This window comes from Physella acuta, unplaced genomic scaffold (genome assembly GCF_028476545.2).
Source record: "Physella acuta isolate Inbredline_101_S28 unplaced genomic scaffold, ASM2847654v3 ptg001084l, whole genome shotgun sequence".
Lineage (NCBI taxonomy): Eukaryota > Metazoa > Mollusca > Gastropoda > Physidae > Physella > Physella acuta.
In genome coordinates this window covers 109,547-181,635 of record NW_026732601.1, presented here as the reverse complement: position 1 = coordinate 181,635, position 72,089 = coordinate 109,547, and the positions used below count along the sequence as shown (strand labels likewise).

Genomic DNA, 72,089 nt, shown 5'->3' with positions numbered 1-72,089 from the left:
GCCGTTGTCTTGGTACAGCCAGGCTAGTGATGCCGTTGTACAGCCAGGCTAGTGATGCCGTTGTACAGCCAGGCTAGTAATGCCGTTGTCTTGGTACAGCCAGGCTAGTGATGATGTTGTACAGCCAGGCTAGTGATGCCGTTGTCTTGGTACAGCCAGGCTAGTGATGCCGTTGTACAGCCAGGCTAGTGATGCCGTTGTACAGCCAGGCTAGTGATGCCGTTGTACAGCCAGGCTAGTGACGCCGTTGTACAGCCAGGCTAGTGACGCCGTTGTACAGCCAGGCTAGTGATGCCGTTGTCTTGGTACAGCCAGGCTAGTGATGCCGTTGTACAGCCAGGTTAGTGATGCCGTTGTCGTTGTACAGCCAGGTTAGTGATGCCGTTGTACAGCCAGGCTAGTGATGCCGTTGTACAGCCAGGCTAGTGACGCCGTTGTACAGCCAGGCTAGTGACGCCGTTGTACAGCCAGGCTAGTGATGCCGTTGTCTTGGTACAGCCAGGCTAGTGATGCCGTTGTACAGCCAGGTTAGTGATGCCGTTGTCGTTGTACAGCCAGGTTAGTGATGCCGTTGTACAGCCAGGCAAGTGACGCCGTTGTCTTGGTACAGCCAGGCTAGTGACGCCGTTGTACAGCCAGGCTAGTGATGCTGTTGTACAGCCAGGCTAGTGACGCCGTTGTCTTGGTACAGCCAGGCTAGTGATGCCGTTGCCGTTGTACAGCCAGGCTAGTGATGCCGTTGTACAGCCAGGCTAGTGATGCCGTTGTACAGCCAGGCTAGTGACGCCGTTGTACAGCCAGGCTAGTGATGCCGTTGTACAGCCAGGCTAGTGATGCCGTTGCCTTGGTACAGCCAGGCTAGTGATGCCGTTGCCGTTGTACAGCCAGGCTAGTGATGCCGTTGCCGTTGTACAGCCAGGCTAGTGATGCCGTTGTACAGCCAGGCTAGTGATGCCGTTGCCTTGGTACAGCCAGGCTAGTGATGCCTTTGTACAGCCAGGCTAGTGATGCCGTTGTACAGCCAGGCTAGTGATGTCGTTGTCTTGGTACAGCCAGGCTAGTGATGCCGTTGTACAGCCAGGCTAGTGATGCCGTTATACAGCCAGGCTAGTGATTCCGTTGTACAGCCAGGCTAGTGACGCCGTTGTACAGCCAGGCTAGTGATGCCGTTGTACAGCCAGGCTAGTGATGCCGTTGCCTTGGTACGGCCAGGCTAGTGATGCCTTTGTACAGCCAGGCTAGTGATGCCGTTGTACAGCCAGGCTAGTGATGCCGTTGTCTTGGTACAGCCAGGCTAGTGATGCCGTTGTCTTGGTACAGCCAGGCTAGTGATGCCGTTGTACAGCCAGGCTAGTGATGCCGTTGTCTTGGTACAGCCAGGCTAGTGATGCCGTTGTCTTGGTACAGCCAGGCTAGTGATGCCGTTGTCTTGGTACAGCCAGGCTAGTGATGCCGTTGTACAGCCAGGCTAGTGATGCCGTTGTACAGCCAGGCTAGTAATGCCGTTGTCTTGGTACAGCCAGGCTAGTGATGATGTTGTACAGCCAGGCTAGTGATGCCGTTGTCTTGGTACAGCCAGGCTAGTGATGCCGTTGTCTTGGTACAGCCAGGCTAGTGATGCCGTTGTACAGCCAGGCTAGTGATGCCGTTGTACAGCCAGGCTAGTGATGCCGTTGTCTTGGTACAGCCAGGCTAGTGATGCCGTTGTACAGCCAGGCTAGTGATGCCGTTGTACAGCCAGGCTAGTGATGCCGTTGTACAGCCAGGCTAGTGACGCCGTTGTACAGCCAGGCTAGTGACGCCGTTGTACAGCCAGGCTAGTGATGCCGTTGTCTTGGTACAGCCAGGCTAGTGATGCCGTTGTACAGCCAGGTTAGTGATGCCGTTGTCGTTGTACAGCCAGGTTAGTGATGCCGTTGTACAGCCAGGCTAGTGACGCCGTTGTCTTGGTACAGCCAGGCTAGTGACGCCGTTGTACAGCCAGGCTAGTGATGCTGTTGTACAGCCAGGCTAGTGACGCCGTTGTCTTGGTACAGCCAGGCTAGTGATGCCGTTGCCGTTGTACAGCCAGGCTAGTGATGCCGTTGTACAGCCAGGCTAGTGATGCCGTTGTACAGCCAGGCTAGTGACGCCGTTGTACAGCCAGGCTAGTAATGCCGTTGTACAGCCAGGCTAGTGATGCCGTTGCCTTGGTACAGCCAGGCTAGTGATGCCGTTGCCGTTGTACAGCCAGGCTAGTGATGCCGTTGCCGTTGTACAGCCAGGCTAGTGATGCCGTTGTACAGCCAGGCTAGTGATGCCGTTGCCTTGGTACAGCCAGGCTAGTGATGCCTTTGTACAGCCAGGCTAGTGATGCCGTTGTACAGCCAGGCTAGTGATGTCGTTGTCTTGGTACAGCCAGGCTAGTGATGCCGTTGTACAGCCAGGCTAGTGATGCCGTTATACAGCCAGGCTAGTGATTCCGTTGTACAGCCAGGCTAGTGACGCCGTTGTACAGCCAGGCTAGTGATGCCGTTGTACAGCCAGGCTAGTGATGCCGTTGCCTTGGTACGGCCAGGCTAGTGATGCCTTTGTACAGCCAGGCTAGTGATGCCGTTGTACAGCCAGGCTAGTGATGTCGTTGTCTTGGTACAGCCAGGCTAGTGATGCCGTTGTACAGCCAGGCTAGTGATGCCGTTATACAGCCAGGCTAGTGATTCCGTTGTACAGCCAGGCTAGTGATGCCGTTGTACAGCCAGGCTAGTGATGCCGTTGTACAGCCAGGCTAGTGATGCCGTTGTCTTGGTACAGCCAGACTAGTGATGCCGTTGTACAGCCAGGCTAGTGATGCCGTTGTCTTGGTACAACCAGGCTAGTGATGCCGTTGCCGTTGTACAGCCAGGCTAGTGACGCCGTTGTACAGCCAGGCTAGTGATGCCGTTGTACAGCCAGGCTAGTGATGCCGTTGTACAGCCAGGCTAGTGATGCCGTTGTACAGCCAGGCTAATGATGCCGATGTACAGCCAGGTTAGTGATGCCGTTGTCTTGGTACAGCCAGGCTAGTGATGCCGTTGTCTTGGTACAGCCAGGCTAGTGATGCCGTTGTACAGCCAGGCTAGTGATGCCGTTGTACAGCCAGGCTAGTGATGCCGTTGTACAGCCAGGCTAGTGATGCCGTTGTACAGCCAGGCTAGTGATGTCGTTGTCTTGGTACAGCCAGGCTAGTGATGCCGTTGTACAGCCAGGCTAGTGATGCCGTTGTACAGCCTGGCTAGTGATGTCGTTGTCTTGGTACAGCCAGGCTAGTGATGCCGTTGTACAGCCAGGCTAGTGATGTCGTTGTCTTGGTAAAGCCAGGCTAGTGATGCCGTTGTACAGCCAGGCTAGTGATGCCGTTGTACAGCCAGGCTAGTGATGCCGTTGTACAGCCAGGCTAGTGATGTCGTTGTCTTGGTACAGCCAGGCTAGTGATGCCGTTGTACAGCCAGGCTAGTGATGTCGTTGTCTTGGTACAGCCAGGCTAGTGATGCCGTTGTACAGCCAGGCTAGTGACGCCGTTGTACAGCCAGGCTAGTGATGCCGTTGTACAGCCAGGCTAGTGATGCCGTTGTACAGCCAGGCTAGTGATGTCGTTGTCTTGGTACAGCCAGGCTAGTGATGCCGTTGTACAGCCAGGCTTGTGATGCCGTTGTACAGCCAGGCTAGTGATGCCGTTGTACAGCCAGGCTAGTGATGCCGTTGTACAGCCAGGCTAGTGATGATGTTGTACAGCCAGGCTAGTGATGCCGTTGTACAGCCAGGCTAGTGATGTCGTTGTCTTGGTACAGCCAGGCTAGTGATGCCGTTGTACAGCCAGGCTAGTGATGCCGTTGTACAGCCTGGCTAGTGATGTCGTTGTCTTGGTACAGCCAGGCTAGTGATGCCGTTGTACAGCCAGGCTAGTGATGTCGTTGTCTTGGTACAGCCAGGCTAGTGATGCCGTTGTACAGCCAGGCTAGTGATGCCGTTGTACAGCCAGGCTAGTGATGCCGTTGTACAGCCAGGCTAGTGATGTCGTTGTCTTGGTACAGCCAGGCTAGTGATGCCGTTGTACAGCCAGGCTAGTGATGCCGTTGTACAGCCTGGCTAGTGATGTCGTTGTCTTGGTACAGCCAGGCTAGTGATGCCGTTGTACAGCCAGGCTAGTGATGTCGTTGTCTTGGTACAGCCAGGCTAGTGATGCCGTTGTACAGCCAGGCTAGTGATGCCGTTGTACAGCCAGGCTAGTGATGCCGTTGTACAGCCAGGCTAGTGATGTCGTTGTCTTGGTACAGCCAGGCTAGTGATGCCGTTGTACAGCCAGGCTAGTGATGTCGTTGTCTTGGTACAGCCAGGCTAGTGATGCCGTTGTACAGCCAGGCTAGTGATGCCGTTGTACAGCCAGGCTAGTGATGCCGTTGTACAGCCAGGCTAGTGATGCCGTTGTACAGCCAGGCTAGTGTTGCCGTTGTACAGCCAGGCTAGTGATGCCGTTGTCTTGGTACAGCCAGGCTAGTGATGCCGTTGTCTTGGTACAGCCAGGCTAGTGATGCCGTTGTCTTGGTACAGCCAGGCTAGTGATGCCGTTGTCTTGGTACAGCCAGGCTAGTGATGGTGTTGTACAGCCAAACTAGTGATGTCGTTGTACAGCCAGGCTAGTGATGCCGTTGTACAGCCAGGCTAGTGATGCCGTTTTCTTGGTACAGCCAGGCTAGTGATGCCGTTGTACAGCCAGGTTAGTTATGCCGTTGTCTTGGTACAGCAAGGCTAGTGATGCCGTTGTACAGCCAGGCTAGTAATGCCGTTGTACAGCAAGGCTAGTGATGCCGTTGTACAGCCAGGCTAGTGATGCCGTTGTACAGCCAGGCTAGTGATGCCGTTGTACATCCAGGCTATTGATGCCGTTGTCTTGGTACAGCCAGGCTAGTGATGCCGTTGTACAGCCAGACTAGTGATGCCGTTGTCTTGGTACAGCCAGGCTAGTGATGCCGTTGTCTTGGTACAGCCAAATTAGTGATGCCGCTGTACAGCCAGGCTAGTGATGCCGTTGTACAGCCAGGCTAGTGATGCCGTTGTACAGCCAGGCTAGTGATGCCGTTGTACAGCCAGGCTAGTGATGCCGTTGTCTTGGTACAGCCAGGCTAGTTATGCCGTTGCCGTTGTACAGCCAGGCTAGTGATGCCGTTGTCTTGGTACAGCCAGGCTAGTGATGCCGTTGTCTTGGTACAGCCAGGCTAGTGATGCCGTTGTACAGCCAGGCTAGTGATGCCGTTGTCTTGGTACAGCCAGGCTAGTGATGCCGTTGTCTTGGTACAGCCAGGCTAGTGATGCCGTTGTCTTGGTACAGCCAGGCTAGTGATGCCGTTGTACAACCAGGCTAGTGATGCCGTTGTACAGCCAGGCTAGTGATGCCGTTGTCTTGGTACAGCCAGGCTAGTGATGCCGTTGTCTTGGTACAGCCAGGCTAGTGATGCCGTTGTCTTGGTACAGCCAGGCTAGTGATGCCGTTGTACAACCAGGCTAGTGATGCCGTTGTACAGCCAGGCTAGTGATGCCGTTGTCTTGGTACAGCCAGGCAAGTGATGCCGTTGTACAGCCAGGCTAGTGATGCCGTTGTCTTGGTACAGCCAGGCTAGTGATGCCGTCTTCTTGGTACAGCCAGGCTAGTGATGCCGTTGTCTTGGTACAGCCAGGCTAGTGATGCCGTTGTACAGCCAGGCTTGTGATGCCGTTGTACAGCCAGGCTTGTGATGCCGTTGACGGAGGATTACCACACACAATGCCAGCGGGTCACCGAAGAAATTTAATTTGAAGTGAAGGATCGAGGGTGGATCTCCTAATGTCCAGATAAGCGGATCACCGGGCGGCCATTTTCTCAGATGGATAATGGATTAGGGGGGATATTCTCCAATGCGATACCGCACCGCACCCTTTCTCTGGGGGAATGGTGGGAATTAGTTGCTGGCGAGGTAAGGGAGAACACCCGTGCAGTTGTAATGTAATATTAGAAGGGTGGGTGTGTGGGTGGGTGGGTGGGTGGTAAAGACACACATGGAAATGTCGATAGCAGGTGTGCATGGTGGTGTTGGTGAGGTGCCTTCACTGGAAGGTGCGGGTTCTAGTCCAGCCTGCACCACGATTAGATATCGTTGAATCAGTGCAATTGTTAAAATATTGTTGATGTGGCCCATCACACACCAATATCACTGTTTGTGTTACACCCGATGTTTATGTTTGTGTTTATGTATATATATATATATATATATATATATATATATATATATATATACATATATAAACACGCAGATATAAAACACCTCTTACTACTGATCTTTAACAATGCATAAACGTAAAAAGAAAACTGAGAGGTAAAAAAGATGAAAACTTAATTGCTTACATATGTAACGGAATGATAAATATACTAAAATCCTTACACTTTTATACGCGTGCTTACATAACTCATGCAGGATGTAAGTTATAATTTAGCTATATTGCGTTATGTGTGGTGGATGACAGTATTCGACAGCTGCTCTAAACAGAGTTGTGTAGGCTATGTTGAAAACAACTAAGCTGATTTAGCTTTTATTATTACATGTTGGTTTTACCTGCTGTTTTATTTACAACATGGTTCGAAAACCTTGTGCTCCATAACAAGGTACACCGTTATCGGTTATGGTTATCCTAATATACTGTACTTTATTTACCCTAACGTGAGTCAGGTACCCGTTAGAGCTGGGTTGACATCACAGGATCCGAAAGTCCAACACTCGAACGCTCCACAACCCGACCACGTTATCCGCTAAAGTATTATGTCATCGTCGGTGTTAATTTGAAATAGGGGCGGGGGGGGGGGGGGGGGGGGGAGGGGGTGCAGGAGTGGCTCCAAAACGTCTTATTTCTTTGTGTTATATAAATTGCGCACTTTTTCTAATAGAATACAAAAACTGAAATGCTTACACATGTAATGGAATACAAAAATTGAAATGCTTACATTTGTAATTGAATACAAAACTGAAATTCTTACATCTTACATCTGTAAGGGAGCACACAACTAAAATGCTTATATCTGTAACGAAATACGCAAACTAAACCGCTTACATCTGTAATGTGATCATGCTCGTGTCCATTTAATTCCACTTGCCCCCGGCGTCCAGTGGCTGATCACCAAGTAAAACAATGACCAACATGTCCCTCGTGTTTAATTCTACAAGTTGACTCGGGGGGTTCCCTCCCTCCCTCCCGCACCCCTCCGCGCACCGCCCCAACCCACACTTCGACATAGAGACAGGTTAGGGAATAACGGAAACTATTACGTGATTCTACATAGTAGGGTTATCGACAAAAGTGAAACAAGTTTACCCCCGGGGAGAGGAGAGGGGGGTAGAAGGTAGATGTCACTTACAGTTTTCACATTCAGACATGTCACATATAGTCTACACTACACCAGCAGCATACTATAGACATGAGTGATACTGATATATATATATATATATATATATACATATATATATATATACGTATATTAAATATGCCTGAATATATATATATATATATATATATATATATATATATATATATATATATATATATATATATATATATATATATATATATATATATATATATATATATATATATATATATTCATGCATATTTAATATACGTATATATATATATATGTATATATATATATATATATATATATATATATATATATATATATATATATATATATATATATATATATATATATATATATATATATATATATATATATATATATATATATATATATATATATATATATATATATATATATATATATTTATATATATATATAACCTCAATCGATCACAATCGAGCCCTGATCACATCTACCAAGCCCATTACCCCAACAGCATCAGCCACACACGGAACAACAACACATTCCCTAACACACAGCGTCCCGAAGACCCCTCTCAAGTTGCTTTTAATCTGCACCGTTGAATATCCGGAATATTTGAAGGGAATATTGAAATTGAAGACGAAAAAAAAAACCACCCCACGCCATCGATCTGAGATATTGTAAGAGATTCCGGAACGGGGTAAGGATCTACATAAATATTCAGGGCTTTATGGGAGGGGAGGGGTAAGGGGGATAAGCGAACGGGACGATGGGAACCAATGATACATATAAATAAACTCTACGGAAGGGAGTGTGTGTGGGGGTGTGTGTGAGAGAGTAATGAGGAACCTATTCATTACACGGAAGCAGCGAAGGGGAAGAGGGTCCATAGATTTAGAAAACTGTAGGATTTGATTGAAATCATTTCTTCCTGTCGCTTTTTCTACCCGCGCTAAATTGGCTTGGCTTTAAAACTTGGACGGCCAGAGGAGAGCCAAATGGACGGCCAGAGGAGAGCCAAATGGACGGTCAGCCTAAGGTTTGGGGGATTCGCTAGACGGTTAGAAGAGAACCAAATGAGGCAAGGCTAGGGTTTAGACAAGGATTGGGCCGCAATATGTGAGTCTTGGAGAGAGTCCTAAAAGTGAGAATCTAAAACACGTCCTTAAAGAGAGATTCTAGGACAGGGTCCTTAAAATGAGAATAGGACAGTGTTACGTTCCGGGTTGGTTTCTAATAAACAACAACGCTTCGCGACTTCGTACGCTACTTTTATTCCGTCTCAAATACATTCAAGCATAGCCCTCGTCCTAATCGCTAGCAACTAACCGCTGACCCCCTACAATCGTTCACTGGCCCTTTTATACCCGCATTTGACCTTGGGATTACAATACATAAACCTATAAAGGTAACTACACAGTAGGGTGAACTCCACTCACACACGCACTCTCCCCTAGTTCTAGACTATTCTAACCTATTCTAATCTGACCTACAACTGACCCGTAACAGACAGCTCGCTTAAAGTGAGAATCTAAGACAGGGCTTTTAAAGTGATAATCTAGGTCACGGCTCTTAAAGTGTGAATACAGGACACAGTCCTTTAAAGTGTGAATATAGGACAAAGTCCTAAAAGTGAGAATCTAAGACATGACCTTTAAAGTGTTATTCCAGGAAATAAATCCCTCAAGTTAGAAGCTAGGACAGGTCCTTAAAGTGTGAAATCCTGTAATGTCCTGAACGTTAAACGTGTTCACGCGAAGTGTGTTGTAAGCGTGTAACATGAGGCTGAACTACAAACTAAACGGACACGAACAAACGAACTCGACTGGAACATTCGAAATGGAACCAATTGTGATTCTAATTGAATTACCTCCGAGAGAATGCAATTATCTCTCGTAGTTTTTACCCTTTCTTGGTGCTAGGGGTGCATATTTACAAGCATTTTCCTGGTGCTATGGGTGCATTGTTACAAGCGTGTTCTTTCTGCTATGGGTGCATGTTTGCCTACATGTCGCTGGTTATATGGGTGCATGTTTGCCTGTATGCCCCTGGTTATATGGGTGCATGTTTGCCTACATGTCCCTGGTTATATGGGTGCATGTTTGCCAACATGTCGCTGGTTATATGGGTGCATGTTTGCCAACATGTCGCTGGTTATATGGGTGCATGTTTGCCTGTATGCCCCTGGTTATATGGGTGCATGTTTGCCTACATGTCCCTGGTTATATGGGTGCATGTTTGCCTACATGTCCCTGGTTATATGCGTGCATGTTTGCCAACATGTCGCTGGTTATACGGGTGCATGTTTGCCAACATGTCGCTGGTTATATGGGTGCATGTTTGCCTGTATGCCCCTGGTTATATGGGTGCATATTTGCCTGTATGCCCCTGGTTATATGGGTGCATGTTTGCCTACATGTCCCTGGTTATATGGGTGCATGTTTGCCTGTATGCCCCTGGTTATATGGGTGCATGTTTGCCAACATGTCGCTGGTTATATGGGTGCATGTTTGCCTGTATGCCCCTGGTTATATGGGTGCATGTTTTCCTACATGTCCCTGGTTATATGGGTGCATGTTTGCCTGTATGCCCCTGGTTATATGGGTGCATGTTTGCCTACATGTCCCTGGTTATATGGGTGCATATTTGCCTGTATGCCCCTGGTTATATGGGTGCATGTTTGCCTACATGTCCCTGGTTATATGGGTGCATGTTTGCCTGTATGCCCCTGGTTATATGGGTGCATGTTTGCCTACATGTCCCTGATTATATGGGTGCATGTTTGCCAACATGTCGCTGGTTAGATGGGTGCATGTTTGCCTGTATGTCCCTGGTTATATGGGTGCATGTTTGCCTGTATGTCCCTGGTTATATGGGTGCATGTTTGCCTACATGTCCCTGGTTAGATGGGTGCATGTTTGCCTGTATGTCCCTAGTGCTATCAGTGCATGTTTGCCTACATGTCGCTGGTTATATGGGTGCATGTTTGCCTGTATGTCGCTGGTTATATGGGTGCATGTTTGCCTTCATGTCCCTGGTTAGATGGGTGCATGTTTGTCTTCATGTCCCTAGTGCTATCAGTGCATGTTTGCCTACATGTCGCTGGTTATATGGGTGCATGTTTGCCTGTATGTCGCTGGTTATATGGGTGCATGTTTGCCTTCATGTCCCTGGTTAGATGGGTGCATGTTTGCCTGTATGTCCCTGGTTATATGGGTGCATGTTTGCCTGAATGTCCCTAGTTATATGGGTGCATGTTTGCCTGAATGTCCCTAGTTATATGGGTGCATGTTTGCCTACATGTCCCTGGTGCTATGGGTGAATGTTTGCCTGAATGTCCCTAGTTATATGGGTGCATGTTTGCCTGAATGTCCCTAGTTATATGGGTGCATGTTTGCCTGAATGTCCCTAGTTATATGGGTGCATGTTTGCCTACATGTCCCTGGTGCTATGGGTGCATGTTTGCCTGAATGTCCCTAGTTATATGGGTGCATGTTTGCCTACATGTCCCTGGTGCTATGGGTGCATGTTTGCCTGAATGTCCCTAGTTATATGGGTGCATGTTTGCCTACATGTCCCTAGTTATATGGGTGCATGTTTGCCTACATGTCCCTGGTGCTATGAGTGCATGTTTGCCTACATGTCCCTAGTTATATGGGTGCATGTTTGCCTACATGTCCCTAGTTATATGGGTGCATGTTTGCCTACATGTCCCTAGTTATATGGGTGCATGTTTGCCTACATGTCCCTGGTGCTATGGGTGCATGTTTGCCTACATGTCCCTAGTTATATGGGTGCATGTTTGCCTACATGTCCCTGGTGCTATGGGTGCATGTTTGCCAACATGTCGCTGGTTATATGGGTGCATGTTTGCCTGTATGCCCCTGGTTATATGGGTGCATGTTTGCCTAAATGTCCCTGGTTATATGGGTGCATGTTTGCCTGTATGCCCCTGGTTATATGGGTGCATGTTTGCCTACATGTCCCTGGTTAGATGGGTGCATGTTTGCCTGTATGTCCCTGGTTATATGGGTGCATGTTTGCCTGTATGCCCCTGGTTATATGGGTGCATGTTTGCCTACATGTCCCTGATTATATGGGTGCATGTTTGCCTACATGTCCCTGGTTATATGGGTGCATGTTTGCCTGTATGTCCCTGGTTATATGGGTGCATGTTTGCCTGTATGTCCCTGGTTATATGGGTGCATGTTTGCCTACATGTCCCTGGTTATATGGGTGCATGTTTGCCTGTATGTCCCTAGTTATATGGGTGCATGTTTGCCTACATGTCCCTGGTTGTATGGGTGCATGTTTGCCTACATGTCCCTAGTGCTATCAGTGCATGTTTGCCTACATGTCGCTGGTTATATGGGTGCATGTTTGCCTGTATGTCGCTGGTTATATGGGTGCATGTTTGCCTTCATGTCCCTGGTTAGATGGGTGCATGTTTGTCTTCATGTCCCTAGTGCTATCAGTGCATGTTTGCCTACATGTCGCTGGTTATATGGGTGCATGTTTGCCTGTATGTCGCTGGTTATATGGGTGCATGTTTGCCTACATGTCCCTAGTTATATGGGTGCATGTTTGCCTGTATGTCCCTGGTTATATGGGTGCATGTTTGCCTGTATGTCCCTGATTATATGGGTGCATGTTTGCCTGAATGTCCCTAGTTATATGGGTGCATGTTTGCCTGAATGTCCCTAGTTATATGGGTGCATGTTTGCCTACATGTCCCTGGTGCTATGGGTGCATGTTTGCCTGTATGTCCCTGGTTATATGGGTGCATGTTTGCCTGTATGTCCCTAGTTATATGGGTGCATGTTTGCCTACATGTCCCTAGTTATATGGGTGCATGTTTGCCTACATGTCCCTGGTGCTATGGGTGCATGTTTGCCTACATGTCCCTAGTTATATGGGTGCATGTTTGCCTACATGTCCCTGGTGCTATGGGTGCATGTTTGCCAACATGTCGCTGGTTATATGGGTGCATGTTTGCCTGTATGCCCCTGGTTATATGGGTGCATGTTTGCCTAAATGTCCCTGGTTATATGGGTGCATGTTTGCCTGTATGCCCCTGGTTATATGGGTGCATGTTTGCCTACATGTCCCTGGTTAGATGGGTGCATGTTTGCCTGTATGTCCCTGGTTATATGGGTGCATGTTTGCCTGTATGCCCCTGGTTATATGGGTGCATGTTTGCCTACATGTCCCTGATTATATGGGTGCATGTTTGCCTACATGTCCCTGGTTATATGGGTGCATGTTTGCCTGTATGTCCCTGGTTATATGGGTGCATGTTTGCCTGTATGTCCCTGGTTATATGGGTGCATGTTTGCCTACATGTCCCTGGTTATATGGGTGCATGTTTGCCTGTATGTCCCTAGTTATATGGGTGCATGTTTGCCTACATGTCCCTGGTTGTATGGGTGCATGTTTGCCTACATGTCCCTAGTGCTATCAGTGCATGTTTGCCTACATGTCGCTGGTTATATGGGTGCATGTTTGCCTGTATGTCGCTGGTTATATGGGTGCATGTTTGCCTTCATGTCCCTGGTTAGATGGGTGCATGTTTGTCTTCATGTCCCTAGTGCTATCAGTGCATGTTTGCCTACATGTCGCTGGTTATATGGGTGCATGTTTGCCTGTATGTCGCTGGTTATATGGGTGCATGTTTGCCTACATGTCCCTAGTTATATGGGTGCATGTTTGCCTGTATGTCCCTGGTTATATGGGTGCATGTTTGCCTGTATGTCCCTGATTATATGGGTGCATGTTTGCCTGAATGTCCCTAGTTATATGGGTGCATGTTTGCCTGAATGTCCCTAGTTATATGGGTGCATGTTTGCCTACATGTCCCTGGTGCTATGGGTGCATGTTTGCCTGTATGTCCCTGGTTATATGGGTGCATGTTTGCCTGTATGTCCCTGGTTATATGGGTGCATGTTTGCCTTCATGTCCCTGGTGCTATGGGTGCATGTTTGCCTGTATGTCCCTGGTTATATGGGTGCATGTTTGCCTGTATGTCCCTGGTTATATGGGTGCATGTTTGCCTGTATGTCCCTGGTTATATGGGTGCATGTTTGCCTTCATGTCCCTGGTGCTATGGGTGCATGTTTGCCTGTATGTCCCTGGTTATATGGGTGCATGTTTGCCTGTATGTCCCTGGTTATATGGGTGCATGTTTGCCTGTATGTCCCTGGTTATATGGGTGCATGTTTGCCTGTATGTCCCTGGTTATATGGGTGCATGTTTGCCTGTATGCCCCTGGTTATATGGGTGCATGTTTGCCTGTATGTCCCTGGTTATATGGGTGCATGTTTGCCTGTATGTCCCTGGTTATATGGGTGCATGTTTGCCTGTATGTCCCTGGTTATATGGGTGCATGTTTGCCTGTATGTCCCTGGTTATATGGGTGCATGTTTGCCTGTATGTCCCTGGTTATATGGGTGCATGTTTGCCTACATGTCGCTGGTTATATGGGTGCATGTTTGCCTACATGTCGCTGGTTATATGGGTGCATGTTTGCCTGTATGTCCCTGGTTATATGGGTGCATGTTTGCCTACATGTCGCTGGTTATATGGGTGCATGTTTGCCTGTATGCCCCTGGTTATATGGGTGCATGTTTGCCTGTATGCCCCTGGTTATATGGGTGCATGTTTGCCTTCATGTCCCTGGTTATATGGGTGCATGTTTGCCTGTATGCCCCTGGTTATATGGGTGCATGTTTGCCTGTATGCCCCTGGTTATATGGGTGCATGTTTGCCTTCATGTCCCTGGTTATATGGGTGCATGTTTGCCTTCATGTCCCTGGTTATATGGGTGCATATTTGCCTGTATGCCCCTGGTTATATGGGTGCATGTTTGCCTACATGTCCCTGGTTATATGGGTGCATGTTTGCCTACATGTCCCTAGTTATATGGGTGCATGTTTGCCTGTATGTCCCTGGTTATATGGGTGCATGTTTGCCTGTATGCCCCTGGTTATATGGGTGCATGTTTGCCTGTATGCCCCTGGTTATATGGGTGCATGTTTGCCTTCATGTCCCTGGTGCTATGAGTGCAAGTTCACCAGACTACCCCCCCTCCCGAAACAAATTGACGCCGCACAAAAATAAAAATAAAATTATTCTCACGTTGGTCACGCAACAATTTCGGTCGAGCCGAAACCCCATCCCCCCACCCCACCCGCTCTACCCCCACCCTAACCTCTTTATACCATGCTGTGACACAAAAAACCCCAACTCAAACCAAATTACATCACGTGAGGAACTATAACTCTTTCTTCACCCCCTCGCCCATACCCCCCCCCCCCCACCACCACCACCTTCCTTTTCTTGTACACCCTATGTAAATTTTATAAATGTTGAATACAACCTTTTTATTTTATTTTGGTGTCAACAGAAATTGGATCTGTTACGTTGGTTCAAATATTCGTCCGCTTAAATAACAGTCAACACGTAGTTCTACACAAAGATCTGTAGGAGTCGACAGAGGAGTTATGTCAGGCCATGGTGTATGGGGTTACAACGTCTAGTAAATACATAAAAACTGACATCATGATGTGTAGGTGGACGCAGTAGAAGACGACATAGAAATTACGGCATTTTAGATTTGGTAAAATCACAATGTATGATTGATCACGGTGAATGCGAGTGATACAATCGAAGTTTGTAAATTTTATAAGACGAGTTTTGTTTTCATTAGGGGTGGGTACATGGTGCCAGTGATACATTTTTAATTAAATATATTTTCCAAGCAGTTGCCTTTGTCGTGAAAATGTTCGCATTGAAGGATTACGACCAACCTGTCTTATCCCCTCTGGTTACATGGACGATGGCATACATAGCCTGGTACATGCCTAGCCGGGACGTATATCCGGTTTTATTTGTGGGCGTGGTTCAATGACTTGCCCAGGCTAGGTTTCCAGATGGCATCCATCTTGTTTCGGCTGCAGCGTCCGATGTTGGCGCCAAACTTTGTCGGGAAAAAGCGCCGGTTACAGATTTTAATTAGTTAAATTTTTAACCTACGATTCTTTTTAGAGACGACGGTTGAGTTAATATTTAGGCCGTTGTTTAGGCCGATGTATAGGCCAATGTTTAGGCCGATATTTAGGCCGTTGTTTAGGCCGATGTATAGGCCGATGTTTTGTATTATGGCCGTCCACATGATTGTTGTTGACTTTAGATAGTTGGTAAAGTACAGTCATTTTCTCCAGAGACTGGAGTACATGACTTTAAAGTCATGAATTTCATACTAAATGTAAGTAAGTCAGCCCTTATTCTAAATGGCTTAAGCAAATGACTTATTGGGATTGGTTATGCCATTGTGTAAAGGCGAGATTGTTGTTTTCTTGGAATTATAAAAGATATTTTGATGATTTAATTACTAGATTAGACATCTTACATAACATTAGTACCGACATATACCTTAATTAATAATTTTTACCACAGATCTTTCAAGGATATTGAGACCATAAGGCAATAAAACAAGGAGACTACTAAAACGTATTTTGTCAGTGTGAATCAGAATTGGTTGACACATAAATTATGATAATAGATGAAATTGTGAAACACCAACAGGCAGTGTCGAAGTAACTTTTTCTTCTTCGTCTAACCAAGCAATTTATCCCGGCTTTAAGCCAGTGCCTGATTCTTAATCTATCCTTAGTCCTCATTCTAAACGCTAGATTTGAACAGCCGTACCCCTGACAATAGCTTCAACTTTAACCTTTAACCCTATTCTTTAACTCTAACCTTTAACTCTAATCCTAAACATAGTCTTGACCTCAACCCTGCCATAACCTTGGTCGCAACCCTAACCTTAGACCCAATGTTAATACGTAATTTGGTTCTTACCCTAGCATTGGACCTAACCTTGACCCTTAACATTGACCCTAACCTTGGGCCTAACCTTGACCCTAGAATAGTAACAAACCTTGACCCAAGGTTAGAAACTTACCAAAACTAACTCTAAAAGCGACACCTGTTGAGCAAAAAAAAAAAAAATCAACCCCATCCACCTGTCGGGTGTCTGAGCGAGCCTTTCAATCCTTACCTGGATGTATCCATCGCCTTTATCCATCATGTATCCAATGACAGGTATCCTCAATGCCTCAGACAACAGGTTGACCGTCTGGATAGTCTGGACCCGTCCGAACACGACCATCAGCCGCACGTGGCTGCGGTCGCCTTGGAAGTGAGTACAGATGCTCGTGATCATCATCTTCAGGTCGCTCCTGGCGCTGACCACGTGACCTGTCCAGTTGAAGGTCGTGCTGCTCTGGACAAGGTCAGCCAGGGCGCGGTCGAAGACGGGGACAAAGTCGTCCATGTCCTTGTCCTCAAACACGGCCGTGATGTTGACCACGGGCAGGGTCAAGGACGCGTGCCCCGGCGAGGGCGGCGGGCGGGCGGCCGTGGGGGCGCCACCGGGAGCGTGGGGCTGATGAGACGGGTGACACGTGACGCAGGAGACGAGGCTGGCCAGGACGAGGTGCCGCGCTAGCCCCAGCATGGTCGGGGTGCCAGGTGGTCCAGGTGTGCCAGGTGCTCCAGGTGTGCCAGGTGCTCCAGGTGTGCCAGGTGCTCGCATGGCCCGCTCCTGCTGGACATGAAAGATGACGTCATCCGCCGCACACATACGCAACAACAATATGCCGGCGCGGCCGCTCTATGCATTGGGCGTGTTGGACGGTGCGGGGGGTCGTGGAAGAAAAATAAAAAAAAAACACGAAAAAAATTGGAAATTTCCGAAATCGCTGATGGAATCCTTTACATAAATAAATGTCTTTGACAGATGACAGATCTTGTAGGGAAGCGCGCACGACTCAAATCACACCCACTCCCAGAACGGCGCTTTCCCCTATAGTTTCAATCGGGAATTTCCCGTGGGGTTGGTCTTAACTCCGTGCGCACACCAGACTCATCTAATCCAACGCAAAACGTAGAACGAACAACGTTAGATCACTTGTATCACGGCGTGTTCGCGATATTTGTTCCAATTGATGAACATTTAGGCTACCGTGAAAACATTTTCTTTTTTTTAGGTATTAAAAATGTAAAGAAAATGACAAGGTTGAAATAAAACTGTTGTTTTTTTTTGCATTAATGCGTTTCTGATTTTAAAAAAATAATTTCGCTAACACATTATTCATTATAATTAATTATGCCATACGATTACGGTCCCATCTTGCTAAAATCGATCTTATTTTTTATGACTTAGCAAACATTTCATTGACGCTTGACGCTAAGCGTTTGTACGCCGGCTCGAGATAGAAAAAAAAAGTCAACAAAACAAAAAAAAGTTTTCTAACACTCTTGTCGAACAATACTCGAAGATATGCATCGGTATCGATTCCGTGTGTATCTAGACGTCGACGAATCCCAGCCCAGAATGACATCGCTCCCTGCCCGTGGGTCGGCTCTCGGGGGTCGGGCCAACTCGAAACAGGAAGTAGCCTACACGACGCTTGCACGGTGGCCTTGGCATTTTGTTGTTCTGGCCGCCTCACCCCCACGGGACGCTGGCACGGGGGTTCTGATTTCCTTGGCAGTGACGTTCAGCACCCCGGGTGGGGGTGTATGTAGTCTGTGATTCTGGGGGGTGGGGGAATTGATGTGTCGCAACAAGCAACTCCCTGGAGAGAGTCAAGGAATGAAGACGGTGGCGTCAGTGTGTTCTATATATCTATATAACACAAATTGTTGACGATAGGGAGGTGAACGTTACGTTTATGTATTGCTGGGGGAGGTGGGGGGGGGGGTGATGTATGACCACAAGCAGCTCCCCTGGGGTGGGGGCAATGAAACATATATATTGCCTGTATCCGTCTTTTATGTCTAAGAACAAGGAATGTTTTTTTTTTCTTTCCCAAACCTTGTTTCTTAAAAGATGAGCCGTTGGCTACTCAATGATTGGTCATCTTAAAAAAATTAGCTATACTTTAACTGGCTCATTAAAGAATAGCTTGAATTACTGGGTCCAGGTAAGTTGGCAGTTGGCTCCTAGGCTCCCGGTAAGTTGGCTCCAAGAAAACCGCCTACTTAAAAATGGCTCGGTCAAAACTTGCCCCTTAAAGATTGGCCCTTTAAATTCTGGTACCGTGAAGATCGTCCTATGTAATCAGCAGCGCCATACAGACGTATGTACTCCGGAATTTACTATCTGTATCTCTGTGGTATAAATCTTAGCTCATCATCTCAAAACGACAAGCTCCCGTGACTCAGCTCTTAGCTCCGTGACCTCCGAACTCCCTGACCCCGTAAATCGCGAAGAGAACATCAGCTGTTGGCCGCTATCGACCATCAATCATCCGACCTTGACCCTGGTCTTCAACAGCTGTCAATGTTTACATGGCGGCCTCTGAAAGAAACGAAGACGGAAGTTAATAAATGAAGGTCACATCAAGGTCACATGTCAACACGGAAGTTAATAAATGAAGGACACATCAGGGTCACATATAAACGCGGACGTAGTAAATGAAGGTCACATCAAGGTCACAGATCGAAACGGAAGTCAATAAATGAAGGACACATCAAGGTCACATATAAACGCGGAAGTTAGTAAATGAAGGTCACATCAAGGTTACAGATCAAAACGGAGGTTAATAAATGAAAGTCACATCAAGGTCAGAGATCAACACGGAAGGTAATAAATGAAGGTCACATCAAGGTCATACATCAAAACGAAAGTTAATAAATGAAGGTCACATTGTTGCGCGCACTTTGATTTAATAAATAACAAACGTAGGTTACATAGCTACACACAGGGTTTAATAGATAATAAATGAAGGTCAAATGAAGGTCACATAGTTACACGCTTGACTTAATAAAATTAGGTCACATGAAGCTAACATGGTTACATGCATAATTTATAAAAAGAAAGTCACATCAAGGTCACAGAACAACACGCAAGAATTAATACATGAAGGTCACATAGTTACGCGCGTAATTTAATAAACGAAGGTCACGGGAAGGTCACACTGTTACACGCATTCTACATATGATTTTAACTTGCTGATATATTTAGATATAGGACTACTCAGTATATCTTTCTGATAACAATTTAATCAAAATACTTTTTACATCAACAACTGACGAAGAACTAAATTGATAAACACAAACATATTAGTGTTGGCCGATTGAACTGTCGTCTCGTGTTCTCTCGTATTCTATCGTATTCTCTCATGTGTATTATTTCACTGAACAGTAGTGTATGAGTTTTCAACCGCAGGTATTCCAATGTACAACACCCCTGATTGGCTTAAAGTAACACATCTAGTTTTATACAACTGTTCTGATTGGTCGCTCCTAGATAGAAGCTCAGTTCATGAACTTACACATCTCAAGTTTAATTAAAGTTGCCCTTTTGAACCTGGGAGTCCACGGGACAGATGAGATAGAGAGCACCTGTTTCTGTGACCTCGGCATACGAAAGGATAGTGTAGTTAGCACTAAGCTCAGCCACCTTTACTTTACTAATGCTAACTTAGAACATTGTAAATTCGGATTTTGAATAATGTAAATATTCAACGACTTTTATCGTATAGGGCAGGGGTCGGCAACCTTTTGAGACGGAAGAGCCAAAAGTTATAATTTACAAAATTTCCCAGTTTTTAAAGAGCCACTAACATTATTTTTTCAATATTTTGGTATTTGATAAGGATTAGGTAAATAAATTTGATTTTTGATTTGAGATAAATAGCGTTAAATATGAACTTATTGTTTCATATAAAAACAAACAAATGTTTCGCACAAAAACTGTTTTAGCTAGATCTGCTATGATAAAATTAGTAATCACATAATATAATTACACATAATATAATTAGGACTATCCCAATCCACTTTAGAAGCCAATAACTTTTTTTTCTTTCTTTACGGACACCACTGGTTCAGTAGGTGTCTTTCAAAGCCACGCAGGCCTCAACACGGCAAACTCTGACTAACAGGCTTGGATATCGGTTTGATTACCGTATCGGTCACTTCTGTCTTTTGTTTTGACATTGATTAACTTTCACCCTACTCGAACACAGAGTCCATTACCTGGCCTAACCGTAGGAAACTAATAACTAAAATACTACGTCACTCAGGTCAAATTAATGCATACTGACAGGTAGAGGAATGCATTCTCTATAAAAATAATATTCCCCATTTAACGTTATTCGAAAAAGTCGGCACTTCGACAGTGTAAACAAAACTTAAACTCTATAATTAATACAGTTAGCCTTACGCACACAAGGACCCATATATTGACCAATATACTGACCTCAATCTCTCTATACATGACCCATATATTGACCAATATACTGACCTCAATCTCTCTATACATGACCCATATATTGACCAATATACTGACCTCAATCTCTCTATACATGACCCATATATTGACCAATATATTGACCTCAATTTCTCTATACATGACCCATATATTGACCAATATACTGACCTCAATTTCTCTATACATGACCCATATATTGAACAATATACTGTCCTCAATTTCTCTATACATGACCCATATATTGAACAATATACTGACCTCAATGTATCTTCATACGGACTCATATGATGACCACACTCCACATACAACCTACCAGCCACACTCCACATACAACCTACCAGCCACACTCTACATACAACCTACCAGCCACACTCTACATACAACCTACCAGCCACACTCCACATACAGACAACCTACCAGCCACACTACAACCTACCAGCCACACTCCACATACAGACAACCTACCAGCCACACTACAACCTACCAGCCACACTCCACATACAGACAACCTACCAGCCACACTCTACATACAACCTACCAGCCACACTCCACATACAACCTACCAGCCACACTCCACATACAACCTACCAGCCACACTCCACATACAACCTACCAGCCACACTCCACATACAACCTACCAGCCACACTACAACCTACCAGCCACACTCCACATACAACCTACCAGCCACACTACAACCTACCAGCCACACTCCACATACAACCTACCAGCCACACTACAACCTACCAGCCACACTCCACATACAACCTACCAGCCACACTACAACCTACCAGCCACACTCCACATACAGACAACCTACCAGCCACACTCCACATACAGACAACCTACCAGCCACACTCCACATACAACCTACCAGCCACACTCCACATACAACCTACCAGCCACACTCCACATACAACCTACCAGCCACACTCCACATACAACCTACCAGCCACACTACAACCTACCAGCCACACTCCACATACAACCTACCAGCCACACTACAACCTACCAGCCACACTCCACATACAACCTACCAGCCACACTACAACCTACCAGCCACACTCCACATACAACCTACCAGCCACACTACAACCTACCAGCCACACTCCACATACAACCTACCAGCCACACTCCACATACAACCTACCACCCATCAAGACACTGTCTTCCCCCTTTACAAATAATTCCCCCTAACACCCCGCACTTTTAAACCCAAGAAAGAAAATGCATCCATTTTCTTTCAATGTTAGTTTCCGTGGTACATCCTTCCTCTGTCTCCCCCACCCCCCACCCCACCCACCCCCCACCCCACACACCTCCCCACACAGTGTGAGTACGTAGAACATCGAAGAAGAAACGATTCATTATCCCGGCATTCGATTGATTTCCTGAACAGATCAAATGTGATTTGGCTGATTTACGAGCCGCTCGTGTGAGGCGTTGGACAAGGGGGATGATTTATCTGGGAGATGTGGTGGGGACATGCCTAAACTCCAACCCGTCCTACACCCGACCCGTGATACAACAGACCCGGGTAGCATGTGACCCGTGTACCATCTGACCCGTGTATCAACCGACCCATGTATCAACAGGCCGTTTTAGTAACAATCATTTTATATCTGACCCATGTAGCACTTAAAATTGAATCACTTGATACGTGGTACAACTGACCCGCGTACCATCTGAACCATGTAACATCTGGCCCATGTAACATCTGACCCTTATAACATATGGCCCATGTAACATCTGAACCATGTAACATCTGACCCATATAACATATGGCCCATGTAACATCTGAACAATGTAACATCTGACCCATGTAACATATGGCCCATGTAACATCTGAACCATGTAACATCTGACCCATATAACATATGGCCCATGTAACATCTGAACAATGTAACATCTGACCCATGTAACATATGGCCCATGTAACATCTGAACCATGTAACATCTGACCCGTGTAGTACCTGCCCCGTGTAGCATCGAACCCGTGTAACATCTGACCCATGTAACATCCGACCCATGTAACATCTGACCCATGTAACATCTGACCCATCTAACATCTGACCCATATAACATCTGACCCATATAAAATCTGACCCATATAACATCTGACCCATGTAACATCTGACCCATGTAACATCTGACCCATGTAACATCCGAACCATGTACTATCTGACCCATGTAACATCCGACCCATATAACATCTGACCCATGTAACATCCGAACCATGTACTATCTGACCCATGTAACATTCGACCCATATAACATCTGACCCATATAACATCTGACCCATGTAACATCTGACCCATGTAACATCCGAACCATGTACTATCTGACCCATGTAACATCCGACCCATGTAACATCCGACCCATGTAACATCCGACCCATGTAACATCTGACCCATATAACATCTGACCCATATAACATCTGACCCATGTAACATCTGACCCATGTAACATCCGAACCATGTACTATCTGACCCATGTAACATCCGACCCATATAACATCTGACCCATGTAACATCTGACCCATATAACATCTGACCCATGTAACATCTGACCCATGTAACATCTGATCCATATAACATCTGACCCATATAACATCTGACCCATGTAACATCTGACCCATATAACATCTGACCCATATAACATCTGACCCATGTAACATCTGACCCATATAACATCTGACCCATGTAACATCTGACCCATATAACATCTGACCCATATAACATCTGACCAATGTAACATCTGACCCATGTAACATCCGAACCATGTACTATCCGACCCATGTAACATCCGACCCATGTAACATCTGACCCATGTAACATCTGACCCATGTAACATATGGCCCATATAACATCTGACCCATGTAACATCTGACCCATATAACATCTGACCCATATAACATCTGACCCATGTAACATCTGACCCATATAACATCTGACACATGTAACATCTGACCCATATAACATCTGACCCATATAACATCTGACCAATGTAACATCTGACCCATGTAACATCCGAACCATGTACTATCTGACCCATGTAACATCCGACCCATATAACATCTGACCCATGTAACATCTGACCCATATAACATCTGACCCATGTAACATCTGACCCATGTAACATCTGATCCATATAACATCTGACCCATATAACATCTGACCCATGTAACATCTGACCCATATAACATCTGACCCATATAACATCTGACCCATGTAACATCTGACCCATATAACATCTGACCCATATAACATCTGACCCATATAACATCTGACCCAAATAACATCTGACCAATGTAACATCTGACCCATGTAACATCCGAACCATGTACTATCCGACCCATGTAACATCCGACCCATGTAACATCTGACCCATGTAACATCTGACCCATGTAACATATGGCCCATATAACATCTGACCCATGTAACATCTGACCCATATAACATCTGACCCATATAACATCTGACCCATGTAACATCTGACCCATATAACATCTGACACATGTAACATCTGACCCATATAACATCTGACCCATATAACATCTGACCAATGTAACATCTGACCCATGTAACATCCGAACCATGTACTATCTGACCCATGTAACATCCGACCCATATAACATCTGACCCATGTAACATCTGACCCATATAACATCTGACCCATGTAACATCTGACCCATGTAACATCTGACCCATATAACATCTGACCCATATAAAATCTGACCCATATAACATCTGACCCATATAACATCTGACCCATGTAACATCTGACCCATATTGCATCTGACCCATGTAACATCTGACCCATGTAACATCCGAACCATGTACTATCCGACCCATGTAACATCCGACCCATGTAACATCTGACCCATGTAACATCTGACCCATGTAACATATGGCCCATGTAACATCTGACCCATGTTACATCTGACCCATGTAACATCTGACCCATGTAACATCTGACCCATATAACATCTGACCCATGTAACATCTGACCCATGTAACATCTGACCCATATAACATCTGACCCATGTAACATCTGACCCATATAACATCTGACCCATGTAACATTTGACCCATATAACATCTGACCCATGTAACATCTGACCCATGTAACATCCGAACCATGTACTATCCGACCCATGTAACATCCGACCCATATAACATCTGATCCATGTAACAACTGACCCATGTAACAACTGACCCATGTAACATCCGACCCATGTATCAAAAGGCCGATTTAGTAACAATCATTTGAAATCTGACCCATGTTGCCCTTAAAATTGAATAACTTGACTCGTGGTACAATTGACCCATGTAACACCTAACCCACGCAGCATGTGACCCATATAGCAATTGACCCGTGTTTCACCTGACCTGTGATACAACTGACCCGTGTAGTGTCTGAACCACGTAGCACCTGATCCGTGGACAATTAGACCAGTGTATAACCCGACCCATGTATCACCTGACCCGTGTAGCATTTGACCCGTGTATCACCTGACTTGTGGTACAACTGACCAATGTATCACCTGACTCATATAGTACCTGATCCGCGTAGCACCGTGGTACAAATGATCCATGTAGCACGTGCCCCGTGTAGTATCTGACCCATGTAGCATCGAACCTAAGAACCCCATGTGTCTCAACAGGTTGACATGCCCCCCCCCCCCCAAAAAAAAAACAACAACAAAACAAAACATCAATACATAATAACCCCAGTCCCGTGTTCTCTGAACCCACTGAACCCTGCAACATATGACCCGAGTAACTTAAAACAGAGTAGCCCAAAACCCTAAAAACACGTTTTGTTTTTGGGGGAAAAATAAAGAAAATAAAGAAAAAATGAAAACGTATACATATTTTGCTAATTTTTTGTTATTAAAAATAAAGGGCAGACAACTGGGCTATCTACTGGCAGATAACTATAAATGAGTGGATAGAGTTACCCTACAAATTGGCAGAAAGACGGGACTTTTTAATGGGCAGATAATCCAGAGATGAGTAGATAACCTTGACCAATAGGCTATACTTATATATTATTATGAAATGTATAGCCATTTCCTCAGTTTTTTCTAAAGTAAAGTATGCTTCGTGTCTAAAGGGTTAATAGTAAAATGGCTCCTTCAATGACAAACAAAACCCGGTAGGTTTTTTAACACTTTGCTGGGAATAATACAAACATCTTTATACGGACAAATATGAATATATACATTCATTCATATATTTGTGAATAGGATATATACGCGTGTATGTATGTATATCTGTATGTATATCTGTATGCATATCTGTAGGCGTATATATATATATATATATATATATATATATATATATATATATATATATATATATATATATATATACAATACATACATTCGTACATATCATATACGTATAGAAACATATATATATATATATATATATATATATATATATATATATATATATATATATATATATATATATATATATATATTTACCCGTCGTCAATGTCCAATTTGTCCAAAGATGGTCAACCTTACCAACCCCCCCCCCCCCTCACCATTGGGGATCACAAAGCGGTGTCCTAAACCTAAGTCTAATGTTAAGATTCGTGATTGGGATAGGGTGAGTGATGTGGTTAGGATAATGCTTAACGTGAGGGCTAGGGAGAAGGCTGAAGCTAGGAAATATTCTCGAAGACACATATTTTATCCTGGCTCCACAGTTTGGCTATCTACAGAACGCCTGAGCCGAGTGGGATATAAATTTTATTCGTCCACACATTCTAGGCATTCTATAGAATGCTGGCGGTGTTTCTCACTTTCTACATAACATGTGCAATAGTTGTTTTTGATAGTTTCAATGGTATGCGGGGGGGGGGGGGGGGTCGACATTAGGTAATTCAGCTGGGGGTGGGGTGGTAATAGCAGGAAGTAGTAAACCATATTTTCACACGCACACACGCACACACACACACACATATAAATATAAATGGATATATATATATATATATATATATATATATATATATATATATATATATATATATATATATATATGAATGCTATACAGACTATGTAGAGAATATAATAGTCGATGTGTTACCTCTACATATCTAGGAATACACAGGTTCCCACATAAACTCCATAGGTTCTCACACTAACTCCACAGGCTGAACATTTAACTCCGATCTTAACGCGAGCAGAACTGACCGCAGAAGTTGCCTTTGGGCAGCCGATATCCAAAGATCTGTCCCCAGAAATAGTCGAATAAAAACTCTATGGAAACCCGATTTGAAAAAAATAAGAAAAAGAAACTGAAAAAAAGTAAAAAGCCGCCGATCGCATCAGTGCAGCTGGAAACTGCGCGGCCTCGCGTCGTCTGCTGACCGTGGAGCTCTTCAGACAGGAAGGAAGAGGGAGGCAACTCTAATGTTCGGACGCTGGGAGACGCCTCCAGGACGTCGAAAAGAGCAGGGGAGGGGGGAGGTGGGGGCAGACGGAAAATAATTCCAGCTTTTTAAAAAAAATCTACGGCCCTTTTAAAAGCCGTGTTATGTCACATGGTACCTCCTTGGTCTCTTTCCTCAAGGAATACATATATATATATATACATACATATATATATATATATATATATATATATATATATATATACATATATATATATATACATATATATATATATATATATATATATATATATATATATATATATATGTATATATATATATATATATGTATATATATATATATATGTATATATATATATATATGTATATATATATATATATGTATATATATATATATATGTATATATATAACTAGCGCTTGTATTATGCCTTCAGCTTTTATCCAGCACATTCCCCTTGGTGATAAATTCGCATTTAGTGAGAGAATAGTTTAAGAATCAATGATTATCACTGCAAAAATTATTTAAAACAAACTCTAATGTATTTACTAACTCAACAGGTTTGATAAAAAATGGAAACGCATTTTGCCAAAGCCATGAATAAACGATGACTTATCTGCGCTCAACAATAGCATGAGTGCCCTTAATTCTGACTCTATCTACTACATAGTTATTCTATCGCCTTTAAGTACTCTTATGTGCTCATTAGCACAACACTCGTTGCACTAAGCCAAGTCCAAGACACTAATAAAGCATCATTCTCTTGATTTTTATAGCAAAATCTTGGTTACTCAACTCACTCATTAAGCACTACTCTTCTGACTTTAGCACCACTCCCAGCTCATTAGCACCCCTATCATAAAGCAACACATTCGTGGCTATATCACCGAAGTCTAGTTCGTTAGTAGCTAACCCATAAAGCTACACATACTTTTAGCACCAAATCTATTTTATTAGCACCCCACCCATGAAGCACCCCACTCCATTAGCACCCCATCCATGAAGCCCCCCCCCCAAGAAGCACCCCCACCCCTCATGACTCCAGCATCCCCCATACGTAGCCCACCGTACCAGCTAGGGTGTGCCTGGGAGCGCATGTAACCGAATTTTTCTCAGGTGGAGAAAAAACAAATCGATGGAAGCCGGTGCCACGCAGTTAAAGGACGGTGCCTGGATATAGGACAGGCGGGCCCGGGGTGGGGGGGGGGCGGACATACGACAGGCAGGGGGATATAGGACAGGCGGGCCCGGGGTGGGGGGGGGGCGGACATACGACAGGCTTGGAGGATATAGGACAGGCGGGCCGCGGGGGGGGGGGGGGGGGCGGACATAGGACAGGGGGTGGGGAGAAGGGAAGCAAAGACAGTGCCTAGATATAGGACAGGCAGGGCCCGGAAGGGGGGGGGGGAGGATGTGAAAGGGACATAGGACGGGCAGAAGTCTATGCACCTCATTTTGGAATTTTACTCTTCTACGTTAAGATGGTGGGTGGTTTAGGCTTTTCTACCTCAGATTAGTGAGTTTATTTTTTTCCCAACTCAGTTTAGAGAGTTTGTTTTGCTACCTCAGATAATGAGTTTTGTTGTTGTTATTACAACAAGACAGTGGGATTTGTGTTGCATAGGGCTCATAGTTTGCATCAGATTAGTTCCATTTCAGGGACGGAGTGGTCTAACGGTAGAGAGCTGGACTGCTAAACCGTAAGCCTAGAGTTCGAATCCGGGTTCAAGTAAGTAGACCATCCCTGAGTCCACCCTACTTAGGTTAAGGAAAGTAAAGGCGTCTGTGCATAGTGCTGACCACACTATCTCTTCATATGCCGAGGTCACAGAAACAAGTGAACTCTACTTCACTTGCCCCATAGAACGTCAGGTTTGAAAGGGAAACTTTACTTACTTAGTTCCATTTCATCCTAGTACATCAAATTAGTAGGATCTCTACCCTCCCAACAGTACTTACCAATTCCACAAAAATCTTCACAAACGCCACCCACATATTTTATGTGACCCCTGGACCCCAACTTTACGCGACCCCGTGACCACAGTTAAAATGGCTTCCATCATTAAGATTTATCTGGCCACTGGACGCCCGGCAGACGACCAACTCAACAACTGGCCCGGTAGGATCTACATCTGTTGATTAAATCTGTCCACCACACAGCACTCCTTTGGTTTCTTTTTTTTTTTTTGTCGTTTAATATTTTGGTACTTTTCCTTTTTCTGGGTACCTGGTAACCCCAGCTTAATATTAAACTAACTAGTGTAATCTTGTATAGGTTATGGAGTATAATGGGTAGAGACATGGCGTTAGGGTTATGGTTACACTTTTAAATTTAATCCTAACATTTTTTTTTTGTCGCTCTGTGTTAAATAGCTGTTAAAAATGTTTCTACCATTGTTGTGTGGAAGGGTTTATTATGCTGTTTGTATATATCTACCTTACACCATAATGTGTATTGTGGCCATGGGATCGAACATTCTGATAAGACTGAGAGAAGTTCTAGTTGAATCAATAATAATAAACACAGGCCCAATTCACTGATATATTACGGCTGCTTTATTTATACCTATCAACTTCTACACATCTACTGTGCTACACACTAGCTCAACTACACCCTAATTAATTACCAAGTCCAACTCAACCATCTCCTAACAATATCTATCTACAACTGATTTCTATCACGTGACTGTCCGCTACACGCTCCAATGACCAACTGCTAATGGTCAGCTGACCGTCTCACGTGACTGGTCAGTTAACTCCACACTTCTCATTGGTTCCTACCTATTTTAGCTATTGTGCCTGACCCGTCTGTTTGACCTCTGTCTGTTGTATATTTTCTGTTTTACCAAAATTTAAACTAGCCTAACTTGCGTCATCACAATTACCTTTGTTGGTCAGCTGTGTTGGTTATACTTTGAAGTATTATCAAGATATTAAATCTTGAGTGTTTTCTTCAATGGTACATCGTGAATATACAACTCTATAGACGCCGAGAATATTATACGTATTAATTCCTACTAGTGTCATAGTTCTCACTGCCATGAAAACCTATGACAATTTCAGCTAAGACCCCAAACAATCGCCACTAACACTCATCACAGATTACCACTATCGTAATATACATATCACTAGTAGCATGGTACACATTTCACCCATATGTTAGAACAACACATAACACCATTACAACATAAAGGACATATAACACAACATGACGAAGGTCGGCGTTATTATACAGATCACCACTACTTGACAAAGGTCACCACTACTTGACGAAGGTCACCACTACGAAACAGATCACCACTACTTGACGAAGGTCACCACTACGAAACAGATCACCACTACTTGACGAAGGTCACCACTACCATAACGATCACCACAACCATAAAAACACCACTATCTCCAATCCTACTCAAAGCCCTAAGATCACCACCAAGACCATACAAACTAACAACTACCTTAGACCTAACGAACCCACCAGAGACCCCCCACCCCTCCCACACAATTTCTCAATGATTGTCCCCCCTTGTGTGACGGCAGCATGCGAGTTATATCCCCTGGGGGAGCCAGCAAGGAAAATATTTCCGTGCAATATGATCGCAGTCGTACCGCCCTAGCAGTATTTTTACAACACCCTAATCACGAATCAATAAAAACATTGTACGCTTTATAACCCGGCCCGACTTTTTAACTACTTGCCCTAGAAAAAGATAATGTATTCAAATTGGAAACTCACTTTTTTTTGTGTATATTTTAATAAACTCTAAAATAATGTGAAAGATTACCCAAGGGAGCTAAGCGATGCGAGCCGCTGTAAACTCGTGCGGAGAAGATAGTTTTTGTATCGTGTTTTTTTTTTATGTTATAAATATGGTGTTATGTACGTTGATGAGGAGGGGGGGGGGGGGAGAAGGGAGGGGAGGGAGGTGAGGGGTTTCTAGCTTCAAATAAAGAATGTGAGAAATTTGTTTCCCAATATTTACAATACATGCAAAAATAAGAGCTTGTATGTATTATCTAAAATTCTCATTTAAAATATTGATTTAAAACTTTTTTTTTTTGACTGAACAAAAAAAAATAAAAAATCCTGACACCGCGTGATCTGTTTAAATTAATTAGTAACTTATTTAATTAAATTTTAATTGATGGGACGTTATTGTTTGTTGCTTATCAGGTTAAGACTACGTAGTATTTTATCAGGTCGATTTCAGGCATCAGAGGCGTAGCGACGCTTCCCGGCGCCCGGGGACAAACTTTTCGATTTGCACCCCCCCCCCCCCCCCTCAAGATTTCGATTTGCACCCCTCCCTCAAACTTTCGATTTACACCCCCCTCGAGATTTCCATTTGCACAGCCCCCCCCCTCAAACTTTCGATTTGCACGCCCCCCCCCCCCCTCGAGATTTCCATTTGCACCCCCCCCCTCAAACTTTTGATTTGCCCCCCCCCCCCTCAACCTTTCAATTTATTTTTCCAACCCATTTTGGCGCCCCCTAAGGTCGGCGCCCGGGGACGTATGTCCCCCCCCCCCATCGCTACGCTACTGCCAGGCATTCAGTTCTATTTCAAATATTAATGCATTAGAAGGAGGGAGAGGGGTCTGACACCATACCATGACGTAAACTGCTAACTATAGAGAAAATAATGCTACAACCAGCTGTATTAGCAACCGATTATAGATAAACATCATTAGATTAAATGTGAATACTTTAAGCTTTAACCGGGGGTGGGGTTGGAGGGATACCAACTGCAAAGTTTCGTTGCTGCCCTTATACCCCTCAGAGACCCACTAGAATTAAATGAGCGAGGAAGTAAACAAGTAAACATATTTACACTTCAATCAATCTGGGACGTAAGTTCAAAGTTCAAAGTTCTTAAATTCAGACATCAAACCCGTCAAGGATTCTCAAGTTTTATTACGACAAATCAACAAAAAGGGGGTCCAAATATAACCGCTGTACGCCGCGTATCCCAGACTTCTTATCTTAATTAATTAATCTGATTTTCTTAAAGCTCTCCTCGTTTTGTTTGACATAATTTCTTGTTTGGATTTTTTTATGATCGGGATAAGAGAGATAACTCCAGAAACGCTTAATTTCTATTAAAATCTGGTTACTTCCCCTGAGTCTCAAAATGTTTCAGATGGTGGAAATACTTGTTTATGACCGAAGAAAAAACAACAACAAAAAACAATACAAATAAACCTGAAAAACAGCTTCCCTGTAGAGTTTCTTCCAGGTTGAGCCCCAACCCCCTTCCGAAGATCGTCTACCGCCCCCACGAACGAAATGGAATTCATATAGAAAATATATACTTTACTAGTGTCCGCTACCCCTCCCCCGGAAAATTTTAGTCCCCCCCCCCCCTCCGAACATTTCAAATGCCCCCTCGGAGAAAAAAAAAAGTCTGGAAGAAACACTGCTTGCCTGATATTTGTTTCATATAAATTATTATATATAAATAAATAAATAAATAATTTAAATAGTTCATCAACTGATGCCACGCTTCATAAATCGACTATCTACAAAATAATGAAACCAAATAGGCCACGTATTATTATTTCTGTTTAATAAAAAAAAAAAAGCTTGTGGCTTATACAGGTTGTATTGTTAATTTTTTGTGACAGCCACGTGTGCCAAACTCAGCCAACCCTAACCTTAACCCTAACCCTAACCCTAACCCTAACCCTAACTCTAACCCTAATCCAAATCCTAATCCTAATCCTAATCCTAACCCTAACCCTGACCCTGACCATGACCCTAACCCTAACCCTAACCCTAACCCTTACCCTAACCCTAACCCTAACCCTAACCCTAACCGTAACCCTAACCCTAACCCTAAACCCTAACCCTAACCCTAATCCTAATCCTAATCCTATTATAATCCGAATCCTAATATAATCCTAATCCTAATCTTAACCCCAACCTTGACCCTGACCCTCGAGAAACAGCGTCACGTGGCCCACTGTGCCACCTGGCATGTGTAAACCAGCGATCTGTGTGGCCAAAACAAGGGTTGAACGCGTCTGAAAAACCTGGCACACTGCAACCTGCGACTGAGGAAGTTGTTTGGATTTTATACCCGCTAGCCCTCCCCTCACCGCATCCCTTGCCCCCATCTTTATCGTTCACAAGGCGGATAGGTTGTCTTGTATTTAATTGCATGGATTTGTGTCCCTTGTTACAAGCCTTACGTGGTTATCCTTTATTCAGCGAGTTGTTGTTTCTTTCTTTCTGCTTGTTACTCTTATAAAAGAAAATTTGGAGCGGTGTTGTTTTCTGACAGTTTAAATTTCAAGCTTCATTCTTGTAGATTTCGTATATACCAAAGGTTTCTTAAAGCTTTGATAATTGGTGATACCTGGGTGATTGGTGAGATTTAGGTGGTGATACATGGGTGGTTGGTGAGATTTAGATGGTGATACATGGGTCGTTGGTGAGATTTAGATGGTGATACCTGGGTGATTGGTGAGATTTAGGTGGTGATACATGGGTGGTTGGTGAGATTTAGATGGTGATACATGGGTCGTTGGTGAGATTTAGATGGTGATACCTGGGTGATTGGTGAGATTTAGGTGGTGATGCATGGGTGGTTGGTGAGATTTAGATGGTGATACATGGGTCGTTGGTGAGATTTAGATGGTGATACCTGGGTGATTGGTGAGATTTAGGTGGTGATACCTGGGTTGTTGGTGAGATTTAGATGGTGATACATGGGTCGTTGGTGAGATTTAGATGGTGATACCTGGGTGATTGGTGAGATTTAGGTGGTGATACATGGGTGGTTGGTGAGATTTAGATGGTGATACATGGGTCGTTGGTGAGATTTAGATGGTGATACCTGGGTGATTGGTGAGATTTAGATGGTGATACCTGGGTTGTTGGTGAGATTTAGATGGTGATACCTGGGGGTGGATTAGATGGTGATACCTGGGTGATGGTGAGATTAGATGGTGATACCTGGGTGGTTGGTGAGATTTAGATGGTGATACCTGGGTGATTGGTGAGATTTAGATGGTGATACCTGGGTGGTTGGTGGAATTTAGATGGTGATACCTGGGTGGTTGGTGAGATTTAGATGGTGATACCTGGGTCGTTGGTGAGATTGAGATGGTGATACCTAGGGTGGTTGGTGAGATTTAGATGGTGATACATGGTCGTTGGTGAGATTTAGATGGTGATACCTGGTGGTTGGTGAGATTTAGATGGTGATACCTGGGTGGTTGGTGAGATTTAGATGGTGATACCTGGGTGGTTGGTGAGATTTAGATGGTGATACCTGGGTGGTTGGTGAGATTTAGATGGTGATACCTGGGTGGTTGGTGAGAATTAGATGGTGATACCTGGGTGGTTGGTGAGATTTAGATGGTGATACCTGGGTTGTTGGTGAGATTTAGATGGTGATACCTGGGTGGTTGGTGAAATTTAGATGGTGATACCTGGGTGGTTGGTGAGATTTAGATGGTGATACCTGGGTGGTTGGTGAGATTTAGATGGTGATACCTGGGTGGTTGGTGAGATTTAGATGGTGATATATGGGTGTTTGGTGAGATTTAGATGGTGATACCTGGGTGGTTGGTGAGATTTAGATGGTGATACCTGGGTGGTTGGTGAGATTTAGATGGTGATACCTGGGTGGTTGGTGAGATTTAGATGGTGATACCTGGGTGGTTGGTGAGATTTAGATGGTGATACCTGGGTGGTTGGTGAGATTTAGATGGTGATACATGGGTCGTTGGTGAGATTTAGATGGTGATACATGGGTCGTTGGTGAGATTTAGATGGTGATACCTGGGTGGTTGGTGAGATTTAGATGGTGATACATGGGTGGTTGGTGAACCAAAGGTGGTTGATGATACCTGGGTGAATGGTGACCCAGCTTGTGAACGACAGAGCCATTTGACACAGCTCGTCCTATTTGCGTGTTTTAAACCTGAGTTCGTGTCAATTAATGAATGGTTGCAGAACACACCCTTGCTAAAGTCACAACAACAGCAAGCATTGCATTTATCATGTCTTTAATGAACCTAGTCACAAATACTAACTTATTAAAAAATATTTAGACTACATATACCTAAAACATGATATTATTAGCTAGCAAAAAAAATAAATACTTTAAAAAGGCCAAGGCTGTATAGTCAAGATTTCGTGTCAAGTCATTATATCCTAAGTCAAGACAATATTGTCATGATTTTCTAAGGTCAATGCAATTGTGTCTTAAAAAATACTCAAGGCACATAATACTTGTTAAAGAAGTTTCAAAAAGATACAAATTATACTAGTTAATATTCAATAACAAGTTTTTGTTATTATATAAAAAGGCAACAATGATACATGTCAAAATTGAAACAAAATTATTAAAATAAAAACTATAGCCAGTTTATGGGGACGATTTGGACGGATTTACCTAGTGGATTAGTGCATCGTGTTAGACTGGATTATTACAATCTCTGGGTCTTTAATGGCAGCTATCGTTCAATAATAGGCGTAGTGACTCCCGTTGTCCTGTTGTGACGCTCGTTGTAAATCTGTGACGCGGAGTAACGAATTGTCCTGCCGAGTCGCAGTGAGGTTTTATTTTTACAATCCGCCTGTTCCAGTGGCAATCACTGCTGTCAGTGTCACATTGTCACACATGGTGACGAAGTGTGACAACCTGTTAGGTCGTGTGACGATGTGTAACGACCTTTCAGGTTCAGTCGTTAACGATGTGTGACGAAGTGTGACGACCTCTCAAGGTCAGTCATGTGACGACGCGTGACGTCCTCTCAAGGTCAGTCGTTAATGATGTGTAACGATGCGTGACGATGCTTGACAATCTCTCAAGTACAGTCGTGTGACTATGTGTGACGATGGACACATTAGGACAATACCGTACTGTTATTTTCAAAAACGTATGCTATGTTCACGCTTTCTGAACATTGGTAGAGTTTGGTACAAATCCTGTGAATGTTTGTAATGACGTGCAGAGCAATGTTTGTATGTACGCCCCACACAACCGTCAATGTTTGTATACTAGTTTTTGTATACTAGTTTTTGTATACTAGTTTTTGTATACTCATTTTTGTATACTGGTTTTTGTATACTAGTTTATGTATACTAATTTCGTATACTTGTTTTGGTATACTATTTTTGTATAATAGTTTATGTATATTAGTTATATTATACTACTGTTTGTATACTAGTTTTGAAACCATTATAGTCACTATTCTGAACCAGTATGTTCAGAGCTGGTTGTATGATACTAGAAAGGCGTGTATTTATGAAAGTTGGTATGCAAACACTAGGCAAACATATTTAATATCATGAGAGTAATGTCCTTTAGTGAGCTTAAAATAGTACGTCCTTGACCCTAAAAGAGCAACACGCCAAAATGAAAGACAACTCAGATGTAACCAAGGACGCTACTAATGCTTCGTCACGCGATCACTCCTGTCACCATAGCAACAGTCTGAGTGAGTTATCGTCCTTTGCCTATCACGGCAGGTGAACTTTCGTTTTCGCTGTCGCCGGAAGTCAGTGCGACACGACCACGTGACCCGGGTGGATGGTGCGGTCCGGGGTGGGGGAGTTACTGCCCATGCTGCTGTTGCTGCTGTCCCCGAGGTTGTGGGTGGGGCCTGACCCCATGGGCGGGCTGTGGTGGCTGCTGCCGAAGGTCCGACCGTTGAACGTGAAAGGCCAGGTCTACAACAAAGAAAAGAATTGTAATGTTAGATCTATCTATATATCTATATATATATAATTCTCTTCTTCGAGCCGTTAGAAAACAAGCTGCAAACGCTCTCCCTACCTCCCCACCCCTACATGGTTTTAGTGAGCTGTGTTCACTCTAAATGTTTACAAGCAGAGCCAACGATTTTAAACGTAGGGGGGGGGGGGAGAGGGGGGAAGGAAGGGGGGGGGGGGGTTATGGTCCTTAACGAGCTACTTATAGTGTTTTAAAGAAATATTTTCAGTGTCAGCGTTGGTACTGTCGAATTCACAAATTATGAATTATTGAAAATTAGAAACAACTAAATAGCGGCGTATGTTATGCCGCGGGCCGGCTCGTATATATATAATTCTCTTCTGGGAGCCGTTAGAAAACAAGCTGCAAGCGCGCCTTTGCAGTCCCCTCTCTTCCTCTCTATCGCTACCCCCCTACCCCCCACCACCACCCCTACATGGCCTGGTGAGTTGTAGTTCACTCTAAATGTTTACATTTTACAATCATAGAGCCGGGTTTGGTGACGGCTATTAGGGGCAGATAATTTAGTTTGAAACGATTTTAAAATTAGAGGAGGTAACTAAGAGGAGGCTGCTTTCACGGGGGGGGGGGGGGGGGGGGGGAGGGGGTAGTGTTTTAAAGCACATATTTTCAGTGGCAGCATTGGTACTGTCGAATTCACAAATTATGAATTACTGAAAAGTAGAAAAAAAACAACTAAATAGCGGCGTATGATATGCCGCGGGTCTTCTCGTATGTTTTAATAAATTAGATACAATGCTAGCAAACCAGTTTATAAGGAACGAGCCGACCCGCGGCGTATCATACGCCGCTATTTAGTTGTTTTATTTTCTACTTTTCAGTAATTCCTAATTTGTGAATTCGACAGTACCAATGCTGCCACTGAAAATATTTGCTTTAAAACACTATCAGTAGGTCGTTAAGGACGATACTACCCCCACCCCTTCCTTTCCCCCAACCTCTACCCTACACCCCCCCCCCCCGTGAAAGCAGCCTCCTCAGTTACCTCCCCTAATTTTAAAATCGTTTAAAACTAAATTATCTGCCCCTAATAGCCGTCACTAAACCCGGCTCTACGATTAATGTAAACATTTAGCGTGAACCACAGCTCACCAGACTATGTAGGGGTGGGGTGATAGGGAGCGCGCTTACAGCTTGTTTTCTAGCGTCTCCAAGAAAAGAATTATATATATATAGATATAATGCTGTTCTTTTTCGAACATGACGGTCAATGGGACGCCACTTGTGTATAGGATCAATTTCTTCTATAATTTCCAAAAACAGGCTTGAAAAACGGCGAAATAACTGATTGGGAGTAAAAGGGGAGGGGGGGGGGTGTATTCAGTATTTTCAATTATATCAAAACACTGTTACTTTCTTAAAATGGTGAGTTTAAAAAAAAAATGAAAAGATTTTTTTCATGTCTCCTGGGCAGATGAAAACGTCAAAACCAACATTTTGAAATGATGAAACCAACTACTGTATATAACAATATAACCACCCAAGTATAGCAACATAACCACGCACATACAACAATATTACCACCCCAATATACCCACCCAAATATAACAATATAACCACCCAAATACAACAATATAGCCACCCCAATATAACAATATAACCACCCAAATACAACAATATAGCCACTCCAATATAACAATATAACCGCCCAAATATAACAATATAACCACCCGCATACAACAATATAACCACCCCAATATAACCACCCCAGTATAACAATATAACCACCCCAATATAACAATATAACCACCCCAATATAACCCCCAACCCGACATCCTATACAATGTTAAACCACCAATACCCCACAACAACAAAACCACCCACAACACACTTCGTGTTTTTTTTATCCTGGACAAGAAACTTCATACAGCTGATTATAAACGTGGAGACTGGTTACAATCAGACGTATTGAAGTGGAGGTTTGTAATGGGCATTGTGATAAGCTGGGCATTGTGATACCGAGGGCATTGTGATAAACTGGGCATTGTGATAGATTGGGCATTGTGATAGATTGGGTGATAGACTGGGCATTGTGATAGACTGGGCATTGTGATAAACTGGGCATTGTGATACCGAGGGCACTGTGATAGACTGGGCATTGTGATAAACTGGGCATTGTGATACCGAGGGCACTGTGATAGACTGGGCATTGTGATAAACTGGGCATTGTGATACCGAGGGCACTGTGATAGACTGGGCATTGTGATAAACTGGGCATTGTGATACCGAGGGCACTGTGATAGACTGGGCATTGTGATAAACTGGGCATTGTGATACCGAGGGCACTGTGATAGACTGGGCATTGTAATAGACTCGGCATCGCCACAGATTCGACATTGCAACAAACAGACACAATTTGGTTTGTATCATATAAAGCATGTCGCCGAGCTATATAGCTAGGATGACATCGCTCTACATGATGTCATTACCAGGTAGGATGACATCGCTCTACATGATGTCATTACCAGGTAGGGTGACATCGCTCTACATGATGTCATTACCAGCTAGGATGACATCACTCTACAAGATGTCATTGATGACATCACCAGTTCGAGTAGACAAAACATTTTAAAGTTAATACAAGCAGTAGTCACACCCATTTCCCTATGACCGTTTCATTAGAAGACCTCCATGTAATAGGACTCAGGATATTCATGTTTTCACACATCTGAAAGCTCGGCAAAGAGGAAGTAAACAGTCAAACAGCACACACACACACAGACACTTACACACACACACGCACACACACTACAGCACACGCCTTCAGGGTGAGCTGCACGTGCTTTTGTTTGTACACATCACATCTGACTCACGCTCAATGCTGACTGGTTACTGTAACAGGAGGGACGTGATCTACCTATGTTAGCGGACTGACGTGATCTACCATTGTTAGAGGGCTAGCGTGATCTACCAATTTTAAATAGAGGGCTGTCGTGATGTACCAGTTACCAGTTACATGACTGACGTGATCTACCAACGTTACAGGAGGGACGTGCCCTTCCTATTAGAGGGCTAGCGTGATCTACCTATGTTAGCGGACTGGCGTGATCTACCTATATTAGAGGGCTGGCGTGATCTATCTATGTCTCAGGGCTAGCGTGATCTACCTATTTTAAATAGAGGACTGACGTGATCTACCAATATTACAGACTTAATGTTACATTAATGACGTCATCTACCAATGTTACAGGACTGACGTGATCTACCAATGTTACAGGACTGACGTGATCTACCAATGTTACAGGACTGACGTGATCTACCAATTGTATAAGACTGACGTGATCTACTAATGTGACATGACTGACGTGATCTACTAATGTGACAGGACTGACGTGATCTACCAATGTTACAGGACTGACTTGATCTACCACTGTTACAGGACTGACGTGATCTACCAATTGTATAAGACTGACGTGATCTACCAATGTTACAAGACTGACGTGATCTACCAATTGTATAAGACTGACGTGATCTACTAATGTTACAGGACTAACGTGATCTATCATTATTAAGTCCTGAAGTGATCTTTCACATCATCATGCTATCTATAAATCTAACCTGACTAATATTATCTTTAAGCATACATAACATATGTGATCTACCAATGGTAACGATGATATAACCATATAACCTTACATTCGAACTCACTGAAGGAAATCATTTCGGTAAATCAATTTCTATCAATTTAAAGCCTATAAATAGACCAAGTCATGTTATGATAACATATGTGAATAGGCCCATCGACCAATCACAACTGTCGAAAATGTGCTGTATCCATTTCATCTTTACTGTTATATCCAGCGATTCACCAGATCGTCAATTCTACACTGACACCTGCATTCGTCAGATCGTCAGATTCTATCTCACCCCCACCCCTCAGATCAGGGTCTTGACCCGTGGGTCTTGGCTGTCTCGCGGCTGTCTTATCTGTCTCAACGTCTCACCATCTCGCCTGGGCTTGTTTTCGCTACAATCGCAGTCATCTCCCCTTACGGCCATCTTGAAAGCTGTCTCACGCGCTAATGTGTGTGTTCAACAGTGAGCAAACAAACACGTGACCCGCCCGACAAGACCGCCAACGGTTTCTCGAATTTCGATTTCTGGAACTATTAAAACAGCTGTTTCTTTTTTAATCCAGTTATTTCAAGAACTATTAAAACAGCTGTTTCCTTTTTTTTTAATTCCTTTATTTGATGAACTATTAAAACAGCTATTTCCTTTTTGATCCCGTTATTTCATGAACTATTAAAACAGCTGTTTCTTTTTTAATCCAGTTATTTCAAGAACTAGTAAAACAGCTGTTTCAATATAAATTACGATATTTCACAAACTATTAAAATTGTGATTTCTTTTCTTTTTTAATTCCTTTATTTCACGAAATATTAAAATAGGCTGTTTCCTTTTTTAATCCAGTTATTTCAAGAACTAATAAAACAGCTGTTTCCTTTTTTTGATCCCGTTATTTCATGAACTACTAAAACAGCTGTTTCAATATAAATTACGATATTTCCCAAACTATTAAAATTGTGATTTCTTTTTTCTTTTCAATTGCTTTATTTCACGAAATATTAAAATAGGCTTTTTTTAAACATCCAGTTATATCAAGAACTAATAAAACAGCTGTTTCTTTTTTTAAAATCCCGTTATTTGATGAACTATTAAAATAGCTGTTTCAATATAAATTATGTTATGTCAAGAACCATTAAAACAACTTTTTATTTTAATTCCCTTATGTCACGACTTCTAATATAGGTTGTTTTCTAATTTTAAAAATTCCGTTATTTAATGAATTATAAAAACAGCTGTTTCTTTTTTTTAAATCCCGTTATTTGATGAACTATTAAAACAGATAAGTCTGACCACACAATCCCCTATATTTGGCAAGGTCATTGAAACAGATGGACCTCATCTGCCGTAGGGGAAAAGATGGAAAAGATACTGTAAGATACTGATTATGAAATTAACGACGAATCGGAACGAGTATTTTTTTTTTTTGCCTCAGACATGTCATTTACAGCGCCAGTTTGCCTTGCATTTTCGCTTTAGTATTACAGTTTTCATCAGATACTGATACAGATTTATAAAAGTAATACTTATTTCTTACGTGTAGCCTACTTTCATTCACTTAAGATGATTTACTTATACCTAGATCTAATACAAAACAGCTAATTACAATTATTTTTTTAAACTTCAAAATGCAAATGTGTAGTTAAATAGTGATTCAAAAGATTTTATTTCAACGGCTTGGTGGGTTGAGGGGGTTCGGGCTTATAAGTAGAGCTGAAATAAATTTGGGATTAAAGAAAAAAATTATTATAAATACTATAAGCCGGAATGTTATGTTGAGTACAATGAAACACATCTAATCAAACATTCTCCCCTTTCAAACATCTATATCTATAGCAGTCCTCCTACCGTTGTTTTTGTTAATTTTATTTTAAAACATTTAAATTAGCAAAAGATCTGGTAATTTATTTTTTAGTTTTAACACAAAAGGAATATTAAATTAGAAACAATGCAGCTGAATTTTCTATTCCAGGGGTCGGCAACCTGCGGCTCGCGAGCCGCATGCGGCTCTTTTGATGTCAAGTTGCGGCTCTTCAGCTCCATGCACACATCTATATATATAATTCTCTTCTGGGAGCCGTTAGAAAACAAGCTGCAAACGCACCTTGCAGTCCCCTCTTTTCCTCTCTATCGCTACCTCCCCCCGACCCCCACCCCCCTCACATGGTCTGGTGAGTTGTGGTTCACGCTGTTTACATTTTACAATCGTAGAGTCGGGTTTGGTGACGGCTATTAGGGGCAGATAATTTAGTTTGAAACGATTTTAAACTTAGAGGAGGTAACTAAGAGGAGGCTGCTTTCACGGGGGGGGAGGAGGGGGTGAAGGGGGGTTTAGTGTTTTAAAGCACATATTTTCAGTGGCAGCATTGGTACTGTCGAATTCACAAATTATGAATTACTGAAAAGTAGAAAATAAAACAACTAAATAACGGCGTATGATACGCCGCGGGTCGGCTCGTATTAATAATTTTTTTTAATTTCCAAAACTCATAAAAATATTAGTCTGCAACACTCTGTAATAAACGACATAACAATAGTTATAAACAATAAACATTCACTATTCTATTAGAATATTTAGTTACTCCCTATCTCAGTGTACTTCCTATTACATTGTCTATTCCGAATTGAAATATTCAACTTCACAAAGAAACTAAACCAACTAAGTGTAAAACTGAAAGGAAAATCTAGCCTATGTCTTGCTTGAAAAGGTGGTTTGTTTAAAAAAAATTGTTGAATACATGATGAGCGGTAAATTACTTAATTACGAAAAATCTCAAAAGAAATATCGTTATGAAACCAATGCTTCTATTCAATCACTTCAGCATTAATATAAACAAAATGAAGGGTGCTTTCACTGAAAGATTTGAGCTATTCAAAACAAATGCAGGTACTCTTACTTACATAGTAGATCCTCTCAACACAAATTCAAATGAGATTAACTCATATGTTCAAAGCTATTTATTTTAAACTTTATATATATATATACCAGGGGTCGGCAACCTTGTGAAGCGGAAGAGTCAAAAGTTACAATTTTCAAAATTTCCCTGGTTTTAAAGAGCCACTAACATTTTTAAATTTCAAATATCTTATATTTTTATTAAGATTATTAGTATTTGTTCACGGAGCTGGAGAGCCGCATCTTGATATCAAAAGAGCCGCATGCGGCTCGCGAGCCGCACGCAGGTTGCCGACCCCTGATATATACTAAACAAATATACTATAGACATAAGAATGTTAATGGCTCTTTCAAAACCGGGTAATGTTGTAAATTGTAACTTTTGGCTCTTTCGTCTCAAAAGGTTGACGACATTTCGTTACAAAATATCCCTTGTCTTTTTTTTTTTTATTTTATTTATTTATTTATTTATTTATTTTTTATTTTAATTTTTTATTTTTTTTTAATTTACAGGGATAAAAAAAGTATACTGCGATTAGGAATGCAAGACCGAGTAATATTAATCTGAGACCATGCAATTTATTTAAAATCCTTCTGAAATTCGGCATAGGTATTTTAGTTTAACTTTATAAAGTTTTTTATTGTTTTTGCCAATCAAATATTAAAATTATAAGAATTTTTAATATATTTTAATTGTATAAGTAATTGAGTGTAATACAACTTTAAAATGTTCTATATTTTGTTGATTAACCTTGTCTTAAATCTCTTTGTTGCACTTATTGACATGAATATAAGTTAATTCCCTTGAATTAATGTTCTTTTGATAATTGTTTTAAAATGGGAGATAATTCATTGCATTTATCTCAAGTGAACCGCAATCTCGTGTACCTACTTACCTTCGATCCACTGCGTGGATCATGCTTGTTTATGTCACACAATAGGGGTGTGTTGTGGCTTATCATTTTGTTATATTATTATGTTAATATGGGTAAAGAAAAAATGAAGGGACGACTCTTTTTTTTAAAATTATTTATTCGTTTTTTTCGGGCCAACATTTACTCTTTTCCTGTTGAATGTTTTTGTAGTTAACTATTTCGTGGTTGGTGGATCTACTACATGTGTGATCGTTCTACAGTCACTAACCCACGATGTTGCTTTAAATTAAAAATATGCCTACACTATATGTGTGAAAGATAGGCAAATGTTCACACTACTAACATGACTTATTGCTCTTCTTTAAATAGTCTAATGGGGGGGGGGGGGTATTATATTCTTGTACTAAACAAATTAAAAACAATTCTTTCTCTTAATTGTTAATTAAATAAGACATACAGAATAATTGCATCTTGGTAAACGGATTTTAATCTTATTAATACAATGAATACAAAAAAGCATAGTGATAAAACGATACGACTGTTTCACTAAATAATAAATTAAAATTGTTTCTTAATTACTTGTTTAACCCAGTAATCTATTCAATTATTATAACCAGTGTAATTTCAACATATTATGTCGATGAAATTTTGTGTTAGTAAGTGTGTTACTTAAATCAATACCTAAAAAATAAAAATAATATTAAAAAAAAAATAATTAAAATCTGGTTGATTATAAGGCCTTTAGTTATTACAACAAATTTAAAATACGAATTGTTTTTTTTTTTTGTTATCATTGTTAAGAATGATTTTCAAAGAGATAAATTTCCTTCATATGTGATTTTATTGCTTTTCTTATTTCCCTTTCTATTGTGTTTCCAGCACGTCTAATATTCAGTGTTTCTTCCAGACTCTTTTCTCCGGGGGTGCACTTGAAATTTTCGGGGGGGGGGGGGCGGAAGGGGGGGGGGCGGACAATGTTTTTCCGGGGGGGGGGGGGGGCGGACACTGTCAAAAGTATATATTTTCTATATAAATTCCATTTCGTTCGGGGGGCGGTAGACCTTCTTCGGGAGGGGGGGGGGGGGGGGGGGGGGGCCGAAGAGATGCGTGGAAGAAACTCTGCTGATATTCTAAAGAACAAGATTTTTTTTCCCCCAATTTTAAGGGGGTAGTGGTGGGTTGGTACTTTTTTCTGGTGGGGGCGGTGTAAAAGAAACTCTCATGTTATGTTTTAAAATCATGTATTTATTAATTTTAAAACCACAATCAATTCATTTTGTCTGCAGTTTTTTTGTAACAGAAATAATGGACACACGTTTTAAAAAAATGGGGGTATTTTAGATATTTCAATTAATAAAAATAATTCTAAACGGCTTTTCAGTTGCTTATATTCAATGCAAAAATATGAAATTTAGTGTAATCAATGGTTCCCAAACAGCTTTAAGATTTAAAAAATGTAACTATAATTGTATGGCTTGCTTTATTTTTAAAAAGATTTTTTTTTAATTTAGTATGATTACATAGACTTTTCAAGAATATTCGTAAAAATGCAAGCAAAAAAATAAGTTTTAATTTTTTAAGATGCACTAAACGTTAAAACAAGCATTTTCTAAAGCTACGAATCAATATATTTATCGGAAAACCCAAGCGCATATGTAATTCTAGTAATGATTAAATTTTTTGGTAGAAGGTGTATGTAGATGTTTATTTTTAACATTTTTAAACAAATATTCCGGGAATATAAATGATAACCCTATCTATTCAGAGAGCGAAGTTACAGAAATAGGTGATCTCTACTTAAACTGTAAATAATGAAAAACAGATCTGCAAGAGTAGCCTATGCTCAACTAAAACATATTTATAGATGACATTCTTTTCATCAAATGATCTCCATAAAACTTCATCTTACATGGAACAAGCAGTGGCGTAGCCAGGAATTGGTCATGGGAGGGGTTCAAATATTTTTCCATATGTATAAAATCATATACTTATATATATATATATATATATATATATATATATATATATATATATATATATATATATATATATATATATATATATATATATATGTATATATATATATATATATATATATATACAGACTTACAAGACGCCCAAATGCTGTAATGGGGGGGCTAACTCATGGTACAAGGGGAAACCACTGCGTCAGTTGTTACCCAAGACTTATCTCAGTATGTCCTGAAATCTCGAGGTTTTACTTCATACAACCTACTTAACTAAACAATTCATCTTCACACCTTTTAAGACGGCTTAAAACCAAGATGTTTACAGACTTTCCACATCTTGCCTCGAATTCTTCTTTGAAACTTATGAATGTTTCTTTGTTAAAAAATTAACTGCAATACGTAAAACTTTATGTACCCATATTCCTTAATTAATTAACCACAATCTAATTTTTACACAATATCACGTGACGCGCAAGATTCTCTGCACCCTTAAGAAAAAAAAACAACCACGTTGCCATGGCTACAAGTAAATCACGTGACTCACCAGGTTCAAAGGGTGGATGAAGCCGGCCGAGTTCAAATCTTCCTCGTGGTCGAGGATCTGCTTGAGGTGGGCGATGTAGCTGGAGGCTAGCCGGAGGGTGTCCAGCTTCGACAGTTTGGTGTCTGGCGGCACCCAGGGGAGGGTCGTCTGGGTCAAAGAGGGGTACACGTGAGCAGGGGGTGGGGGCGGCACCCAGGGGAGGGTCGTCTGGGTCAAAGATGGGTAAATGTGAGCTGGGGGTGGGGGTGGCACACAGGGGGGTGGGGTTTGTCTGGGTCAAAGAGAGGTAAACGTGAGCAGGGGGTGGGGTGGTACCCAGGGGAGGGGGGGGGCGTGGTCTGGTCTAAGATAGGTAAAAATAGGGGGTGGGGGTGGCACACAGGGGAGGGTTGTCTGGGTTAAAGATGGGTAAATGTGAGCTGGGGGTGGGGGTGGCACACAGGGGGGGGGGGCGTCGTCTGGTTAAAGATGGGTAAATGTGAGCAGGGGGTGGGGATGGCACACAGGGGGGGGGGCGGGGCGTCGTTTGGTCAAAGATGGGTAAACGTGAGCAGGGGTTGGGGGTGGCACACAAAGGGGGGGGCGTGGTCTGGTCAAAGATAGGTAAACGTGAGCAGGGGGTGGGGTGGCACACAGGGGGGGGGGGCGTGGTCTTGTCAAAGATAGGTAAATATGAAGGGGTGGGGGTGGCACCCAGGGGAGGGTTGTCTGGTTAAAGAGAGGTAAATGTGAGTTGGGGGATTTAAAGGAGGCCGGCCAATTTACAGGGGTCGGCATATTTACAGATGCCGTTATATTAACAGTAGCAGGAGCCGGGATCTTAGTTTAATATTTTACATTTATAACAATCACTAAAGACACTACACCTTAATTTCAATTATTTTTTTTAACTTGTCTCATTTTAGTTCAATGTTCATGTGATATTTGAAATTCCTTCACTCCATTTACATGTTTTCAAATTTAATTACTTTTTGTTCACCAGTTTTGATATAATTAATCGTTAATAATTTTTTTTATTTGAAAATTTAAAAATGTATTTTTAAAGAAACTTAAAAAAAAATTTAGAAAAAAAAAAGCTTCAAATGAACATGAAAAATTAACTATAAGTCAGCGTAGTCATTGGATTTTTGAAAACTTTTAAAAAAGCTTAGTAAATGTAAAAAAAAAACCTAACTTTTAATTGAAGTAAAATACTAAATTTTTGAATACATAAATAAAAATAATTAATATTTCATGTAAAAAATTTACTTTTTTAAAAAGGATATAAATACTAACTTTTCTTAATCAAGCCTTAGTAAACATAAAAATACACTTTAATTAACTTCATTTACTAGCTCCCATAATAATTAATAATAAATAATTAAATTTTAATTGACTTAATTAGTGGGTAGCCTTAGTACCCATAAAAATATTAGTTAAATTAATTTAGCCTCAGTAAATATAAATAATTAACTGTTAATGGATTGAATTAATGGTGGGTCTTGGTACATATAACTTCAAATAATTGACCCTCAGTAACTATAATTAATTAACTTTTATTGAACTTAATTAATGGGTAGCCTTAGTACATTTAAAAATATAGCTTCAACTAATTTAGCCTCAGTAACTATAATTAATTAACTTTTATTGAACTTAATAAATGGGTAGCCATGGTACATATAAAAATATAACTTTAAATTTAGCCTCAGTAACTATAGTTAATTAACGTATAATGAACTTAATTAATTAACTAGCCTCACCTTTAACCTGGAGAAGGCCTTACTTAACACTCTCATCCGGGACCTTTCACGTGCATTAGCCGCGTTCCTCTGCTGGGGTTTGTGGGTCTTCCCGTCGTTCTCTCGCTCCATCTCCTCTTTTCTCTTACGTGGCATGGTCAGTCGGTGTGGTCAGTCTCTCGTCACACTCTCAGAGTGGTCCGCCTATCATTACACTCTCAGGGTGGTCAGTCTATCATTACACTCTCAGTGCTGTCGCATTACACTCTCAAAGTGGTCAGTCTATCATTAAACTCTCAGGATGGTCAGTCTATCATTAAATTCTCAGGATGGTCAGTCTATCATTACACTCTCAGGGCTGTCTCATTACTCTCCCAGGATGGTCAGTCTATCATTACACTCTCAGAGTGGTCAGTCGATCATTACACTCTCTGGATGGTCAGTCTCTCATTACACTCTCTGGATGGTCAGTCTATCATTACACTCTCTTGATGGTCAGTCTCTCATTACACTCTCAGGGTGGTCAGTCTCTCATTACACTCTCAGAGTGGTCAGTCTATCATTACACTCTCTGGATGGTCAGTCTCTCATTACACTCTCAGGGTGGTCAGTCTCTCATTACACTCTCTGGATGGTCAGTCTCTCATTACACTCTCAGGGTGGTCAGTCTCTCATTACACTCTAAGTGCTGTCTCATTACACTCTCAGGATGGTCAGTATATTGCAGGCAGCCTTTACTATATACATCTTCTCGTAGCACTTAATTCTTCTTTCCCCTCAACTGATTGCCTGCCTTCTTTAGTCAGGTCACATTAAATACTTCATTAATTGCTTGATCACAACAACAAAAAATCCACTTTAAAAACGGTGAAAAATGTTTCAAGAATTCCGTCTAAATGATGTAGAAATTATCCAAACAATATAAGGCAGTCTTTCTCTATTAGCCGACTGGAATCACAAATGTCTGAGAAAATCTGTCGATAGAGGATGTTCATATACAAATTGTGTTTTTTTTAAAATTAGAACTAGCTGTAAATAAATGGTCATGTTTATTGTAAATCATTACTATTATCTGGCAGGCCTACTGATATAAACTTCAACACGCAATGTCAATATAAATTGATGTCCGATGAAGATGTTTTTTTTTATAATTAATTTGTTTTTTCAATTGTAAAAAATAAATAAAGATAAACCAATAAATATTATATTAATAGCGATGGAAAACACTATGCGTTAGCTGGTAAAAAAAACAATGTATTATTTTTCATTATTCTACGGCCTTAAATAACAATTTATTATTTTTAAAATTTTCGATCCATATAGAAAAGTAAATAAAATTAACGCCTCGTATATAGATAAAGAACCAGTTTTAAACATAGCACAATAGCTAAAAATATTGAGGTTACAATATGTTATGTCTACGGTCGCCGTATGAGATTTTTTTTTTACTTGAATGGACCCGTATGGGCACAGATTGACACGTAACATATACACCAGTACATAACTGTATTCATCCTTCGGTAACTAAAGCTCGGCATGGTGATTTCGATTAGTGTTGTCAAGAGTTATATATTTTTTTCTACGCCGTTCTTCATACTATGAGGGGTAATTTAAAAAAAAAAACAACTTGAATTAGCCCATTGATGGCAAAACAAGGTAAATTAAATAGTGGAATATAAGTCCATTAAAACGACAAAATTATAATGGTAAATTAATTACTGTAATTAGCCCATCATCAATCACTAAACCAGAAAGGTAAATCAAATAGTGAAACTAGCCAAATAACGTCAAAAGCAGAAAGGCAAATTAAATAGTAAAATTATCCGTCATAATAAGAACATTATAGAAATTATATGACACAACTTACCTTTGATGCTAGCTGATGTTACCTCCGATGTTACCTCTGATGTTACCTCTGATGTTACCTCCGATGTTACCTCTGACGTTACACCAGCACAGCGGGCGCCACCTCACCCTCTCAACATCAACTTGTAAAGTAACCAGCCTCACAGCAGGGGAAGACGACTGCGATATACTCCAACAAGGGAGACGACTGCGAGATACACCAACAAGGGAGACGACTGCGAGATACACCAACAAAATGAACCGGATCAGCTGGGCCACCCTGGGAAGAGATGGCACCGTTATCTCTCTCGTGTTCCGTTATCTGGAACCGCCGTCCGGCGAGCTGAGGTAATTTGTCTCCCCCCTCCCCCCAACCTGATTTCACATCCCCCCTTTCCCTTTTTTTAAAAAAATCTCTAATCTAACCGATAGACAAATTTTTACCGACACCTCGCCCCGCCCACGGCCGCCTAAACAATTCCCTGACAAACTTGGCTAGGCTCCACCCACGCATGTGGTGGTGCCCTTTGCCAGGGCTCCGGCCAATCTGTATCATTATCGCCTTATCGTTTTCATATTTTGACATTTGAGTCCCCTCCCTTCTGAGCGGGCAGAGACCCACATATTTTAATCGCGACCAATATCTGCGCCGTGAGCATGCGCGTGGCTTGCGGACTACATTAACAAGCGAGAACTTCAAACTGGGGAATCGGAAATGTAGAAATCTGACTGTTAAACTTACAGAATTAAAAAAAAATACACTACATTTTATAACTCAAGTAACGAACTTCAAGGAAATAAATTTTTTATACTAGTAATGGGTTTATTGTTTCTTTCAGACATATTTCTCGGAAGGGGGGGGGGGGGGGAGTCGGTAAACTTGCTCCGGGAAGCGCATCCCCAAAACCACCCGAAGAAATGCCTGAAAGAAACTCTGAATTTATTGGGCATGGGAGTTCAATGTTATAGTATTAGCGCCAAATCTTATATGTGATTTAAGGTCGTGTAGGAGTATTCTAAGTGAGACCAGAGTTTCTTCCAGGCATCTCTTCGCGAAGAAAGTCTACCAGCCCCCCCCCCCCCCCCAGAACGAAACCGAATTTGTATAGGTAATATATATTTATACCAGTGTTCGCCCCCCCTCCCCTCGGAAAAAAGTGAAAGAAACACTGAGCGAGAACGAGGGGTGGGGGAGAGGGCTGGGTTAGTTTAATTAAACCATTTCAGTTATTATTACTCAACATGCTGACATCATACTAATAACGGTATTTATACAGGGCCTAATAATTTATTAGCATAACTTAAACTGACAATATACTTGTTAATTTAATTACATGAGTAAAACTATACAAATAGTTTCTGTATTTAGTCTTGTATTATGACAAGGTTGTTGCCTACTATTACGTCTGTTATTTTAACAAAATTCTTGCCTACATTTACATTTGTAATTTTGAACAAGTTTGTACCTACTAAATTTCTACTAAATCTGAGATTATAACCAAGTTTTTGCCAACAATGAAGTCTGAGTTTATGACCATGTTTTTGCCAACAATTAAGTCTGAGATTATGTTTTTGCCAACAATAAAGTCTGAGATTATGACCAAGTTTTTGCCAACAATTAAGTCTGAGATTATGTTTTTGCCAACAATTAAGTCTGAGATTAATGACCAAGTTTTTGCCAACAATTAAGTCTGAGATTATGACCAAGTTTTTGCCAACAATTAAGTCTGAGATTATGACCAAGTTTTTGCCAACAATTAAGTCTGAGATTATGACCAAGTTTTTGCCAACAATTAAGTCTGAGATTATGACCAAGTTTTTGCCAACAATTAAGTCTGAGATTATGTTTTTGCTAACAATTAAGTCTGAGTTTAATGACTAAGTTTTTGCCAACAATTAAGTCTGAGATTAATGACCAAGTTTTTGCCAACAATTAAGTCTGAGATAATGACCAAGTTTTTGCCAACAATTAAGTCTGAGATAATGACCAAGTTTTTGCCAACAATTAAGTCTCAGATAATGACCAAGTTTTTGCCAACAATTAAGTCTGAGATAATGACCAAGTTTTTGCCAACAATTGAGTCTGAGATTATGTTTTTGCCAACAATTAAGTCTGAGATTATGTTTTTGCCAACAATTAAGTCTGAGATTATGTTTTTGCCAACAATTAAGTCTGAGATTATGACCAAGTTTTTGCCAACAATTAAGTCTGAGATTATGACCAAGTTTTTGTACAAGATGACCTGTTGACGGACGGGATATCCCAGCATGCCAAGCTTGATGCCGTGTTTATATTATGCTGGGTGTGTTTATCGGCTCGTTTTACGCTGGTTTTCGTCTCATTAGAGATGTGTTAGCTTAGTCTTAGTTAAGGTTTGACCTTGTGTGTTAGCTTAGTCTTAGTTAAGGTCTGACCTCATGTGTTAGCCTAGTCTTAGTTAAGGTCTGACCTCATGTGTTAGCTTAGTCTTAGTTAAGGTCTAACCGCATGTGATAGCTTAGTCTTAGTTAAGGTTTGACCTTGTGTGTTAGTTAAGGTCTGACCTCATGTGTTAGCTTAGTCTTAGTTAAGGTCTGACCCAGGGGCGTAGCGAGGGGGGGGGGGGGCGGGGGGTGCGGACCGCACCGGGTGACACCATTTAGGGGGGTGACACCAAGGCAAAAAATAGCAAAATATATAGAGAAAAACTCGAGGGGGGGTGCAAATCGAAAGTTTGAGGGGGGGGGGGGGGTGCAAATCGAAAATTTGAAAGTTTGTCCCTGGGAAGGGTCTCTATGCCTCTGGGGGGGGGGGGGGGTGCGACACCATTAAGTGCCGCACCGGGTGACACCCGACCTCGCTACGCCACTGGTCTGACCTCATGTGTTAGCTTAGTCTTAGTTAAGGTCTGACCTCATGTGTTAGCTTAGTCTTAGTTAAGCGCTGACCTCATGTGTTAGTGAAGGTCTAAAACTCATGGGTTAGTAAAGGTCAGACCTCATTTGTTAGTGAGGTCTGACCTTATGTGTTAGTGAAGGTCTTACCGCATGTGTTAGCTTAGTCTCAGTTAAGCTCTGAACTCATGTGTTAGTAAAGGTCTGACCTTATGTGATAGTTAAAGTCTGACCTCATGTGTTAGCTTTGTAAATGTCTTAGTTTAGGACTCACCAAATATGTAGCCTAAAATCAACCAGAAAGTCAAAAATTATCATAAAATTTGCAGCACGCTTTATCCATTATTAATTTAGCCTACATTGTACCATCGTACGTATTTTTAAAACAAAAACTAAACTCGTCCACGCTTTTCTGACCATATTCTGACCATATTCCCCACCACCCTCCCCGACCCCCCTTTTCTATAAAAGTCTGACTATCTCTTTGAAAGGACGTCACTTTAACCAGAGGCGTAGCGAGGGGTGTGGGGGGGGGGGGATAGGGTGGGGCGGGGGTGCGGACCGCACCGGGTAACACCATTTAGGGGGGTGATAACAAGGCAAAAAATAGCAAAATATATACAGTAAAATGATAATTCCACGTAATTAAGTGATTAATTAGAGTGTTAAATAGTCTTTTAAGAGCCACTAGGGTCGTTAGATTTGTCCAGATGCCGTATTTTCTTATATAAACTATTGTTTGTAAAAAAAAAAAAAAGACTACGTAATTTACTCTTTCTACAGGGGAGGTAACTTTTTAAAGTAATAATTTTTAAATTGCAAAAGTTAATTTAATATAATATCTGATTTATACTTTTAAGGAAGCCTTTAATAACCTTGCGAGTAATAAGTACCGAATAGGCCTACTCCACCAAATCTTGCATGACTTAAAAGTACTCAAACTGTTTAAGCTTAGGCCCTAAGCACTCCACATAACAGCCAATCACCAATTAATTAATCATTCAAATTCTCAAAAGCATTTTGAAAACTTAAGCGAAGCTAGGCAGTATGCCTAGTTTATATATATATATATATATATATATATATATATATATATATATATATATATATATATATATGGGGGGGGGTGACACCATTAAGTGCCGCAACGGGTGACACCCGACCTCGCTACTCCACTGACTTAAACCTATTTCTAAACAGTTAAATGTTAAAACGTAAAAGGAACGAAATTCTCGCAATCAGTTACATTTAGATAAAAAAATAATCTTAGAGTTATTTCTTTAAACTACTTAAGTCCATATAGAATTCTGACATTACAGTATAAGAAATATTTTAAACATAAAGTTATGTGTGTACTATTTGATGAATGTAATACCAGTGTGGACAAATACAGCATTGGAGTCCATCGATTGTCTCCCATCTCATCATCAGATAGGGAAGTATCCCTTTATGAATTTACGTTTACCTTTAGCAAGCGCTATTTCACCATGGCGGATGTCTTGTATAAAAGAAACACATCACTTTGATGTTGCTGTTGTTGTTATTGTTGTTTTATTTCCCCCTGTGTTGCCGTTGATGTCAGAGATTGAGAAAGAACTAAGGGTTTGATTTTTTTTTTTTTTATAAAGAGATGCATCTACATGAACATTTGAAACGATCTTATCGTTTGAACAGAGAAAAAAAAATGCATTTGTCGTGTATCGGAGTGCGTCAAGAAACTTCAGGGATTTGGGTTGATTCACGGGTTGTAGTCCAGTTGTAGACATGTCCAGTGGCAGTAATGTTAAATTTAGTATATGTGTCAACTGGTTATGCGCCATTGAGGCCATTCGACTCCGATTTCAACCTGCTTTTCTTTATGGATTTGCTTCCATAGCTTTTATCCAACCAAGAACAAACTACAAGGCAGCAGTTGTTTGATTTTGGTGTTGTCTCTCCTAGAAGAGTGGCTGTCCCCCAGCTAACGAGCCTCATCTGCCCGAGCTTTACCAACTTGACCACGCCGACCCCAGCGTAATATCAAAATCCCACTCTTTATAATTCACTGACTGTAATGTCGAATTCCACTCTGTATGATTCGGTAATCGTAATTTGTTAATGTCCACGTTTTGTGATTGAGTAACCATAAAAACTAACGTCCACTCTCTATGATCCAATGGCAACAGTCCACTGTCTATAATTCATTGGCCGTAATGTCAAATGTCCACTGTGGAAAAAATATCTTTGATGAATTAGACTGTGTTAATTGTCAGAGCAGCCAATCATCTCTGTCCTGACCACCAATAAACCAGAGCTTTAATTGGCTTCAAATCGCGACACAATCTGGCCAACACGTGGGTGGCGAACCAGAGTAAACAGGGGGGTGTTGTGCTCTACGTCACCACAATGTGGTCCACGTCACCACTTGATACAGTCGGGGTGGAAGGTATCTTTCGCTGAGGACCAGATGCACCGCACGCCACGCCACCCTCGCGCCCCGCTCCCCCGCGTCTTTCCACAGGCTCGCGACATCTTGCGGCTCTGGGTAATCTCCCCTGTAATAGAAGTTTTTAGTTTCTTACCTCCCTTGTTACATGACGCGGTTAATTTAGCTCCCTTGGTAGGTAACTTGTCTCTCCCCTCCCCCCCCTTGTTTTTTTTTTTTACATGAAAGCCAAGCCTCGTTTAACAGTGAACATTTGTTCCATTTTAGTTTTGTTCTATGTTACGAGGTTTAAGTTTATAAAAAAAAAAAAGCTTATTAGGTATACGCAGCCGCCTCTATTTTTTTTCCTAAGATTTTTTTAAAAAACTTTTGTTAAATTTTCTTAATATGGTTCAAGTAGGTGCACCCCCACCCCCCTCAAACTTTCGATTTGCACCCCCCCCCCAAACTTTCGATTTGCACCCCCCCCCCCCTCGAACTTTTAATTTACACACACACCCTCATCTTTCAATTTGTTTTTCCAACCCATTTTGGCGCCCCCCCCCCTAAATTCGGCGACCGGGGACATATGTCGCCCCCCCCCCCCCCACCTCGCTACGCCTCTGTCGCTCACCCATCCATTCAATAAACTACTCACACCAGCATCAGCGTGGTGTGAGCAGAAAGCTGACGTCACTCTGACTCTGATGGACATGCTCACGCGCTGACCAAAGAAGTCGTTAGGATACCCTCACCCTTACATTATGTGAAACACGTGTTATAGATTTTTATAATCTACTTTATTGGGTAGTTTCGTCTTTTTGTAAAAGGGAGAAGGGAAACTACTCTTTTGGATGTATAGTGTTTTTACTTTGGAGTATATGTTACAACTTTATTGCATTTGCAACTTAAAGTTGGCGAGTTTGTTTATTTATTTAGTTAGTAATTAAATACTTTATGCTTATAAATTCTACACATATTGTAGATGTGCTGAAGTATAATAATTGGTGCGTCTGTATTTTTAAAAGTAACACTTGAAAAAAGTACACTTTCACAATCAAGACTTGAAGAGTTGCGCGTAGTTTGTTCATTTAAAAATTCCAACAGAAGGCATCCTTTGCAATTTTTTTATAATCAAATACATGACATCATGTAAACATTCATTATGTACATTTGCAAAACCTTCCGTTTTCATTTGGTGTTCAAAATTATGTTAACAAATTTGATGTTGATGTACTTGTTTTAATTGCAAATAAAAGTATTAAAAAAAAAAAAAAAAAAAAAAATCTTATTTAGGTAACCCAAATGTACAAATGTAAGTGAAACTGTGTTGAACAACAAATTTTGTGTGTGTGTGTATGACTACTCTACTGGTTATTCCTTTTTCTTTGGTATTTACTATGTTTATTGTACAGAATGGGATGACATCCATACAAACCAGCTTTGTTTTCGACTATTCTTCCATACGTTATACTCTTCCACTACTTTTGTTGGCAAACATGTTACAAACCAGCCTCTTTTCAATTTTTGAACCAACAAGCTTTAAATTCAATGTATCTTTTGTATTCATTCACATATTTCGCGATTTATTTACTATACTCTGTACACCAATGTAACTACCTTGTAAATATCCACCCAAACGGCGTGGAATGTTACTGTATTTGTTTTAAATTGGAAAATAAAAGTATTTAAATTAAAAAAAAAAAATAGGTAACCCAAAAGTAAAAACTGTAACCAGGTATTCTTTTGTTTGAAACATGGAATATTTTAAAACTTTAATATTATTGATGATACTTTGGCAGAACATTACTGTTATCTGTAACTGCATTTTTACATTGATGCTACCAGTAGTGACAACCCTATTAATTGTACACGTCATTTGTGTATATACTCATCACCCTTTATGAATGCTAGGCATCCAAGATGTAAATGACTAAGCCTGGTGTTCCTAATGTTTTATTATGTGATACTGGAAGAGTAATCTCCCCTTTGAGGTAACCCAAAAGTTAAAACTGTAACCAGTATTTTTTTTTTTTTGTAACATGGAATATTCTCAAACTTTAACATTACAGATAGAAGTAATATGACATCTTTAAAATGCCAGCACCCTTAAAGCCACACGACCTTAAATTTAAGTCTGAACGTTTATGTATATTAATTTATACATTATATATATTATATATAGTTTTGTTAATTTATAGTTTGCTGAATGATAAACATACGGAGTTCATCTAACCTCAGATCCTTTGTAATCTGTACTATTTATTGTACTTAACCCCTATAATTATTCCCCTTTGGCTCTACTTTTGTTATTTCTTTCTGTATATATCAACCATCACATATTGGACACGATGTAAATTATTGTTAACTTGTCTCTTGTTACTGTAAAACATGTTGTGACTTTTTATTGCCAATAAAATTTTTAAAACAAAAATGCGTTCTTTTTATTCCTGACAGACAGGATTTGCGCTCGCTAAAATATAAGTTTAAAAAGATAAAAAAAATAATATTTATTACAAGGTATAATTGATAACAAATAATATTGATAACAAGTTATAGTTTATAAGAAATTATAATTGATAACAAATTGTAAATAATAAAAAAATATAGTGTTTAACAAATTATAGTTCATAACAATTTATAGTTTATAATAAATTAAAACCGACAACACATTATGTTGCTAACTACTTCATGTTGACAGGAACTTATATTAGCTGAGTTGAAACAGAAGTCAAATTTTTAAATCGAGTTTGAGAAATATATCGACTGACCCGTAACATATATATATATATATATATATATATATATATATATATATATATATATATATATATATATATATATATATATAATTTGTAAATAAACTATAATTAGAGAAATAACCAATAACTTCCGACCAAGAGTACTGTTCAGAAATCTTACATCATACGCATAGTAATACAATTAATCTTTACTTTAGTGGTGTATACTTCTACAGAGGCGTAGCGATCCTTCCCGGCGCCAGGGGATAAACTTTCGATTTGCACCCCCCCCCCCCCCCCCTCAAACTTTCGATTTGCACCACCCCCCCCCCTCCCTCAAACTTTTGATTTGTTTTTCAAACCCATTTTGGCGCCCCCTAAGTTCGGCGCCCGGGGACATTTGTTCCCCCCCCCCGCCCCCCCCCCCCCCTCGCTAGCTACGCCTCTGTACTTCTATGAAAACCCTTGCACTCTCAAACCACGATGTTTATTTCTTTATTTTATGTCTATTTTAAACCTCTCTTCCCATGTCCAGTTTTCATGTCTCTACAACCAAACTAAATCACCCTTCAAACGTACATCTCTGTATTATGATTACCTCCCCTTATCACCAACTTATGATTATCTCCCCTGTATTGTTAAAGGTCAGCCAGCGACCTTTAACCTCCCCCCCCCCCTCACAACAAACTAGATCACAGCCCAAGTTTGGCGCAGCTCCTCCACCAACTTCCGTTCTTTTGTTGTCGTCCCGCCGGTCTGCGCAGCCGCAGAAGACAGGAAGCGATGGGAAAACATGGCCGCCCTCTCCCCGTCTTTATCGTGTAAACAGCAGTTAAGATTAGCTGGCCGCATTTAATGTCAGGAATTAAGCACTAACTTTTACACCTGCTAACTAGACAGAGAATCTGAAGAAAAAGAGGGAGGTATTTTTTCTCTCTCTAAAGCGTTGGGATAAGGATGTAAATGTATCTCTAGAAAATTGGGATTAGGATACATACGTGAGAAATGAGCCTTCAGTGGGTGGAGCGGTTTAAATTTAATAATGTAGATAATTAATTAATATAAAAAATAAATAAAACGAGAGTGATCTCCCCTACATTTTCTCGCATTTTTGTTATATAATGGTGAGGGGGTGGCACTTTCAATGTAATCGAGCTTTTGAAAATTTTGTTAGTATTTTTTTTTTTTTGCATCTTTTCAAAAATAAAATAGAACCAAGTAGAAAAAAAACGCACCAAAACGACATTCAGCAATATGGGAATAACATAGATGAAAATTAGTACTTTATAAAGGAAACTTGGATTAATTTTTCAAAAGTTAATTAAACATCTAATGAAAAAAACATGTTAAGTCAAAGTGATGATTACCAACTCTACTGTATTCTGTTAGGGTCATGGTTATGGCTATTATCTGGGTTATGGCAACTGTCTGACTCTATAGACTGGTTCTAGTCAAGGTTATGGCTAATGTCTGGGTTATGGCTAATGTCTGGGTTATGGCTACTGTCAGGGTTATGGCTACTGTCTGGTTTATGGCTACTGTCAGGGTTATGGCTACTGTCAGGGTTATGGCTACTGTCTGGGTTATGGCTACTGTCAGGGTTATGGCTACTGTCAGGGTTATGGCTACTGTCAGGGTTATGGCTACTGTCTGGCTACTGTCTGGGTTATGGCTACTATCTGGGTTATGGTTACTATCTGGGTTATGGCTACTGTCTGGGTTATGGCTACTGTCTGGGTTATGGCTACTGTCAGGGTTATGGCTACTGTCTGGGTTATGGCTACTGTCTGGGTTATGGCTACTGTCTGGGTTATGGCTACTGTCTGGGTTATGGCTACTGTCAGGGTTATGGCTACTGTCAGGTTTATGGCTACTGTCAGGGTTATGGCTACTGTCAGGGTTATGGCTACTGTCAGGGTTATGGCTACTGTCAGGGTTATGGCTACTGTCAGGGTTATGGCTACTGTCAGGGTTATGGCTACTGTCTGGGTTATGGCTACTGTCTGGGTTATGGCTACTGTCAGGGTTATGGCTACTGTCAGGGTTATGGCTACTGTCAGGGTTATGGCTACTGTCTGGTTTATGGCTACTGTCTGGGTTATGGCTACTGTCAGGGTTATGGCTACTGTCAGGGTTATGGCTACTGTCAGGGTTATGGCTACTCTCAGGGTTATGGCTACTGTCAGGGTTATGGCTACTATCTGGGTTATGGCTACTGTCTGGGTTATGGCTACTATCTGGGTTATGGCTACTGTCTGGGTTATGGTTACTGTAAGGTTTATGGCTACTTTCGGGGTATGGCTACTGTCTGGGTTATGGCTACTTTCTGGGTTATGGCTACTGTCTGGTTTATGGCTACTGTCTGGGTTATGGCTACTGTCTGGTTTATGGCTACTGTATGGGTTATGGCTACTGTCTGGTTTATGGCTACTGTCTGGGTTATGGCTACTGTCTGGGTTATGGCTACTGTCTGGGTTATGGCTACTGTCAGGGTTATGGCTACTGTCTGGGTTATGGCTACTGTCTGGGTTATGGCTACTGTCAGGGTTATGGCTACTGTCAGGGTTATGGCTACTGTCAGGGTTATGGCTACTGTCTGTTTTATGGCTACTGTCTGGGTTATGGCTACTGTCAGGGTTATGGCTACTGTCATGGTTATGGCTACTGTCAGGGTTATGGCTACTCTCAGGGTTATGGCTACTGTCAGGGTTATGGCTACTGTCTGGTTTATGGCTACTGTCTGGTTTATGGCTACTGTCAGGGTTATGGCTACTGTCAGGGTTATGGCTACTGTCAGGGTTATGGCTACTATCTGGGTTATGGCTACTGTCAGGGTTATGGCTACTGTCTGGGTTATGGCTACTGTCAGGGTTATGGCTACTGTCAGGGTTATGGCTACTGTCAGGGTTATGACTACTGTCAGGGTTATGGCTACTGTCAGGGTTATGGCTACTGTCAGGGTTATGGCTACTCTCTGACTCTATAGTCTGGTTCTGGTCTGGGTTAGGGTACTGACACTAATGGAACAAGTCTACAACACAAGCCTCAGACACTGATAGAATTTTCTATAAATGAAGTTGAATATTCTTTACCAAGAAGGTGGTGTATGGTGTGTTTGGTGGTAAGATAGGTGGGTTTGAATGTATTTGGTGGTGTTAGTGGTAACATAGGTGGGTTGAATGTATTTGGTGGTGTTTAGTGGTAACATAGGTGGGTTGAATGCATTTGGTGGTGTTTGGTGGTGTTTGGTGGTAACATAGGTGGGTTGAATGTGTTTGGTGGTGTTTGGTGGTAACATAGGTGGGTTGAATGTATTTTGTGGTGTTTGGTGGTGTTTGGTGGTAACATAGGTGGGTTGAATGTATTTGATGGTGTTTGGTGGTGTTTGGTGGTAACATAGGTGGGTTGAATGTGTTTGGTGGTGTTTGGTGGTGTTTGGTGGTAACATAGGTGGGTTGAATGTATTTAGTGGTGTTTGGTGGTGTTTAGTGGTAACATAGGTGGGTTGAATGTATTTGGTGGTGTTTGGTGGTAACATAGGTTGGTTGAATGTATTTGGTGGTGTTTGGTGGTGTTTGGTGGTAACATAGGTGGGTTGAATGTGTTTGGTGGTGTTTGGTGGTGTTTGGTGGTAAGATAGGTGGGTTGAATGTATTTGGTGGTGTTTTGTGGTGTTTGGTGGTAACATAGGTAGGTTGAATGTATTTGGTGGTGTTTTGTGGTGTTTGGTGGTAACAGAGGTAGATTGAATGTATTTGGTGGTGTTTTGTGGTGTTTGGTGGTAACATAGGTAGGTTTAATGTATTTGGTGGTGTTTTGTGGTATTATAGGTGGGTTGAATGTATTTGGTGGTGTTTTGTGGTATTATAGATGGGTTGAATGTATTTTGGGGTGTTTTGTGGTGTTTGGTGGTAACATAGGTAGGTTGAATGTATTTGGTGGTGTTTAGTTGTGTAAAGAAGTGGGACTATTTTTGTTCTTACCTAAACAACTCCAAATCGGAGGTGTTTGATTATGTCAAGGGGTGGGATTCTTGGTGTTAGATTAGTGGAGGGGGGGGTGGGGATTATTAGATGTGCCGGACTAAATAATTTGACGGGTTGTATAGCCCCGCCAACCAGATGGTTGCAGCCTGTCGCGACTTCAGGGTGGCGTAAAAACCCTGGCAGCGCCCCGGTACAACTGTTGACACTAGCAGCAGATAGCCCCGGGGTGGCCGGAGTATTTGCAGCTGTGAAGTGCTGAAACCACGGTCACATTTGAAACTAACTCTATAATAAATGTCTCGATGTTTGATAATTACATCAAATCGACAAACACGTAGATAATGGCATCGAAAATGCTGGATCATTTAAATTGGCATTTGAATTTGTAAAAACCATGTGTAGTGTCATAAAAAATTTAAAAAAACATGTGATATTTTAAAAAAATAATTATGTAATTTCTGATCAACATTCAGAATTTTTGGACAGTTATGATGTTTTTGATATAGTCGGTAACTAAACACAGTTAAAAAAACAAACAAATCCAAAGCTATTTGACTTTCTCCTCCTCATGGTAGGCCTACATGGTAAAACAAAACATGTAAACATGTAAAACAAACATTGCTTAACAAGCTCATGCCGACATTCAACAGTTCAACTTTTGTGAATTGCCCAAAATACAAGATAGCAATGTTTATTTTTTATTTTGTTTTAATAAGCTTTTATTTAGCTCACATTGTTTGCTTGATGTGTCGTATGTTTGAAGGTTTATGGCAAATATTGTAACTCTCATATTCGTCTCCGGTGACAACGCAAGAATACAACATTTGTAATCAAATTCGACATTATGTTAGTTAATACAATTCAATTAAAAGATTGTTAAATTCAATAATATAAGGGGAGATAACGAGGTTAAACATTTGCAATTGATCGATCAGCTTTTAGACGACGATGAACCGTTGTTTTTTTATTCACCACGTCTTTTTTTTTTCCATTTTTTTTCTTCTAATACCGCGTTTACACTTGCGACAAGTATACTATACATGACTAGAAAAAAAAAAACTTCGCAATAAGTGAGTACGCTCCCCTATTATCTTAGGCCCTATAGCGAAGTTTTTTTTTCTAGACATGTATAGTATACATGTCGCAAGTGTAAACGCGGTATAAGAGTCAAACAGAGACTATCAAGGGGCAAATGATTGTCTACTGTTCGGGTTTTAGAGCAAATATTTTTAGTCGTAGCCAACGTGAAGTCATCTTCATTTAGTAAGAAATATTAAAAAGCGGAACATAAAACAAATATAAAAACCTTTGTTATAACTAGCTTCCAAATACAGCGAGAGAATAACAAAACAAAACAGACTTGCCTATTTTAACAAATAAATAGTAGTTGGTCGCTTAACAGATGTCTTACAACATCTTTAAGTTCTCGGATTTCGCAAATGTTGTAACATTGATTCTTAAAATTTAAAACTTGAAAGCACATGATTGGCCCATTTCAACAATAGTGATCAGGTTACTCATGTTTACCCTGTATAATAATAGAAAATATATATATATATATATATATATATATATATATATATATATATATATATATATATATATATATATATATATATATATATATATATATATATATATATATATATTTCTTTTCAACAAACCAATGTCAAATTAAGTACCTAGATAAATTTCTGATGGCCAATAAATTTTATCTACAATTTTTTTTTATCTTAAATTCAGGATGAACACCTGCACCTGAGTTTGCTTTCATTGAAGTAAGGTTATCCAAGCCCCACCTAGATAACTACTCCCCCCCCCCTCCCCCAAATACGTACCCACCACATTAAGTTTAAGAATAAAATATTTTTATCTACACGTTTTAATGACGCCTTAATCTTTAAAAAAAAACATCCACATTATTTTGTTTTTGTATTTAAAAAAAACAACTTCAGATACCTTTTTGTAAACGCTAATTAGAAAAGAGAGTGGGGGTCTTGTTTGAGATGAAAGACGTTCTCAAAAAAACTGAATAAACCAAACAATGCAGGCTGACTGACGAGCGAGGAGTTGTAACAAATTAAACATCACGTGACACATGGTGTAAACCGTGAGCCACGTGATCATACAACACGTGCACAGTGGAATAACACGGAACCCAAAGTACGTGCGTGTCCTAAGTCAGCTGTTTAGATTTTATCCTCATGGACAGTGGCGTCGTGAGGGTTTTTAAAAGTGTACGCATAAAGATAAATTTAGACGTATCTTGAACTATTTATATTTTCAGTAAACAGCCTCCTCTGTGTTCACATCTATAGTAGATGACCTCCCTTTATCGCATCATTATTTGATGACCTCCCCTTAATGTATTTAGACAATAGCCTCCTCTGATCACATTTCAAGTAGGTTGCCTCACCAGTTCTTGTCTGCAGTAGATGAAACGCTTTCTTCACGTTTATTCTAGATGGCCAACGACGTTCAGATCTATTCTAGATGGCCAACGACGTTCACATCTATACTAGATGGCCTACGACGTTCACATCTATACTAGATGGCCTACGACGTTCACATCTATACTAGATGGCCTACGACGTTCACATCTAGATGGCCAACGACGTTCACATCTAGATGGCCTACGACGTTCACATCTATACTAGATGGTCTACGACTTTCACATCTATACTAGATGGCCTACGACTTTCACATCTATACTAGATGGCCTAAGACGTTCAGATCTATACTAGATGGCCTACGACGTTCACATCTATTCTAGATGGCCTACTACGTTCACATCTATTCTAGATGGCCTACGACGTTCACATCTATTCTAGATGGCCTACGACGTTCACATCTATACTAGATGGCCAACGACGTTCACATCTATACTAGATGGCCTATGACGTTCACATCTATACTAGATGGCCTACGACGTTCACATCTATACTAGATGGCCAACGACGTTCACATCTATACTAGATGGCCTATGACGCTCACATCTATACTAGATGGCCTACGACGTTCACATCTATACTAGATGGCCTATGACGCTCACATCTATACTACATGGACAACGACGTTCACATCTATACTAGATGGCCTATGACGCTCACATCTATACTAGATGGCCAACGACGTTCAGATCTATACTAGATGGCCTATGACGCTCACATCTATACTAGATGGCCAACGACGTTCAGATCTATACTAGATGGCCTATGACGCTCACATCTATACTAGATGGCCTACGACGTTCAGATCTATACTAGATGGCCCACGACGCTCAAATCTATACTAGATGGCCTATGACGCTCAGATCTATACTAGATGGCATACGACGTTCAGATCTATACTAGATGGCCTATGACGCTCAATTCTAAATGGCCAACGACGCTCAGATCTATACTAGATGGCCTATGACGCTCAATTCTAGATGGCCAACGACGTTCAGATCTATACTAGATGGCCTATGACGCTCAATTCTAAATGGCCAACGACGCTCACATCTATACTAGATGGCCAACGACGCTCACATCTATACTAGATGGCCTATGACGTACATATCTATACTAGATAACCTCCAATATTCCTAAATAACCTCCCCTCTTTACATTTCGATACTCTCTTCATATTTACATCAGCCGAACAACCCATCCAGCACATTTTGCAGAAGATGACCACCCCTATACACATCAGCAGTAAATGACCTCCCTTGAGTTATCCCCATCTACAACCCCCCCCCCCCCCCCACCCCCAAGTAAAGGCAACACACACATTACTCACAGTCACTCATTAGCTGTTGATCCGGATATTATTTTTTCCGCCAGATACGGAAGTGCCAGCATCAGACGTCAAACCCGTGGGGGAGGGGGGGGGGGGAGAGGAGGGGGGGGGGAAAGGTCAAATTGCTACTTCTAATTTGTTGTCTTACTTCTCAAATTGCCCGCAACGCCTCGCTCAGGATGTCGTGACAAGTTTACCCGCCCTCGGCGTTTAGTTGGACTTGCTGAGTTGTCGGTCTTGTTCGGAGCACTTGATGTCTCCCTTGGGAGGTAAATAACACAGCCCCTTGTGCAGTCGGTGGGGTTTACTTTTCTACGTCTCAAACTTGGGTACGTCAAGTGGAGATCATCTATTTCAGACTCTCTCATTTCATACAGTTATAGTTTACAGTCTATATAGGCATATACATATATATATATATATATATATATATATATATATATATATATATATATATATATATATATATATATATATATATATATATATATATATATAGATATAATATATATGTAAAATATATTTATGTAATATATGTATGTAATGTATGTATGTAACACAGCTATACGTAAAATTGTAAGTCCAGTTGTAACTATTCCCCCATATCGGAGAACTTTGATTTGCAATTAGTAAGACTTTTTTTACTCTATTCAATCATTAATTAAACTGGTAAAAAGCATTTTTCTACTTTACATTTTTTATTTTTTTTTGTCTTGGTGTAACCCCCCCCCCCCCCCTCCCCCCCCCCCCCCCCCCCCCCCCCGCCTCCGCTTCGCGACGCCTCTGCCCAGGCCTACCGGTACTTAATTTGATTCTATTATTAGTAAAAAAAAAACTATAATAGTTGCATTATTGGTACTCTCGATATTTTAAATCTTAAAGCGAGACTTAGAAACAAAAAGCCGCCATGGTTTTTGTTAACAATTCGAATTATGTTCACAAAAAATTAATTTAGTTCAAAAACTTATATCTCTCACTGGTTAACGAGATTTCGAATTGTAAGCGAGAGAGACCGAGACGTACACGCCCTATTAGTTATCAATATGAGCTTTGTTTTAGTATTATAATCTTATACAATCACTCATAACATGTGCTCATAACCTTCATACTCGCACACACACGCACACACACACACACGTGTGCGAGTGTGTGCAGTGTTTCTTCCAGACTTTTTTCTCCAGGGTGCATTTGAAAATTATTTTTTTGGGGGGGGGGGGGGGGCGGACACTGTCAAAAGTATATATTTTCTATATAAATTCCATTTCCTTTCGGGGGGCGGTAGACTTTCTTCGGGGGGCGCCCCCCCCCCACCCCCCGAAGAGACGCCATGTCTATTTCTAACTATCCATGATAATGATACAACACTTATAATCCATCTTTTGTAACAATAAGTCCCATACAAGCCCAAATTTTTAATAAACAACTACTGGTGAAGCGAAGTGGGGAGCGACGGGGGGGGGGGGGAGGTCTCGTTAGATGCAGGTGACCTAGACCTCCTGACCTCCTGTATATAACACAGAGAGTGCTGGAAACTCAGGGGGGGGGGGGGACAACTATGTCGACTTTTTAGATCAAGGGACGTAATCCGGCGGAGCAGGCTCAGGTGCGCAAGTCACGTGGTCAGCTACTGCACGTGCCGCCGCAGGCATGTTCGTGTGAGTAGATTAGGACACGGGAGGGGAGATAACTGGGGCGGAGTGACACGGAGGAGTTGCTGGACTTGGCTGGTGAGAGATATTGTGTTGCAGTGATACAAGATCATAGATCCATGGGTTAAACTTGCAACGATAGGACATTATTGACAACAATGAAATATTTTGTTCATATTTGTTACAGAGTGCACAATTTACTTTAAGGATATTTGTTATAATTAGAAAAGCAAAAAAAAAAAAATAATTAACGATTTGGTTACTAACTTGTGAAGCAAAAATCGATACACAGCTGCTCATTGGGTGTGTCAAAGCACACATACACACGTTTAAAATTGTGTCAAAGCACACATATACACTTTTAAAATTGTGTCAAAGTACACATACACACGTTTAAAATTATCTGTGTCAAAATACACATACACACGTTTAAGTCGGCAAAAAATATTCACCGGAAAAGTTTTGAGTAAAAATATAGTGTTTGCAAGAATGAAATCTACAACCTGTTATATAACCAATCGTAGTTCATCGAATTATGTAAAGACACGTTTCTGATCCATGTCGACAATAATGATGGAGGGGAGGGGGGAGGGAGGAATCTCATTTGAATGCGGCGTCAGCTATAAATAGAAATAGCTATAAGTCACCTGTCCAATAATTGCTGTGGTTTTCACTCCTCCCCGAAAAAAGTCTATATATAGCCTATATCACATTGTTTATCTGCTTGTTTGTGGTCGGATCTTGGAACTCAATTTCGACCCATTTTTAACAAAGTAATTTTTTGTTCAGGATTCGTGCATCCTTCGACAGGGCAAGAATGTCTATTTTTCATTTAATTAGATTAGATTCAAATGTAGTAATAAAAATAACTTAGAAAATATAGTATTTTATAGTGTGTAAGGGAGGTAACTAGGTGGTAGCGATTACTTTATCAATTAGGTGAGCTGGTGATTAAAGGAGCTGTATATACTTGTTCACAAACTTTAGAAACAAGATTAATGAGAATAGAAAATTTGATGCTACTGCTTTTTTAAATTAAAATGGAAATACAATACGAAAAACTGGACAATATAACATTAAAAAAACCTTAAAAATAACATAATTTTTACTGCAATAAAAAACTTTTTTCCTTCTTAAAATCGTTCCCATGTTGTTCTAACATTTTTGGATTTTTATTTAGCCTTAATCTTTAACTGGCTTCCTCTTTCAGTCGTGCTGAATGTTAGTGCATTGAACGTAATCGATCGAAACAGGCGAGCAAAATTTAGATCACTTCTAACTGATCGATTCATTTCAAACTTGACATGTGGCTCAGGACCCGATTACAATACACTCTGACATAAAATATGACTTAATCGGATACCTAATTAATTTTAACTGAATTAATTACATTTTCCAATATAAAGTACTATTTACATACGACAGCACGACAATGTAATCAAGTGCGCAAGAGCGAGATAAGTATCGGTATCGTGATATTTCTATATCATAGAACCCTTGATTCACGACATACATACATACATACATCACGAATCGTGTTAACACCACTTATACAGGCGAGATTTGATCATGTATTTACGGCATAACCCTAGCCCTAGCCCTAGCCCCAGCCCTAACACTAACCCCAATCCTAACCCTAACCCTATCCCTAACACTAACCCTAACCCTAACCCTAATCCTAATCCTAATCCTAATCCTAATCCTAACCCTAACCCTAACCCTAACCCTAACCCTAACCCCAACCCTAACCCTATCCCTATCCTTAACACTAACCCTAGCCCTAACCCCAACCCCAACCCCAACCCCAACCCTAACCCTGTCCGGGGGGAGGGGTAATGTCATACTGGGCGGGGGGTAAATGATATGGGGTAATTGACAAGGGGGTAATTACTCCGGGGGTAATGTCGCGGGGGTGGGGTAATTAACGGGGGAAGGGAGGTAATGCCCTGTTCGCGTATATACGTCCCTTGACAAACATACGTTTTATCTCTATACTGTGGTCCAGTAGTCGACTTGTGACTTTTCGTGAGGGTCCGATGTATGCAGTGGCGTAGGCAGGGGGGGGGGGGGGGTTAGGGGGGTTATAATCCCCCCCCTCCCATAGACCCCTCGGTATATATATATATATATAAAGTATGAGGGGGGTGCAAATCGAAAGTTTGTCCCCGGGTAAAAATTGGAACCCCCCCCCCCCCCCCTTGAGACGATCCTGGCTAAGCCACTGGATGTATGATTTCATTCTTAATATTTCGTGAGGGTCCGACGTATGATTTCATTCTTAATATTTCGTGAGGGTCCGACGTATGATTTCATTCTTAATATTTCGTGAGGGTCCGACGTATGATTTCATTCTTAATATTTCGTGAGGGTCCGACGTATGATTTCATTCTTAATATTTCGTGAGGGTCCGACGTATGATTTCATTCTTAATATTTCGTGAGGGTCCGACGTATGATTTCATTCTTAATATTTCGTGAGGGTCCGACGTATGATTTCATTCTTAATATTTCGTGAGGGTCCGACGTATGATTTCATTCTTAATATTTCGTGAGGGTCCGACGTATGATTTCATTCTTAATATTTCGTGAGGGTCCGACGTATGATTTCATTCTTAATATTTCGTGAGGGTCCGACGTATGATTTCATTCTTAATATTTCGTGAGGGTCCGACGTATGATTTCATTCTTAATATTTCGTGAGGGTCCGACGTATGATTTCATTCTTAATATTTCGTGAGGGTCCGACGTATGATTTCATTCTTAATATTTCGTGAGGGTCCGACGTATGATTTCATTCTTAATATTTCGTGAGGGTCCGACGTATGATTTCATTCTTAATATTTCGTGAGGGTCCGACGTATGATTTCATTCTTAATATTTCGTGAGGGTCCGACGTATGATTTCATTCTTAATATTTCGTGAGGGTCCGACGTATGATTTCATTCTTAATATTTCGTGAGGGTCCGACGTATGATTTCATTCTTAATATTTCGTGAGGGTCCGACGTATGATTTCATTCTTAATATTTCGTGAGGGTCCGACGTATGATTTCATTCTTAATATTTCGTGAGGGTCCGACGTATGATTTCATTCTTAATATTTCGTGAGGGTCCGACGTATGATTTCATTCTTAATATTTCGTGAGGGTCCGACGTATGATTTCATTCTTAATATTTCGTGAGGGTCCGACGTATGATTTCATTCTTAATATTTCGTGAGGGTCCGACGTATGATTTCATTCTTAATATTTCGTGAGGGTCCGACGTATGAATTCATTCTTAATATTTCGTGAGGGTCCGACGTATGATTTCATTCTTAATATTTCGTGAGGGTCCGACGTATGATTTCATTCTTAATATTTCGTGAGGGTCCGACGTATGATTTCATTCTTAATATTTTAATCCCTTCATAATAATTTGAGCAAAATAAAAAAAAAAGGGAAGTAATCAGACGAATGCGTATAATATGGATTTACACGATTGTATAGCGGAACTCAATAGGAGCCCGATTTGTAATGTCAAGTTGAGCAATCCTAGCCTTTAGAACCGGTAAAACTAAAAGAACACTTCCTTAAGCTGCATGGAATGTAAAATACAAGAACACGACGCTCGCTGAATTCATAGGTGTGGCCGCGCATTTCTCAACTTGTGTCTGAAAGGCTACAGCAGAAGTCACATTGATTTGTAGTAAATGTTTTTGTGAAAATCATATTTTAATGGTTTTGTTCTTTGAACGCAGTGATATTAATGCATGGTTCCTCGTGTGCACCAGTAAATATATACCTATATTATTTATTTGAAATTTTTTTTTCCCGTGAGAGGTCGCGGATAAGAAGCTGGTGGGAGGTTCGGTACCTCCAAAAAGATTAAGAACCACTGATCTAGAATCTACGTTTGATTTAACTCTTAAATTCTTACAGGTGGCAATATCTGTAATTTAGAAATTTTAAACTGAAAACGTTTTTTTTTTATTATTAGGCTTTAGTCAACGCACTGTAAAAGTAATGTACATGATCATTAATATCAGTTTAATTAAGCAATTTCAACTCAATTAGGGAATTTCAACGAAATCATGGACCATCCATTTAAACTTCATTACGGCAACCATCACAACTTGCAAAAAATAATAATCATTAAAAAAGTTTTAAAAAACCCACGTTTTCTGATTGAACTAAAAAGTAGGAAATAAATACTATACATCACAATAATGCAAGCGATCACTCTACTATAAGCTATCAAAAACGTGGGGCGCCGAAGTAAAAGTTATATTACTATTGATTAGATAATACTATTGACTTTTATTAGGGAGCTTATAGAGAGTCAACAGTATTAGAAACTGTAAGAAAATCACGGCGCCCCACGTTTTTGATCGCTTATAGTAGAGTGATCGCTTGCATTATTGTGATGTATAGTATTTATTTTCTACTTTTT

General features: G+C 41.3%; 2 protein-coding genes across 2 annotated transcripts; one reads left to right on the top strand and one right to left on the bottom strand.

Annotated features, from left to right (window-relative positions):
- Window positions 1-36,329: 36,329 nt before the first annotated feature.
- LOC131955596 (musculin-like) lies at window positions 36,330-50,515 on the bottom strand. Its single transcript, XM_059319772.1, has 4 exons — window positions 50,249-50,515; window positions 48,403-49,355; window positions 46,664-46,810; window positions 36,330-36,747 (listed from the first exon to the last, which is right to left on the bottom strand). The coding sequence occupies exons 2-4, from the start codon at window positions 48,535-48,537 to the stop codon at window positions 36,577-36,579; spliced, it is 453 nt and encodes a 150-aa protein (XP_059175755.1). The 5' UTR covers window positions 48,538-49,355; window positions 50,249-50,515; the 3' UTR covers window positions 36,330-36,576.
- Window positions 50,516-60,643: 10,128 nt separating this feature from the next.
- Window positions 60,644-61,231, top strand: LOC131955600 (keratin-associated protein 21-1-like). Its single transcript, XM_059319778.1, has one exon. The coding sequence runs from the start codon at window positions 60,644-60,646 to the stop codon at window positions 61,229-61,231; it is 588 nt and encodes a 195-aa protein (XP_059175761.1).
- The last annotated feature ends 10,858 nt before the right edge of the window (window positions 61,232-72,089 follow it).

Excerpts from the sequence above, each read along its gene's own strand:
- LOC131955600 (XM_059319778.1), top strand. The coding sequence starts at position 60,644 with ATGGGTTATGGCTACTGTCTGGTTTATGGCTACTGTCTGGGTTATGGC.
- LOC131955596 (XM_059319772.1), bottom strand. The coding sequence starts at position 48,537 with ATGCCACGTAAGAGAAAAGAGGAGATGGAGCGAGAGAACGACGGGAAG. Across the intron at positions 46,811-48,402 it reads AGGCCTTCTCCAGGTTAAAG|ACGACCCTCCCCTGGGTGCC; the intron begins GTGAGGCTAGTT and ends TCTTTGACCCAG. Across the intron at positions 36,748-46,663 it reads TCATCCACCCTTTGAACCTG|ACCTGGCCTTTCACGTTCAA; the intron begins GTGAGTCACGTG and ends TCTTTGTTGTAG.